This window comes from Meles meles, chromosome X (assembly GCF_922984935.1).
Source record: "Meles meles chromosome X, mMelMel3.1 paternal haplotype, whole genome shotgun sequence".
Lineage (NCBI taxonomy): Eukaryota > Metazoa > Chordata > Mammalia > Carnivora > Mustelidae > Meles > Meles meles.
In genome coordinates this window covers 25,909,940-25,982,028 of record NC_060087.1, presented here as the reverse complement: position 1 = coordinate 25,982,028, position 72,089 = coordinate 25,909,940, and the positions used below count along the sequence as shown (strand labels likewise).

General features: G+C 40.8%; 1 protein-coding gene and 1 pseudogene across 1 annotated transcript; one reads left to right on the top strand and one right to left on the bottom strand.

Moving 5' to 3' along the window:
• Window positions 1-13,979: 13,979 nt before the first annotated feature.
• Window positions 13,980-14,389, bottom strand: LOC123934575 (annotated as a pseudogene).
• A 32,902-nt stretch (window positions 14,390-47,291) lies between these two features.
• On the top strand, window positions 47,292-52,284 carry NR0B1 (nuclear receptor subfamily 0 group B member 1). The gene is made up of 2 exons (XM_045996483.1): window positions 47,292-48,462; window positions 52,040-52,284. The coding sequence occupies exons 1-2, from the start codon at window positions 47,292-47,294 to the stop codon at window positions 52,282-52,284; spliced, it is 1,416 nt and encodes a 471-aa protein (XP_045852439.1).
• The last annotated feature ends 19,805 nt before the right edge of the window (window positions 52,285-72,089 follow it).

Here is a 72,089-nt window from a genome sequence, read left to right as displayed (position 1 = left end):
AGTGTTCTAAATGTTATCATACAGGAAAGATAGTACTAATTTTTAAAGCATTAGGGAAAGAAATGAAAAATAATTTTCAACTAAGTTATTGTTTTTATAGTGCTTTCCAGCCTTTTTAGCTTTTATTTCCTCAAATGAATGGGAAGCTCCCAAAGGTACCTCTCTATAAGTCTTCTACATATACAGCAGGTATAACCAGCGAAAAAATGACGTGGAGGATAATGATTTTTGTTGTGTATCAGTAACTACGAGGACAGGAGGCTGTGAAGTCCACTGCCCAGACAGCTGGCTTCTGGAACTGAAAGCCTGACCTTGATTTCTGAAGCCACTGCCAGCTAGATGCCCGAACCTAAAAGAATTAAATGAGATAATTTTTTTCTTTTTTTTTTATTTGTTTATTTACAGCATAACAGTGTTCATTGTTTTTGCACCACACCCAGTGCTCCATGCAGTACGTGCCCTCCCTGTTACCCACCACCTGGTTCCTCAACCTCCCACCCCCCCCGCCCCTTCAAAACCCTCTGGTTGTTTTTCAGAGTCCATAGTCTCTCATGGTTCATCTCCCCTAAATGAGATAATTTGAGTAAAGTGTCTGTGCCCAGCCTGGCGCGCGGTAACTGTGTGCTAATAATGTTGGATACTGTTATTGTTATAAGCCACGTGAAGCCTGAAGAAAGCAAGCGGGACAAATTTGACCACTAGGCGATTTCACCTATGACAGCAGAGTCAAATCTTGAAGGCTAATTTTGATTTCCAGGTGTGTTAGGATCCTTTGAGAAGCCACAGATTGTGCCATAACAAAACAACAGGCTTTGTATAAAGCAAGCCCAGATAATTCATAATCTAAGCAATTACCACTTTCCACCTGTCTTTTTATTTTCATTTGCAGCTAAGTGCTGTTTTCTTTCCATGCCAGTATCTGAATAAACACTTAAATTAAAATAAATGAAAGAGAAATTCGTGGTGCAGAAACCCTGTCCCTGATTAATGCAGGATTGTGCTCACCCTCTAACATAGGTGGAGACATTTCTGCAAGCCAGGATTGATGGCTGCAAGGAACAGAAGATGCACTTCAACTGTACACATTTCCCAAATGATCCACTTTCCATGACCTTCATATAAAACCCAAAGGTGTTTATTGGCCTTGTGGATGAGCACATCACAAGCTGAGGCAGCTGCCTTTCCTCACAGTACCCGTGAAAGGTTTTAGATTAGGAAGCAGATGAGGTTAAATTGCTTCATTATTTACTCATTGGGGGAAAAATCAATTTCTGGAATATAATCCTATTGACCTGACTGGCACCGACGAGGAGCCTAAGTAATCACAACCCTAAAATAAATATCCATTCATACTCAAAAAGACACCTATACTCACCTTTCTCCTTTATGCATTAAGGATATCAAATAACCATGCAAGCCAGACTCAAGGCTAATGCGCCTCTTTTTTGAATATGTCACTAAAACTGGATGGTGAAAATTCTACTTATTTGGGTTTGACCTTGTAAAATTCACACATTATATGATCAAGGCTGTGTCTTTTCTGTGCTAGTTAATACTGAAATGATTACGTTGCCACCCAATAGTCAAACAGACAAATGCCGCTGGAACAAAAAAAGTACCACAAGATCCAGTCGGCAGTGAATTAGGGTGCAGTCGAGAATGCACAAGAAATGGTAACCCTCACTCCAGAGCCAGGCTTCGTCAGGACCCAATCCCACTTTCTTTCTTCGAGAAATTTGAAGATACTTTGCCTTCCAGGTTTGTCCTTTAGCAAGGATGTCCTAAGCTTCCATCATGTTGAATTTAGCCTTGCAAGGATTTTTAATTAACAGCTATGATCCACAAGCCATGATTTATATGCAAGAAAGATGCCCTATTTTATCTTCTTTCCCCAGGCTATGATATATGGATGCTTCTAATAAGCCAAAGATAAAAGTGGTTTGGACCAAAAAGCACCTATTTTCTCAAAGATGCACATTAAGACTGCAGCTGTCAGCACGGGAATAAAGTAGAGCCCAGGTGACAGAAAATATAAAGGAAGAAGAAAATGATCAAGGTTTAATTTATGTTTTTAGGATTAGATCCTAATTTTTTTTTCTGGACTCACTTAAGTTTTACTCCAAGTACAGCACTCACTATATTTAAAAACTACAGTTTGGAGAGGGGTTATATGATGTATTTCTAAAGTTATATGACTCTATTTTATTTTATTATTTCCTTAGGACTATTTTAGGAGAAGACTCTTAAATTTTTGCATTCAAGTTCATGCTGCTGCTGAGGATACACACTTATTACAGTGGTGCTGCTGTAGGTGAAAATATGTTAGTACCTCTCTTCTGGTATAACTCTCAGTGGCATATTCTTTCGAGTATATCCAGTGTTGGAAAATCCTAATTCGTAGATGGATTAAGAATCTGTAGCCTTATAGCTCTGCTGTGAACTAGCCGGTTAGCCTTGCACTGTTGCTTAATCTCTCTGGGTCATGTTTCACTTATACAGGTAAAGGTGTGACTGGGCTACATTATTGCCAAGAACCTTTTCTACTATAAAGTTATACGACTTTGTGACCTGACGTCTGGAAATGGCTAGAAACCAGAGCTGAAACTGGAGGAAAATTACATTTAGAAAGAGAAATTCTTATGATGTAATTTATTCACAGTGCCTGTGCCAGGCACTCTCCTTAGTGTTGGAGACATGTCAGCGAAAGGAAGAAAGATCTCTGTCTTTGGGGAACTTAAATTCTAGGTGGACAAAAGAGATAACAGACAATGAGTATAAGACATAAATCAACTACATAGCACTATAATATATTACAAGGTAAGTGCAGCAGAAAAGAATCAAAGTAGAGTGAGGCACAGAGGCTGAGTACAATGGTTCGGGGTGGGCAGGTGGCGACACTGAAAAGAGATGACCTCGTTAAGAAGGTGAGGCTCATACAAAGACTTGAAGGAGATGAGGGCGCTAACCCCATGTTGGCTTATGGAAGAACGGCTCGGACAACATGCACAGCAAAAGCAAAGGCCCTGAGATAGGATCATGTATTTTGTGCTTGAAAAAGAACAGAGATGCCGGGGTGGCTGGAGCTGACTGAGTCCAGAGCAAGTGGTAGGAGAGGAGGCGAGAGAGGGAAGACGGCTGATTATGGAGGGCATGCTGGGCCACTGTAGGGACGTTGGCCTTTATTCCTAGTGAGATGGGAGCCATCACAATGCTTTGAACGCATGAGTGCTATCATCATGATATTCCATGATAGTCTCTTATAGAGAATCACCCTGGTGGCTATGTTGAGAATACTTACAAGACAACAAAGTTAGAAGCAATGAGATCATGCCATTTTTGCTTAAGTGTTTTGTAAAATAGGTACAAAGCTGGTACTAAAAGGATGGTAACAATGTTTTGTGGAAAATATGCTGGACAAAGTAAATAATATCAAGTATTATCTAAGCTTATAAATCCTGATTAGTTTGTAACAAAATCGGTTGCAACAGATCTCCAGATCTGCTTACGTCAATGATAAAACTTCTGCAAGTGAGGATAACGATCACTGTTTAAAACTATTAACAGGTACATAGTCAATACTTCAAGCTCATAGCATTTTGAGGGATAGGAGGGCACAGATTTGCGACAGAAAGATAATTGTTCTTTGTAGTCTCATGTCTCTGAGCAACTGTGAATAACTTCTCCAACTCTTTAAACGGTTTCCTATTGTGTCATTTTGTTCTTTTTATTACTATAAACTGCCTTTCTCCAGCTCTGTTCAATAAGCATTAAGCCCACTGCCATTCATTTCTATCCTGGGAGGAAATTTGTATGACTTCTGCATTACTTATTAAAGCGATGGTTCTCGCTTTAACAAACAATGTGCAATTGTTGCCCTATTTGTGGTTACGAAAGCATAACCTTGAACTCACAATTGCTCAGTGACTATCACAAGCATAGCTGAGACAAGCTTGCCTGAAAGATATTCAGCACATTCTCTATTATCAGCACTGTCCAACAGAACTTTCTACAATGATGGCAATATTCTTTATCTATGCTGTCCAACATTGCAGGATCAGGCACAAACGGCCACTGAGAACTTGAAATGTGCCTCATATAACTGCGGAACTAGTTTTTAATTGCCTTTCATTTTTATTAAATTAACTATAAATGTAAATAGCCTCACATGGCTAATGGCTACTATCTTGGATAGCACAGGTTAAAAATCCTTATTCTATATTGTGTCAAACTAAGCACAAGACATTCCTGCCCCCATATTGTTTCAGTATCTCTTAGAAATGCTTCTCTTGAATGTTCTTTGAAATTACGTCACCGTCACTCAATAAGGAAACTTAAAAGAAGCAGCCCTATGAAATCCACTGCTATATTCACTGAAAGGAGATTGTTGAGGGAATTGATAATCCTGTAATATAGGCCCTTATTTCTCTGGCCTCAATACTAGACAACGGTATGGCTGTTTTAAAAACAACTCGTCAGTATGATGTAATTTACTGTGTTGCATCTTTGCCTTTGCTGCAGGGAAGCACAGAACCAAAGAGTGCTCTATCTCTTGCGAGAACATACTACACAGAGCCTCTTGGGCTATGTTCCATGTGCTTATTTTACATTGAACCTCTTTGTCTTACTTTTTTCTACCATTACACACCTTTTGTTGATTTGCTTATTTTCAGTGTTATTGGGTGTTATTATATTCATTTTTGTATTCCATACAAGCATAATAAAACAGAAATCAAACCCTGCCTTTTTGGGGGGAGAACACACTCAATCTCTTTCTTCCAAGTATGACTCCCCAAGTCTGATCATTATTTTTGCCTGTCTCTAACATATAACCAAATTCTACCCATATCATGTCAATTGTTGACCTTGTACTCATCCTCTGACACTTGAAACATCTTAGAGAAGAAAATGAAAATAAAAAGATAATTTTGTATATACTTTAAGTTAGATTACAATTTATTCATTTCAATATCATGCTTGCTATGTTACTAAAATTTTTGATATTATAAGGGTTTCATATAAATTGGCATTTATGAAGTCTTCGAGTTATACTAGAGAATTTAGCATGCCCCTCCCAAAGATTGAGATCATAGCTATTTGTTTTAGAAAAGGAACAATTTCAGAAAATGTATAAGACTGGTTTTAAAAAAATATGCACATCTATGAGTCTATGACTCATGGATCATTAATGACAGTCAACTGTCATTTTCCTGTCCTGGCTTGAGCTTATTTCGAGATTCCTCTATTTTTAAAAACCACATCTCTATGTGGTTTTTGTATTCTGAGCCAAACTTGAAACAACTTGATAAAGTTTATTATGTGGAGTCTATCAGGGCACCTGGGTGGCTCAGTGGGTTAAGCATCTGCCTTCAGCTCAGGTCACGATCTCAGGTCCATGTCGAGTCTGCTTCTCCCTCTCCCTCTTTGATCTTTCTTGCTCTCTCTCAGATAAATAAAATCTTAAAAAAAATGTGTGCTTTCTGTCACCAGTGTTCCTGATGGCTCACAAAAGTTTGACTCAGTTACTTTATTCCTGGTCTTTATGAAACTCCTCTTTCCCACTTGAAAAAGTATCTGTCTAATTTATAAGAAATGCTATATTTATGAGCATTTTATAAGCATTATATATAAATGCTAATTTATAAGAGATTGAGTCAGTGCTCGGCAAAGGGAGAGACAGTGCTTGCTGTTCTAGTAGAATCCTTGCTCTAGTCCCAGTTGGGCAGTTTGGGCAATGTTTTGTCATTAGCTGCCAGAGAATCAAGAGGTAAGTAATCTTGGGTGGAAGGGGAAAGAAATCAGACTTTGAAATACAGAAATCATAATGCCTAATATCATACAGTAGAGTTGGTATATTTGGGCAGGTAAAACAGCCTTGTTGTTGATGGGAAGGTGACCGTCTTTTCACCCCAGCCACAAAAAACTGTACATTATATTTACTGAGGGGACATAAAGGAGGAGACATCCCAATCTTCACAATTGCGTGTGCTAGATGTAAATTAATAACTTGGAAGTCGATTTTTCTAACATCAAAAAACTGGGAACAAATGGTAATCTAAATTCTTCATGCGGGAAGACCAACTTTTTTTTTTAATGAGTTCAGTATCCAGCAATTTATTTTACATTTATTTGCAACAGATCTTTTTGTTATACGAACTCTATAATTTTAACTAAAAAATGTACAAGTTACAGTCCTTTTCCTCACATCACAAGGACAAAATTCAACTGAACAGCTAACTCTTAAATAATTGAAGAGGAAAGTAGGTCAATGCCACATATTAAATGACTAGCTCTGAAGATAGCTATATCAGCTACTGTGATTTTAGAGATGCCTCTCAAAGATGTAAAGTTATTAAGCTATCTTTGGAGCTAGTCTTTTTCTTCATTTAAATGTATGGAATTGACCTCAAAGATTATCCTCATATTGAATTAAATATTAACTTAGTTCTGCTTCATCATTTAATACACGACATTTATATTTCAAGATAGAAAATAACTTTTATTGATTTTAAAACTCTAATTACATAGAGCTCCTTAACAATGTGTCCTTGGAACATGGTAATTATCCTGGCACTCTTATCCACTGTGAACTGTGTTACATTTGGACTCACTTAAAAAACCATCCACGTGTAGTCATGCCCCTCTTTATTCCACCCTTTATGAAAGAGGACTGGCATGAATGAGTTAGTCTCCACATTCTCACCTCCTACTCTCAGAATTTTATTCCCTCTGCTTTGAACAGGTTTTTATTAAGGTCACCAGTAACCAACCTACTCAATATCAAACCCTATGATCAATTTTCAGTCTCTACCTTACTTGACCTCTCAGCAATACTTGACACACTTAAGGATACTTTTCCTTGAAACTCTTCCTACTCTTGGGCTTCCAGATTTTCCCCTCTGGCTTGCTCCTTCCCGATTTCATTTGAAAACCTACTCTCATCTTCCTGAACTCTAAATAATAGCGTCTAAGAGCATGGTCTCTGTCCCTCTTCTTTATCCACACTTTGTCCCTAGATGATCTCATCCAGTCCTGTGACTTTTAAAGACTAAGTGGTGATCACCCCCAAATTTATATATTCTGCCCTGATACCTTTCCTGAATATCAGATTCATATAAGCAACTTCCTGCTTGAAATTTCCACTTGGATTAAGAACTATAACTTTTAATTCCCCTCCCAAGACTACTGCTTCCTCAGTGTTTCCTGCATGTTATTATGCAGTAACTCTATTTGCCCATTTGTTTAGACTTAAAACCTGGGAGTCATCTTTAATTCTTCCCTTTTCCTTCCACCCTTTTTCCAGTCTATTACCAAGCCCTATTGTTTTTTTTTTCTTCAAAATACATCACTTTGAGCTCTTCTTATTTCTGTCACTGCACTGAGATAGGACTTTTACAATGCTTAGCACAAAACTTTGAAAACATCTCTTTCTCTTAGACTCCTTATCTAATCCATCAGCAAATCCTGCCAAGCTGACTTCAGACTATATCATGAATCTCACTGCTTCTCATAAATCACAGTCATCACCCTACCCTAGGTCATCCTCATCTGCAGCCGAGGATACGGCCATAACCTCCTAACTGCCCCGCCCCTGGTCCCCACTTTCACACTTGTACCCCCCCTCCCACAGTACAGAGTGATAGTTCACAAGCATAAACCAGAAGAGTCCCTTCCATGCTGAATTCTCCCATGGTTTTCCAGTATACCACACTTAAAATCCAAAGTCCCCACCATGACTTGCAAAGCTCTTATATGATCTAGGCATGGTCTACTTTTCTGTGGGTTTATCTTAGGACACTCCCTTTCTAGCTCTCTGAGTCACACTGAGTTTCTTGCCACTTGGTGTACACACAGGTCTGATCGTGCCTCAAATATTGCACCAATCTTATACCTATAATGCACATGACAAATGAAATTCACGTGATTCACTTCCTCCTTTCACTTAGGCCTGAAATGTCAAGTCCTCAGAGAGGTCCTCCTGGCTCAACTTACCTCAGAACACAATGATAAGTTTCACCCAAAAGGATGACCTGATGTAATCAGATAAACTTCATGGAGGCCACTGATCTGGTCAAGAGCCACCTGATGGGAAGCTGGATAGCCTCAGAGCTGAAGCTCAAGATATGCATTCAGATATCACAGGGTCAGCCCTTAGCACAACCATCCTATAATCTCTTAGCTGTGGACCTCAGCTTGCTCATTTGTAAATAAGGAACAAGATTAGGAGGGGATAGCATCATTGTGAAAGAGATGGTAAATGGGCTGACCAAATAATTTATCATCCAAACTGGGACACTTTAAGGGAGAAAGGGGAGACTTTTTTATTTTATATGTATTGTCTTTTTGAAATTTTCATAAAGTAAAATGAGATATTTTTCATTGGTGTAAAATGTTAGCAGGAGAAAATCCTATGAATTTTATCATATGCATAAATGTGTGTAAGCAGCACCACAATCAGTATACAGAACACCTCAATAAACTCCCCGTGCTGTGTCTTTATAGCTACATTGTCCCTCACACCTATCCCGGGCAATAACTGATCTTTTCTCCATCACTATAGGTTTTTTTTTTTAGGAACCTTATATAAATGGAACCATAAAGTATATAACCATAAAGTATATAACCTTGATATTGGCTTTCTTTTTTATATGTTTAATTTTTTAATTTTATTTTTTATATTATGTTAGTTACCACACAGTACTTAATTAGTTTTTGATGTAGTGTTCCATGATTCATTAGTTACAAATAACACCCAGTACTCATTGCGATACGTGCCATCCTTATTACCCATTGCTCTCTCTATTCAGCCTATTTCCCTTGAGATCTACCCAAGTTTTTGTTTGTCAAGAGTTAGTTCTTTTATTACTGAGTATTTTGCCACTGAATGACGGACTATACCACAGTGTGTTTATCCATTCACCTACTAAAGGACATTCAGAATCGTTCCAGTATTTGGCAATTATGAATAAAGCTGCTTTAGGCAGTCACATGCAGGTTTTTGTGTGAACATGAGTTTTCACTTCTTTAAGGCAGGAGTTATCAAACTACATACGGCGCTCATATCAAATCTGGTTTATGACCAGTGTTAATAAATAATGTTTCATTGGAATACAGTCACACTCTATCATTTACATAACACCTCGGGCTGTTTTTGCATTATCACAGCAGAACTGAATAGTGGTGATGGAGACCATATGACTTGTAATGGCTAAAATACTGATTATCCGCCTTGTTACAGAAAAAGATTGCAAATTTTTGCCCTGGGGTAAATACCCAGGAATGGTACAACTTGGTCATAGAGTAAGGGTTTAACTTTTTGAGAAATTGTCAAACCATTTTTCAGAGTGGCTGTACCATGCTGTATTCCCACCAGTAGTGTGTGAGAGTTCCAGTTGCTTTACAACCTCATCAACACTTGATAATGTCAGTATTTTTTATTTTAGCTATTCAAATAGTATATAGTGCTATGTCATTGTGGTGATCATTTGCATTTCCCTAATGACTAATGACATTGAAATCTTTTCAAAGTTTTTATTTTATTTATTTATTTATTTTGCTATCCTTGCATCCTCTTGGGTAAAATGTCTGCTCAGGGCTTCTGCCCATTTTGTAACTTGATTGTCCGTTTTCTTGCTGCAGAGTTTGGAGAGTTTTTTGTACATTCTGGATATGTACCCTTTCTCAGACATAAGATTTGAGAATATGTTCTCCAGGTTTATAACTTGACTTTTTTTTTCTCCTAATGGTGTCTTCCACAGAACAAAAGCTTTTTAATTTTGGGCGCCTGGTTGGCTCAGTGGGTTAAGCCTCTGCCTTCAGCTCGGGTCATGGTCCCACGGTCCTGGGATTAAGCCCCACATTGGGCTCTTTGCTCAGAGGGGATCCTGCTTCCCCCTCTCTCTCTGCCTGCCTCTCTGCCTACTTGTGATCTCTCTCTCTCTGTTAAATAAATAAATAAAATCGTTAAAATTTTTTAAAAAACTTTTTAATTTTGATAAACTTCAATTTTTTCAATTTGTTCTTTTGCAAACTGTACTTTTGGTGTCATGTCTAAGAACTCTTCACCTAAACTCATGTCACAAAGATGTTTTCCTATGTTTTCTTCTAAAGGCCTTATAATTTTATGTTTATATTTAAATCTATGATCTATTAAAATTTTTTATTCGAGTATAGTTGACACACAATGTGACATTAGTTTCAGATGTACAACATAATGATTCACCAACTCTACATGTTAAGCTCTGCTCACCACAGTATAGCTCCCATCTTTCACCACACAACTCTACTAAAATATCATTGACTATATTTCCAAAGTTGTGCCTTTTATTTCCCATGACTTATTTGTTCTGTAACTGGAAGCATGTGTCTCTCACTCCCCTTCACACATTTTGCCCAATCCTTCTCCCTCCCCTCTGGCAACCACCAGCTTCTCTGTATTTATAGGTCTGATTCTGGTTTTTTGTTTGTTTGTTCATTTGGTTTTTTTAGCTCCCATAAAAGAATGAGACCTGTGATCTATTTTGAAATTAGCCTTGTAGGAATTGTGAGATAGGTTAAAGTTAACTTTTTTGCATATTGATCATGAACTGTTCCAAAATCATTCATTGAAAAGACTATCTTTACTCCATTGGATTCCTTTTACACTTTTGTCAAAACTAAACAACCATATTTGCCTTTTTCTGGACTCTCTGTTCTATTACTCTATATGTCTATCTACCCTCCAATACCATACTTTCTTATTTGTAGTAAAGCTATATAGCTTTATAGTTATAGCGATATAGTAAGTGTTAATATCTATTAGAATTGTTCCTCCTATTTCTTCTTCTTTTTTAAAGTTTTACTATAAATTTGACTTCATTAACATACAGTGTAATACAGTTTCAGGTGTACAATATAGTGATTCGCACTTTGATACAAAACCCAGTGTTCATCACAAGTGCCCTCCTGAATCCCGCATCACTGATTTCACCCATCCCCCTGGCCACCTCCCCCTCTGGTAACCATCTCTATAGTTAAGAGTCTGTTTCTTGGTTTGCCTCCTTCTCTTTTTTTCCCTTTGCTCTTTCTTTTGTTTCTTAAATTCCACATATGAGTGAAATCATATTTACTCTTCTTTCTCAAAGTTGTTTTAGCTATTCTACTTCATTTTCCCTTCATACAAATTTTAGAGTCAGTTTGCCTATTTTTACAAAAAAAAATCCTGCTAGAATTTTTATTAGTATTGTTGTAAAATGACTGAGCAATTTGGGGATGATTAAGATCCCTAATTTGTTGTGTCTTCCAATCCAGGAACACGGTATGTCTTTTCATGTATTAAGGTCTTTTCTGATTACTTTCTCAGTTTTTTGTAGTTTTCAAGATACAGATTATTGTATAATCAAGATACAAGTTATATATAATCAAGATCTAGATTGTGTTTTTATATATATTTAGTAGTTATAGGGCTATTCAAATTATATAGTTCACGTTGGGTGAGTTTTGATGATTTGTGGTTTTCAAGGAATTGGTGCATTTCATCTAAGTAATTCACAGAGTTGTTCAAAATGTTATCCCTATCCTTTCCACGTCTGTGGGGTTTTTAGTGATAGCCTTTCATTTCAGATACTGGTAATTCCTATCCTCTCTCTCTGTTCCTCATATATTTACAAATGCTGGCTTTCTTCCTTCATTCCTAATGTTCCAGCTTTCACCCCTTGGTATCACTTCCTTTCTTTATCTTTTTTTTTTTGTGTGTGTGTTACCTAACTAGAATTTATTTATTTATTTATTTATTTATTTTTAGTGGTATATAACACAAATGTATTCTGTAACAGTTCTGGAAGTCAGAAGTCCAAAAACAATCTCACTGGGCTAAAATCAACAGGGCTGATCACAGCAGGGCTGTATCACTTCCTTCCTATCCGAACAGTTTGCTTTAGCAGTTATTAAGAGTTTCCTTCATCTAAGAGTGTCTTTATTTCACCTGTATTCTGGAAGGATACTTTCTCTGAATAAAGACTTCTGAATTCGTAGTTTTCTTCCAGCATTTTAAAAAGGTTCTACTCCTTTTTTTCTGGCCACCATGGTTATTAATGAGAAACTTCTTTATTCATTTTTATTTCATGTTATTTATATTTATTGAAGTGTAATTAACATAACAATATTATATTAGTTATATACTTATCCAAGTATACTTATCCAAGAATTGTATGCATTACTCAGTGATCATCATCATAAGTATACTCTTAATTCTCTTTATCTTTTTCACCTATCACCCCACCTGTCTCCTCTCTGGCAATCATATTTGTTCTCTGTATTTAAGAGTGGTTGTGTGTGTGTGTGTGTGTGTGTGTTTCTTTGCACATTTGTTTCTTAAATTTCACATATGAGTGAAATCATATGGTCCTTATCTTTCTCTGTTTGACTTATTTCATTTAATATTAGACCTTCTAAGTTCATACATATTGTTGTAGATGGCAAGATTACATTCTTTCTTATGGCTGAGTAATAGTCTATTACATAAATATGTACATCTTCTTTATCCATTCATCTATGGATGGATATGCACTGCTTCTATTTCTTGGCTATTGTAAATCCTGCCACAATAAACATAGGGATGATGGGGTACCTGGGTGGCTCAGTGGGTTAAAGCCTCTGCCTTCGGCTCGGGTCATGATCCCAGAGTCCTGTGATGGAGCCCCGCATCGGTCTCTCTGCTCAGCAGGGGGCCTGCTTCCCTTCCTCTCTCTCTGCCTGCCTCTCTGCCTACTTGTGATCTCTGTCTTTCAAATAAATAAAATTTAAAAAAATCTTAAAAAAAAAATAAACATAGGGATGCACATATCTTTTTGAATTAGTGTTTTTTGTTCTTTTTAGGTAGATACCCAGTGGTGGAATTACTGGATCATACAATAATTTTATTTTCACTTTTAAGGAACATCCATACTTTTTCCCACAGTGGCTGCACCAATTAGCATTCCCACCAACAGTGCATAAGGGTTTCCTTTTTTTACACATCCTTGCCAAAACTTGTACTTTCTTATCTTCTTGATTCTAGCTATTCTGACATGTGTAAGGTGATATCTTATTGTAGTTCTGATTTGCCCTTCCCTGATAGAGAAATCCATTGTCATTTGAATAATCATTCTACTATAGGCAATGCCTCATTTTTCTCTGGCTGCTTTCAAGATTTTGTTTGTCTTTGGTTTTGAGCTGTTTAATTTTTGATTGTAATGTTTCTACACTTGAATTTTTGAGTTTTATCCTGTTTAGGGTATATTCAGTTTCTTGAATTTGTAGGTCTTTTGTAGGATTGGGGAAGTTTTAAACTATTATTTCTTCAAGTATATTTCAACACCATATACTTCTTTTAGAATTCTAATGACATGAAAGTTAGAAATTTTATTGTAAACTCACAGGTCCATTTGGATCAATTATTTTACTCTTTTTTTCCTATGCATTGCTCTGACTTGATAATTTCTATTAATATATCTTCAAGTTCACTAACTCTTTCCTCTCTCTCCTCTATTCTGCTACTGAGTCTATCAAGTAAGTTTTTAAAATTTCAGCTGTGTTTTTCAGTCCTAAATTTCCATTTGGTTCTTCTTTACATACTCCATATGTACTTTACATACTCTATATCTTTGCAGATACTTCTAACATGCATTTCAAAAGTATGATTGGTCTTCCTAGCAATTTTATTACAGCTATTTAAAGTCTGTCAGAAAATTCCATTATATGTGTCATCTTGCTGGCACCTGTTCAATGTCTTTTTCCATGTGAGTTGAGATTGCTGGAGTACTTCATATGCTGAGTAATTTTGGATTGTTTCTTGGACATTTTGAATATTATATTATGACACTGGGTCTTGTTTAAAATCTATAAAGGGTGTTGATTTTTTAGCTCACTTGAATGGGCTAAGAACTTTTTTCTAGGTTCACAATTTTTTGTGTAAATTGAGTATCATATGATGAGCTGACATTAGCTTCTCCAGATATGAGAATTTAACAGATAAGGTAGAGCTTCAAATTCATTGATGTTCCTCTCACAGCTGGTGTTTTTTCTGACCTTAACTTGAAGTATAAGAACACTAAAGCAGGGGCGCCTGGGTGGCTCAGTGGGTTAAGCCGCTGCCTTCGGCTCAGGTCATGATCTCAGGGTCCTGGGATCGAGCCCTGCTCGGCAGGGAGCCTGCTTCCCTCTCTCTCTCTCTCTCTCTCTGCCTGCCTCTCTATTTACTTGTGATCTCTCTCTGTCAAATAAATAAATAAAATAGTTTAAAAAAAAAGAACACTAAAGCAATGCCTCTCTATGTGTCCAGTACACAATTCATTCTGTCTGTGAGAATATAAGAGTTGAAATATTTTCTGATACCAGTGAAATGGAATTTGGCATTAGTTTCTAGACCTGCCATGATTTCGATCTTGCAAAAGAAACCAGTTCTGCTGTTGTGTCCTTCAATGTATGCAGCCACCCCTCCTTGGGCTAGGATATTTTTGTGATAGCATATACTTGACCTCATTTGATTCAGGCTGCAAGTTTCAACCTACCTTCTGTGGGCTGTAGTACCAAAGTCAGGGCAATTGTTGAAGGCTTTGCAAGTAATTTAGAACTGTCCCTCAAGGGCACCACCCAGTGGTTAGTTTGGGACCTGGGTGGAGGTCTATCTGTTAGGTTTAGTCCATTAGGCCTTTGGTACCTACCTAACACCAGATCTATGTATGCCCAGGTGGAGGGTAAACCTAGGAGTTCAAAAACAACTTTCTCAGGTCTTTTTACCGAGTCTTTTTACTGTACTATGTCCCTAGGACTCTTTGGTTCCCTAGGGTTCCAGACAGGAGTCAGTTTTAATAATTATACCAGGACAGCTGGCATAAACTGGGACTATCTCAGTAAACTGAGCCATAAGGTTATTCTATTAGTAAAGAACAAGGGCATGGGAAGCAATAATGCTACACTACGGCTAACAAGGAGAAAAGACTTCCAGATGTAACGCAGCAAAAATTTCTATTGCCTTAATAGTACGGGATCATGAATTACAGCCAAACATTCTGGGACATAACTAAAGTGTTCAGGCCAACATGACATTCAGAAAGGGGAGGATGCTAAGGAAGTAAAAAACATTGCTGAGGGGCACCTGGGTGGCTCAGTGGTTTAAGCCTCTGCCTTCGGCTCAGGTCATGATCTCAGGGTCCTGCATTGGGCTCTCTGCTCAGCGGGGAGCCTGCTTCCCCCTCTCTCTCTGCCTGCCTCTCTGCCTACTTGTGATCTCTCCCTCTGTCAAATAAATAAATAATGTTGAAATGGCTATAATTAATAACAGGAAATAACAAGTGTTGGCAAGCATGTGGAGAAAGGGGAACCCTCATATACTGTTGGTGGGAATGCAAACTGGTTCAGCCACTCTGGAAAACAGTATGGAGGTTTCTCAAAAATTCAAAAATAGAACTACCCTATGACCAGCAGTTGAACTACTAAGTATTTATTTATCCAAAAGATACAAAAATGCTGATTCAAAGGGGCACATGAGCCTGATGTTTATAGCACCACTATCAACAATAGCCAAATTGCAGAACTAGCCCAGATGTCCATCAACTGATGAATGGATAAATAAGAACTGGTATGAGTATGTGTGTGTGTGTGTGTGTGTGTGTGTGTGTGTGTGTGTATAGCTGAGTGATATTCATATATATATGAATATCACTCAGCTATCAAAAAGAATAAAATCTTGTCATTTGCAATGACATGGATGGAGCTAGAGAGTATTACACTAAGTGAAATAAGTCAGTCAGAGAAAGACAAACACCATATGATTTCACTCATGTGGAATTTAAGAAATGAAACAGATGAACATGGGGGAAAAAGAGGGCCAAACCATAAAACAGTCTCTTAACTATAGAGAACAAATTGAGGGTTGATGGAGGGAGGTGGGGGATGGGCTAGATGGGTGATGGGGATTAAGGAGGGCACTTGTGCTGAGCACCAGGTGTTGTATATAAGTGATGGATCATTGAATTCTACTCCTGAAACAAATATTACCCTGTATGTTAACTAAATGGAATTTAAATAAAAACTTCAAAAAGACACAGAGAGGTTGAATGGATTAAAAAACAACCCTAATTTTCTTTCCATGACACATATTCTTCCACCATACCAGGCATGAAGATTCCCTCAGAAGGTGCTACCTGGTAACTGTACCAGCTCAAAAGTCTGGGAAATAACAAGAGCCACGGAGCAAGCAGGAAAAGAAAAGTGTATAGGAGAGGGAGAAGAAATGTTCAGAAAGGAAGTATATGACACAGGAGAATATAAAATCCTGGAAGTAAGATACATTCCATAAGGAGGGACTGTCCACTGGGTTTTTCATCTACTTGAGCACTGGACATCTTTCCCCAAGTATGTTCAGTAGAGTGGTAGAGGTGGTAACTAGGTGGTGATGGCTTGGAAAGTTCTAGGTGGAATTTGAGGTGTTTATGGTACATACAGAGGAAGGCTGAAAAAAAATGCAATTTAGGACACGATACTTGGGTGGGGATGTAAAGACTTCGGAATTAACAATAGGCAAGAATTGACTCATGGAAAGTACATGAGTTTAGAAGAATGTCAACACGGGCTATTGCAATGAAAAATAATGTTTAAAGTAAGAGTGCAGGGAGAGAATCCTGTAAAGGAAAACAATGCAGAGTGGCCAAAGGGGCAAGGCAATGATGGGACTCCATGGTGGACAAGAGGTGTCAAGGGGATATTGAGTGAAATTGTTAAATGGTATAGCGCGAACATCAAACAATTCGTGAAACATTTATCTAGTTTTAGCAACAGGAAGGTCACTGAGAACCCCTGTAATAGCAGTTTCGGTAAAGAAGACTGTCCTAAGTCCACTTGTAATATATTGAAGGAGTGAATTCACTGAGTGTAGACTACTCTTCTAACTCATCGTGCAGTCAAGGGAAGAAGGAAGCATAATACTGCCTTGAGGAAAATTTAAGACCAAATAAGAGATTATTGTTTGATTGTTTGTTGTCTGTTTGTTTTAAAGATGTAAGATACAAACAGCCTTTTAGAGATCTAAGTAATTGGAGGGAGATGAAAATTAACGAGGTAAGCTTGCTTAAAAAAAAAAAAAAGTCCAGACTCCATAGCACAAGGGCTCAGACTGGATGGGGGAAGGAGAGAAACATCTCCCAAACCGAAGCTGGGGGGAAGAGGTCCCGCTGAGAGAGTTGCAGGGTAAGAGGCTACATGTGTTGAGGAAGTTGTAAAAGACCCTACTTTTTGGGTTCGGCGTCTTCTGTGGCAGTAGGAGGAGCAGTTAGGAAGAGGTGCATTCTGTCCTGTCAACTTGCTTCAATTTCTTGACAGCAAGTGTTCCACACCATGTATTTCACATTTCAAAAAAATCTGAACCAAAGCTTCACTCAGCTCTCCCAGAAAAGGGAAACATAACAGATTCTTATTACATAATAGGAAAGAATGATAAAAAAATAAGTCAGGAGAAACAAACCTTACTTTAGCTGTGAACTTGGGAGGATCTGAGCTGTCTTGAGCCTCGAGTCTTCCTGTGGCTCGGGATGGGACACGGGACTGTGACGAACACCTTCAGGCTGGCAGGCTACTGACATCAGAAATGCCTGCCAACAAAGCTCTAACCTTAGAACTAAAGTTCAGAGATTGGTCAAGGCTGGGGAAGCTTGGCAGAAAGAGAGGATTTGGGTGCTGGGAATGCTATCAAGGCAGCAGGAAGCAGTTACCATAGCGGTTGAATTAGAAAGATAATTTTTTCCAGGAAAAAGCAAAAACCCAGTTACAGGGACAAAGCCAGAATTAGAACTGATGACTGAATGCTGAATATTAAAGTAGAACTTATTAAATACTTTATGACTATAACCCAGTCATTCTCGAGCATGACTGCACCTTGGAATCATCCAGGGAGCTTTAAAAACCACTGAAGCCTGGATGTCACGCCTAGAGAGTCTGATCTAATTGGCCTGGGGAGAGGCCTAGACATCAGGATTTTTACAAGCCTCCTCAGATAATTCTAATGGGTAGCAAAACTGAGAACCATGACTCAAACCAGAATCTGTCCCAGAGGTGGAAATGAGACTGGAGAGAATCAGAGAGGTTTTAATGTCCCTGTAATTCTGAACTGACCGGACAAAAACTGATTTCATAATTTCTCTGTACCCCTCCCCCCACAGCTGTGTATTGTCCAGCTTGTGATGAATCTCCAAATGATTCAGTCTCAAAAAAAGTTAAGTTACCTACTTTTAATAGAAAGTTTCTAACTTCCTATTACTTCTCAACCCCCTCTCTATCATATGACCTCAGAAATGATCATTTAACACATTTTCTTGAAACCTTACCCAGAACATTTCTTCTCTCTATTCCCACCGTGACCCACTCTACCTACACCACAGATATTTCAAAACCTGATAAACTATTGCACAAATTATATCTACAGTTCCACATCTGGTTGTCCTGCCTTCCGGTATTTATCCTCCAAGCAATTCAATATGCATCTTCCTGGTACACCTGCCTTCACTCAATTTCTCGGCTGACCTCAAGAGTTTCATCAACTACTGAAAAATCCTCACCTTGGCATTCAAGGCCTTCACAGTAGACTCTTTTGATGTCCCTTCCCATACACTCAGCTTGCCTGAGCTCACTTGAAACTGCACATGGAGACAGTTTGCAACCTGTCGTCACATTTTCATCTTGAGCTTTTGTCTTTCTCCTTCCTTGTCTCCTTCCTTGTCTGTGCTGAGAGATATCCCCAGCACTTGGGAGTTGGACTAGCTGCCTGCGGTAGCAATGTAGAAGTGTGGTCATGTTGTAATCCATATTTTTCAACTCTCAACCAGTAGGGAAAGAGACTTCAAAGATAAATACCCTGGCTTCCTCCTCTGCCAGTGGAATAATTCTGCACTATGTTCCACATGGTTTCGCAGGAAGTTCCCCAAAGGGATTGGGCCCCAGCTGCCCACAGAGGTAACTCACTCTTCAGTGAAAGATTTTTTTGGAGTGGGGTGGTGCTTTTCTCCCTTCACCATCTCACTTCCTCATTTACTCTTCTTGAGAATAATTCCCAAATATAAATGACCTACATTCATCCAAATCCTTTGCTCAGAAGCAACTTTGAGGGGACTCCAAATCAAAACTGCCTCTCACTACAGCTGACCCAAATTAACCTTAAAATTTCTCCACACTAAACTGGAAAACTTGAAGTTCCCAGAGGATTTTCTCATGTCTCTCTAGTATCACCCCATTCCCTTCCTTAGGAAACACTTGCTGCCCACTGAAAGCCTCCATGAAATTACCTCCAGTGTTCCCACAACCAAAGAGATCTCTGAATTGCCTGAGCTCTCACATCCCTTTGAATGTTCCTCTCTTATTGAGCACACCCCTGGGAAACTGTCTAATGTCCTACACACATACACACACACACACACACACACACACACACACACACAAATCATACAGGGAATCCTAAAACAAATGTGCTGTTCAAACTATGGCTATAGACTCAATTCACAACAAAGCTTTTCCCCACTGCCTAAATAAACAGGTTTGAAGGAAAAAAGGGTTTTTTTTTTTAAAGTAAAACAAAAGAAATACAAACTATTACCTAATATTCTACAGCTCACAGACCCAGCTTCTCAAAAGAGACAAAATAACAAAGGATACCATTATTACCAATAGATTTCATTGTGTTGAGGAATACTTGATGTTCCCGAAATTAATACAAGTCATAGGCTGAATAGAGTCATTGTGACTGTAAATGGTTAATACGCTAACTAATAAGGATGAATACCATTATTATGATTCTACATTTTTATAGATATTTATATATTTAATCAACTTTAGATAGACTGGTGGAAAAACAAAACACGACTAAGGCATGATTTTAAGGCATTCAATAAAGGATAGGCCATTATTTCTCTAAATCTATGTGGGAGCTCACTTTTTTTTTTAATTGAAAAAAAAAGAGCATGGTTTTGTGTCTCGAGATTGATTATCCTTTAGCCTTTGGGAAAGCATTAAAATGACATACACACTTCCAGGTACAGTTAAGATCAACATTTCTCTCTTTCTCGTCTCATAATATACTCAATCTTTTATGGAGTGCTCTCAAAGTTCTTTTCCAAATAGGATTCAACCCAGCAAATATTTATTGAGAGTCATATATACAAGGCCTTGTGTTAAGCTGTGAGGGGGCACAAATGTGAATAAAACAAGATCCTTGCCCTCAAGCAGTTTGCAATACCCTGGGCCAGTTTATTTATGACCCAGCTTTGCATAAAACTAGCTCCTTACTGGTCTGAAGGATTTAAAAAACCATAGGAGAGCTGCTGGAGGCCAAATTTGATTAACTCTCCTGTTTTATGTCCCCTAAGAGTCAATGATAAAGACAGAGAAAAGGAGATCCTAGAGACTTTGACTTCCTAGTCCATTTTTAAAAGAGAATTTAAATTTAACCAAAAGAATAGAAATTACTTTGTCATTGTGCTTTTGCACTAAAGAGTACCCTTAAAGACTTAATGTCATTTAAAACTGAACAAGCTCTTAATTATATATGACATTCAAGAGGTGACTAGAATATATACCCTGAAGGAGTAAAAAATCTGTCTGAGACTGAAAAAAACAAAACTGTCTTGGATTAAAATAGAGAAAAGCCGCTCTGTTGTTAGTCATGCTGGGAGGACAGACACAGACAATAGTAGCTGCAAAATTAACAGGAAATACTGGTTCACTCAAGGCTACACAACTACTCTCCCCACTGATGTGGGAAACAAAGACAGAAGAAAAAATATTTAATTTCCTTACTACTTACAGCCCATTGACAAGTCCTTGAAATAGGCAGAGTGACATTCCTTCTAGGGACTCAACTCCCTAGATGTTGACAGTTTGATAAGGGCAACAGGTGATCTTAGCCCAACCCCCCAGGATCCTATAAGTCTACTTTAACATATTAAAAATTCTTTTGGAAACTGCCTCTATCTCTACCCCCTCCCCCAAGATACATGTTGGCAATCATTCCCCAAGCATATGGCCCACTGATATACATCCAGAGGGTTTCATGACTTAGGTATTTTTAGACACTGATAAATGACCCTTTCCAACAATAGCTATCCTTCTCCAGGTCCTGGAAATCTTTCTTCCAAAATTCCTTAGAGATTTACATTATCCCTAACTCCCTGCCAACTTGAAAGTATATAATGGGTCACTCCTTATGACCCCCATGCAGCTCTCTCTGCCCACGGGTCCTGTCCCTGTACTTTAATAAAACGACCTTGTTGCACCAAATATGTCTCAAGAATTCTTTCTTAGCCATTGGCTTTGAGCCTAACATCTTTCCTGCACCACCCACTTCAACCCAGTTTTGAGCATTTACTACCTTCTTACCAATTATGCTCCCAAGTACGTTCTGCTCTTCCTATCTATTATTGGGAATACCCAGTTGCTAAACTGCCCTTGAATCATAACAATTCCCAATGCTGAGTCAATCTCTGCTTCCCCTGATCCTGCCTCAGAACACTAATCAGTTTGGAAATGCCCTCACTTTGCTAAGACCCTCCAGGGAATCCTTTAACAGAAGTCTGAACCTCATAGAACATGCCTCCATCCTTCTTGTTGAGAGCAGGAATCCACAGTCCCTCTGAGGACACCCCTCCCACTCTGTAGATGTAATAAATATGATTTGTCGATTATAGGCCCGTCTCTGGTAATCTTTGGCTCATTAGGCTTTACCAGCACACATGTACATACAGAATAACAAATATTTAAATAATAACACCAAAAACACACCTCAATATGCTCTTCAGAGTTGACCTAGGAGGTAAAACCCTTACTTAAATTATTCAAATAGCGCAGAGAATCATAGGGGAAGGGAGAGAAAACTGAATGGGAAGAAATCAGAGAGGGAGACAAACCATGAGAGACTCTTAACTCTAGGAAACAAACGGAGGGTTACAGAAGGGAGGGGGGTTGGGGGATGGGCTAACTAGGTGATGGGCACTAAGAAGAGTACATGATGTGATGACCTCTGGGTGTTATATGCAACTGATGTACCACTAAACTCTACATCTGAACCTAATGGTGTTACTATATGTTGGCTAATTGAATTTAAATTTAAAAAAGAAAGTGCCAAATCCTTAAATTAAACTAAAAATAATAAAGTCTTAAAAATTTTTGTGTAGTTTATCTCTTAAAAGTGACTTCACAGGTGAAAAGTCTCATTTTTCCTTTTCCTCCCTTTCTCCACCCTACCTTCCCTCCCTATCTTCCTTCCTTCCCTCAATTCTTCCTTCCTTTCCATAGTTTTTTGATGGTAAATACACTGATGATGTATATAATTTTGGAAAAAGAAAATCTTATTTGGAAACACTGGCTTCCATTGTTTAAAACTCATCCTGAATTTCTGATAGAAAGACACTCTTAATGTGTATTTTTAAATATAAGGATACTAGTAATCCTTCAAATGTAATGGTTACCACTGTTTTTGCAAAAGCAAGTGATAAGAAGGTACAGAATTTCTCTCCAGGGTAAAATGTGATACTGTATCCTTGTTTATACAGAGTGTACTGTTGCCATCTACTTTCCTATCTACAAATATTTTCTCACTCATGTTCCAAAATAGAAAATTCTAACCATTAAATATTTATATTCTACATATCATCTTTTCTCAAAAAATAATTTGAGTTAACTACCATTCACCATTTGGATTGTCCAGTCACCCATGAGTTGGATCAAAGGCATATTTCAAAAGGCTCTGTTAACCTGTTTACCTGAGCATGTAGGAGTCTCCTGTTTTCCTTTCAAATTACCTTTCCTTGAATTCCAAAGCCACTTAAAGAATCCTTTGATTTGGAATTACTTTCTTCAGGTTGCCTGGACACTGTTCTGGGTTTGTCTCTCCCTGCTTTTTCTGAGTTTATCCTCATCTGGGAAGCATCCTTAAGTTATCTTGTTCCCCTATGGCCTAAAACCATGAGCCATCTCTCTATATTCTTGAATTTCTTGAGTTTAAGTTAGTTTTAACGTGAACTAGATTGTTGTAAATTAAGATGTTAATTGTAATCCCCAAGGCAATCATGGAGAAAATAATTTAACAATATATTGTAAAGGAACTAAGAAGGGAACCAAAAGAGAAGAAAAATCCAATAAAACACAGGAAAAGTCAGTAATGGATGAACTGAGGAACAAAAATGTATGAATACAGAAAAAGAAGCAGAATGGCTGAGGTAATTCCTTCCTTATCAGCAATTACATTAAATGTAACTGGATTAATCTATTAGGATTAGTGGGTCAATCCATCGAGAAAATATAGCATTTATAAACATAGATACATTCAACAACAGAGCTCCAATATATATGAGGCAAAATCCAACAGAACTGAAGGGAGAAACAGTTCAATAGTAATAGCTGGAGATGTCAATGCTCCACTTTTTTTTTGCACTCTTGTAGGACTTTTATTTTAACTTATTTTTACATTTAAATTCAATTAATTAACATATAGTGTATTATTAGTCTTCAGAGATAGTGTTTATTGATTCATCAGTTGCATTTAACACCTAGTACTCATTCCACCAAGTGCACTCCTTAATGCCCATCTCCCACTTACCCCATCTTCCACCCATCTCCCCTCTCTAAACCCTCAGTTTGTTTCCCAGAGTTAAGAGTCTCTTACTCCATTAGTTTAAAAATAAAGAACAGCGCAGCTAGACAGACTGAAGCCACCTGCACCCCTCTGGCCAACCAAGGAGTCTTTAAGCTTTAGCCAGCACCCTTAGCCCCAGTGACTAAGTAACCTTTCTTTGTATATCTATAGAGCCAGCATTCTTTCCTAGGAAAAAAAAAAAAACAACAGAGTACTCTTACACAACCCCCAGGCACTAAGGAACCAGACCCCCTTGCACAACCTCTGAGCACTGAGATAAAGGTCTGTAGCTGGCATCATCGAGTTTGCACATAATCAAAAATGACAGAGACCACTGTACTTCCTATATTGATTAACTACCCTCAACTCTTAAAAAAAAACAAAAACAAAAACAAAAACAAACAAACAAACAAACAAAAACACTGGGCCAGGCAGAAACCTTGGAAACTCTGGAGTCGTTTTTGGGACAAGAGTTCACCTTCTTCCCTCCTGAATAAAACTCATATTCCTTCCCAGTGAAAAGTTGGCTCTTGAGTATTGGCCTTTGGAGCAATAGGCAGCCAAACTGGGGTTTTGGTAACACATTCTGGTGAGCCAGCCAGAAGCCACAGTTCCTTTGGCATCCAGTTCCCTTGGGAATCCCAAGGTGCAGCCATGACATCGCATTAGGGTTTCCAGGTTCATTTCCAGGGCTAGGAAGTCCCCTGGCTGGAGGAGGTTAGCTGCTGGGGGCCAAGAGGTCTTAGGGAGGGAATCCACACATCTGTCCCTGCAGCTGCCAAGACTATGTTGGTCTCAGGGGGGAAATTTCCCTGCTGATTCCAAAGTGATTCTAGCTGCCAATTTCACTTTTTGCTTTGAGTGGAAAGGAGCATTTGGGGAAGCTGACAAGCTTCAGGACCCGTGAGTTGGTGGGGGTGCGCATGGAGGCAAGTTCCTCATTTGTGGTTTTTGTTTTCTTGTGCGTGCTTTTCCTGTTAGAAAGGTGTGGCTTTGAGATAAACTGAAAGGGACTTAATAAATGGTCAATTTATTTGGAATTTGGAACAGATTTGTTTTGCTGTGTGTAGGGGGGTTATGCTGTATTATGTTAAATTTGTGTATAATGGGAAGTCCCATCTCTATCACACTAAATAGCCTCCAAGACCAAATTTTGAATAAACCAAAGGGACCTGTGACTAAGAAGAAGATGACTTTTTTTCAAAATTTTTAAAAATTTATTTGACAGAAAGGGAGATAGAGAGAAAACATAAGCAGGGGAGGTGGGAGAGGGAGAAACAGGCTTCCATCTCAGCCAGGAGCCCAACATGGGTCTCGATCCCAGGACCCTAGGACCATGACCCGAGCTGAAGACAGATGCTCAACCATCTGAGCCACCCAGACGCCCTGAATAAGATTTTTTTTAAATTTTATTTATTTATTTGATAGATAGAGATCACAAATAGGCAGAGAGGCAGGCAGAGAGGAGGAGGAAGCAGGCTCCCTGCTGAGCAGAGAGCCTGATGCGGGGCTCGATCCCAAGACCCTGGGACCATGACCTGAGCCGAAAGCAGAGGCTTTAACCCACTGAGTCACCCAGGCGCCCCCCTGAATAAGATTTTTATTGTAACACCTCCTTGTCATGCATGCCAGGCTCAGAGGAAAGATGGCTATGGAATGACTTTCTTGGATTCCTTCCTCCCATGCTGTTGCCTCCAAATAAGGAGTTTGGGTTTGACTCTCTTAGCTTGCCTTGGAGATGTTTGGTTTTTCCCAGAAAGATGGGAGAATACTCCTGTTCTCAAAGAAAGTCCATTAGGACAGTAAGTAAATGGTCCAGAGGAAGGAAAAGCAATCAGAAAAACAAAACAAAAAAAACAGAAAACAAAAACCACCTGTTTGGCAGGAGGGAGAGACAGGAGGGAAAAAAAAAAAAGGAACTTGAATCTAATCTGCCCCTGGACTTTCTGGTGACATCATTGAGCCTCTGCCTCCATCTCCTCCTCCTGCTGTTCCTGCACCACCACAGGCACGACTTGCATAACTGGCTCCTAGACCATCCCCAGTGCCTCCAATGCCATTGGCTCCTGCTTCTCCTTCCCACACTGTCAAGGAGCAAAGGGCACCCCAAGCTGTTGGGCCACCTCTTTATGAGGTTCAAGCTGGAACACCTTCCAAATCAACATGAAAGGGACCAGGGACCCGGGATGGACTTAAACCATCCACTTCTGATTTCCCTACAGATGTCCCAGATAAAAACTGATAGTAGGGAACAAATTGATGGAGTTTTAGTGGACACAGGTGCAGCACATTTTGTATTAAAGCTAATTTGTTATTTTAATTAAGATAGACATGTTTTAGAGTTATCAGCATTAAATATAGTACTTTTATTCTATCAAGGTTTACTAAAGGTTAAAGAAGTTCATGTTATTTCTGCTGCAGTTTGTTGGCAAAAGGATGACATAAAATGATGGTGATTTTGTCTCATGTAGTTTTCATGGGTAATTGTAAAGAACAAGTAGGTTGAATAAATAAAAAGGTATATAGGTAAAACTTTTTTTAAGATTCTATTTATTTATTTATTTATTTATTTATTTATTTGACAGACAGAGATTACAAGCAGGCAGAGAGACAGGCAGAGAGAGGAAGGGAAGCAGGCTCCCCACTGAGCAGAGAGCCTGATGCGGGGCTCAATCCCTGGACCCTGGGATCATGATCTGAGCCGAAGGCAGAGGCTTTAACCCACTGAGCCACCCAGGCTCCCCTTTAGGTAAAACTTTTAAATAGCTTTCAAAATCTTTGGTAACCTGAAACTTGGAAGTGCTGCTAAGTTAAATGATAAACTGGATTGAATTCACTGGGTATCTATGTCTTTTCCAAATAAGATAAAATACTAAAGCATTGATTACTGAACATAGGTTTGTGCTTTTGGCTTCTTACTGCAGAGAAACTAAAGTTTTTTTTTACTTGGATTTGTTAGTAAATGTTTTATGCTTTATTAAAAGACTATACTGTGGAAAAGCATGTTTCTAGAAATTATGAAATGTAATCATAAATTTGTCAATCCAAAGGATTCTGGTGTAACATACAGTTCACAAATGGTTACTGCTTTTCATTGGAGACTAAGGCTTCTAAGAGTTAAAATTTGGCTCAATGTAATTACGACTGATGGAAATAAGGAAAACAACTCTATATGTAGGAAAGTAGGAGATATATGGGAAAGGTATTAAAAATGGGAATACATTTTGTTGAGGGACAAAAAAAGCAATTTTGTCTTAAAAAGAGACTGGTTATTTAAACAGAGAGGAGGCATAGGACAAAATCTGAAAGAAAAAGAAAGTTGTAGGTTTAATGAAGGGTAATATTTGGAAAAGAATCTTATGTGTGGTGAGGACTAAGTTTGAAATGAATGGATATCTTAAACATTTTGAGTAAAATCTGCACCCAGCGTGGGGCTCAAACTCACAACTCTGAGATCAAGAGTCACAAGCAAGTGTGTCTTGGTCACTCAGTCAGTTGGGCATCTGCCTTTGGCTCAGGTCATGATCCTGGGATGGAGCACCCCCACCCCTTGTCTGTCCAGTTCCCTGATCAGCGGGAAGTCTACTTCCCCTCTCCCATTGCCTCCCACCACCCTATTCATGCTCTTGTGCTCTCTTTCTCAAATAAATAAATAAATAAATAAATCTTTAAAAAAAGGGGGGGTTGCAAGCTACCAATCAAGTCAGCCAGGCACCCTGAAATGAAAGGATTTTAAAAGTACATTGATATAAGAATAAAATTCTGCTTTTTTTCTGTTAAAAAGACAAAGTTTTCTTGGATTATTGGTCCACTCTTGATAAGAAAAGTGTAAATGAAGTGTTTTTTTCTTTTTCTTCATCCACCCAGAAAACCAAAGCTCCTATGTTTTGTCTTTATCTTGATTACTTAAAATTAAACCTTCTCGGTATTAATGGAACCAAAGTTTGCTAGCAACTCTATAACTTCCTGTCAAATCCCTTACTGCTACCTTGGTCATTTATAAATATTGAATTGGGTAATGACCTCTAGTCCTATTTAGGTATGTGCTTTAAAACCTTCTGAGATTTTTTTAAGATTTATTTATTTGAGAGAGAGAGAAAGAGCAAGAGCAAGTTTGCACACTCATGGGGGAGGGGCTGAGGCAGAAGGAGAGACAGAATCTCCAGCAGACTCTCCACTCCACTGAGCATGGAGCCTGACTTGGGGCGTGACCCCAGAACCCTGAGATCATGATCTGAGCTGAAATGAAGAGTCAGATGCTCAACTGACTGAACCACCAAGGCACCCCAAAACCTTCTCAGATTTTTTAACAAAATTCCCAAGATTTATTTTTTTTAAATATTTTATTTATTTGACAGAGAGAAATCACAACTAGGCAGAGAAGCAGGCAGAGAGAGAGGAGGAAGCAGGCTCCCTGCGGAGCAGAGAGCCCGATGTGGGGCTCGATCCCAGGACCCTGAGATCATGACCTGAGCCGAAGGCAGAGGCTTTAACCCACTGAGCCACCCAGGCGCCCCAATTCCCAAGATTTAAATTCTGAATGAATGCTTTTTGACTAACTAGGCTTATTTATTTGGTATGTTAAGTTACATGGGAAGCACTGTCAAACAAATGATAATAAGCCCTAGGTTGTGTTATATAGGAAAATGCTATAACTGTTCTAGAAAATACATAAAATTCCTAAAGATTTAATGTGTCTTGGTGTAAGGTTATCACTTGATATTTTGATTATTGAAATGGTGCGTGTTACAATAATAACTGGATTTCCTTGTCAACTGCATTATAATGAACTCTCATCAGATCTTCAACCATGTCTATTTTTGAGTTTTTTGTCATCTGTAATTATTGTTCTTATCTTCTTGCAAAATGAGTTTCATCTTCAAGGAGATTCCTGAGAAGGACTTTTGACAAACACAGGTTTCTGATATCTTTAAGACAGTAAAACCAAGTTAAGTAGCAATTTCCAGAACAAATGAGAAAGCTGTATTCGAACAGAACCAGAATGACATGGAACTAAATGAATTGAGAAAGAGGATTATAATTTTTATGACTTTTTTTTAAACATTGCTGGTTCCCTAACATGTGCTCTTCCAAATTATGTAAGTTTTCTCTTAAGATATATAGGACTTACAGAAATATGATAAAATACTCCTTTGGGAACAAAGTGAAACATTTAATTTTTCTATATGAACCCTGCAGGGTTCAGAACTTTCAAGTGGGCATTCTTTCTTTCTTGGTAATTACAGTTGTTTGCATAAGTTCAATAAGAGTCTATTCTCCTTCTAATAGTACATCATTGGAAACGTTGGTTATATTACCCAGGCTTTGACTGGAATGTCATATTTGAGAAAGATATGCATAGACTCAGACATGACCACATAGCCTAAAGGAATTAAGGTCGACTTTATGAAACTAATACAGCTCCTTGGAAATGCTGGCTTGTTACCTCACTTACAGAGTTCACAGCAGCCTTGCAGGTGAGTGAAGAATGTCACCTCCTAGCAGGTGCTGGAAACCTCAAGATGTTTTGGGGAACTCACTCAAATCTACAGGTATTGCAGGCAAGTATTTGGTTTGTCTTCTAGCCTCAGGAGACTATTACAAGTTCAATCTAGGGAGTCCTTATGAAAAGTTTCAGCAGAGCATGTTTTAAAGAACCTGTATGGTCAATCACTACTCTGGCTGAGTTTATGTCAACAAAAAGGCCAACTTTGGGGGCACCTGGGTGGCTCAGTGGGTTAAAGTCTCTGCCTTCATCTCAGGTCCCTGGGATCAAGCCCCATATCGGGCTCTTTGCTCTCAGGGAGCCTGCTTCCTCCTCTCTCTCTCTGCCTGCCTCTCTGCCTACTTGTGATCTCTGTCTGTCAAATAAATTTTTTTTTTCATTTTATTTATTTTTTCAGTGTAACAGTATTCATTCTTTTTGCACAACACCCAGTGCTCCATGCAAAACGTGCCCTCCCCATTACCCACCACCTGTTCCCCCAACCTCCCACCCCTGACCCTTCAAAACCCTCAGGTTGCCCCAACCTCCCACCCCTGACCCTTCAAAACCTTCAGGTTGTTTTTCAGAGTACATAGTCTCTTATGGTTCGCCTCCCCTCCCCAATGTCCATAGCCCGCTCCCCCTCTCCCAAATAAATTTTTTTAAAAAATCTTTAAAAAAAAAGGCCAACTTTGTTACAGTTGGATTTGTTTTTCAAATGAACTAGACTTGATTTGGCTATCCTTGAAAATGAGGGTGAAAAATTATGTTTCAATAACACAACTTTGTGGATGATAAATCCTAGCTCTGAAAAATTGCTGAATGTTTGTTGTTTGCTGAAGCTAGACACCTTCAAGTAAACTTGAGAGAAATTGCCACAATAGTTCATGTATGGACATTCTGCATGCTTGTCTTCTTTACTCTGTGGGGGTAATAATGGGACCCCATGGACATGTGATTATTTGAAGAGCTGAACAATAGGATAGACTCCATGACAACTGTGAGAGTCAACTACCACCTTGACCAATTCTGTGTGGCTGGGATAAAAAAATCATTCCTTAAAAGCCAGAACATACCCACCCCATGGGATTTAACTATGGACCTGTGGAAATAGTAGATGGTCTCACATTCCTGATGGAATATGGAATTGTAAGAAACCACAAACAGCCAAAACAATCTGGAGATACAGGCTTCCAGTCATGGAATAAATAAATCACAGGAATAAGATACAGCATAAGGAATATAACCAATGATATTGTAATAGCAATGTATGGGGACATTTTGGATTTAATGACTGAGTGCCATAAACAGACAAACCTAACCTTACCCAACCAGAGCCTTTTAATAAGAGACATGGCAGAGACATTGAAATGACATGAACATTCCAAAAGTTTTCAATAAAAATCTGAAAGTGAAGGAAAATTCATTTTTCAGAGAAGATATACCTAAGGAAGTAACACGAGGCAAGATGCTGATAGATATTCAGTAATTATCCAGAAAAGAAGCAAAAAATATCAAATGCTGTATTTTTTATTTAAGTTCTAGTTAACTAACATATAGCAAAATATTGTGTAATATTAGTTTCAGATGTATAGTATAGGAATTCAGCACTTGCCTATAATACCCAGTGCTCATCACAAGTGTCCTCCTCAATCCCTATCACCTATTTCACCCATCCCCTAACCACCCCACCCCCCGGCAACCCTCAGTTTGTTCTCTAGAGTTGAGTCTGTTTCTTGGTTTGCTGCTCTCTCTCTTTTCTCCCCCTTTGCTCATTTGTTTTATTTCTTAAATTCTACATATGAGTGATACCATGAGTGAAATGGACACATAGATTTCTTTCACATCTTGGTTATTGTACCTAATATTACAATAAACATAGGGGTGCACAGATCTTTTCATATTAGTGTTTCTGTTTTCTTTGAGTAAATACCCAGTAGTGGAATTACTGGATCATACAGTATTTCTAGTTTTAATTTTTTGAGGAACCTCCATACTGTTTTCCCTAGTGCCTGTACCAATTTACATTCCCACCATCAGTGGAGAGGATTACTTTCTTCTCACACCCTTGCCAACACTTCTATTTCTTGACTTTTTGATACTAGCCATTCTGATAGGTGTGAGGCGATATCTCATTGTGGTTTTGATTTGCATTTCCCTGATGATGGGTGATGTTGAGCCTCTTTTCAGGTGTTTGTTGGCCATCTGAACACTACAAAATTATAGAAATCAAAATAGCATAGTACTGGCACCAAAAAAGACCTATAGATCTGTGGAACAGGATAGAAAGCCCAGAAATAAACCCATGCTTATGTGGTCAAATAATCTACAACAGAGGAGGCAAGAACATATGATGGGGAAAAGACAGTCTCTTCAACAAATGATGTTAGGAAAATTGGACAGCTCCATGAAAAAGAATGAAACTACCACTTTCTTACATCATTCTCAAATTTATATGTACATGTGATAAATGAAGCCATAAAGCTCCTAAAAGGAAAAAATAAAACAAGAGTTTTGAAAAGCACAGCAAACTTTTCAACAAAACAACAACAAACAAACATCAACAAAACTAAAATGCAACCTACTGGATAGGAGGGAATATTTGCAAATGACAAATCTGACAAGGGGTTACTATCCAAAACATATTAAAAACTTGAAGAATTCAACACCAAAAAAGTAAATAATTCAAGTAAAAAATGGGCACCGGACCTGAATAGATGCATTTCCAAAGGGCATATTTTCTCTTGAAAGTGATAATTAAGTCAAGCCCTGGAGTGTACATGGGATTTACCAGGGGAAGGGAGAGCCTTTCAGGTGGAAGAAACAGGTGAACCAAAGCCCTCAGGTGGGAAATATCTTGGCATGGTCAAGGCACTGAAAAGAAACAAATGTGGCTGGACAGAGCATGAGAGATAACAAATGGACAACAAGTTGTTAATACCATCACCATTTATGGAGATGTTGAGCTAATACACATTTTTTTTTTTTTTGAGAGAGAGAGAGAGTGCAAGTGGGGGGTGCAGAAGGAAAGAGAGACAATCTTAAACAGGCTCCATGCTCAGCATGAAACCTGACTCAGGGCATGATATAATAACCCTGAGATCATGACCCAAAGCCAAAATCAAGAGTTGGACACTTAACTGACTGAGCCACCCAGGTGCCCATAATGCACATTTTCTCTATATAATTTCTAAGCGTCAGTGGTTGTATTTAAAAAGAACCCTCACTCCCCCTTTTCCTACAAAGAAAAGTTTATGGTGAATATCCTGGAGCGATCTGGTAGGCCAGAATTATAGAATGGGCCATGTTTTTCACATTTTTATCAATCAGACCAAGGAACACATTCTATAGGCATGTGATTTTGGAGGCGTGAGTGTGATTCTTTTCTGTGCTTTATCTTGATGCCAGTATCATGATGCTTGAGGGTTTCTATTTGTTGGGAGTAGTCCCACACACATATTGAAAGGCAATAAATCCAGTCTGTGTAAAGTGGATTTCTGTCTATTGGAGTACTCTACTATCATAATATTGTTTGACACGATTTAAAATGCTCATTAACTTTAGTGAAAATGTGTACTTAAGAAAACAGCCAAATAGTGTCTTATGTTTAAATATAGCATTTGAACAATCAACTAAACTAAAAGGTGACCTACGGAATGGGAGAAGATATTTGCAAATGACAAATTTGATAAAGGGTTAGTATCCAAAATCTATAAAGAACTTATCAAACTCAACACCCAAGAACCCAATTATCCAATTTAAAAAATGGGCAGAAAACATGAATAGACATCTTTCCAAAGACATCCAGATAGCCAACAGACACATGAAAATATGCTCAACATTACTCATATCAAGAAAATACAAATCAAAACTACAATGAGACATCACTCATACCTGTCAGAATGGCTAAAATCAACAACACAAGAAACAACAGGTGTTGGTGAGGATGTGGAGAAAGGGGGACCCTCTTGCACTATTGGTGGGAATGCAAACTGATGCAGCCACTTTGGAGAACAATTTGGAGGTTCCTCAAAAGGCTAAAAATAGAACTACCATAGTTTGGCTATTGTAGACATTGCTGCTATAAACATCCGGGTACACGTGCCCCTTCGGATCACTGGATGTCCATCAACAGATGAATGGATAAAGAAGATGTGGTATATATACACAATGGAATACTATGCAGCCATCAAAAGAAATGAAATCTTGCCATTTGCGACGACGTGGATGAAACTAGAGCGTATCATGCTTAGTGAAATAAGTCAATCGGAGAAAGACAACTATCATATGATCTCCCTGATATGAGGACATGGAGAAGAAACATGGGAGGTTAGGGGGAGAGGAGAAGAATAAATGAAACAAGATGGGACTGGGAGGGAGACAAACCATAAATGACTCTTAATCTCACAAAACAAACTGGGGGTTGCTGGGGGGAGGTGGGATTGGGAGAGGGGGAGGGGGCTATGGACATTGGGGAGGGTATGTGCTATCGTGAGTGCTGTGAAGTGTGTACACCTGGCGATTCACAGACCTGTACCCCTGGGGATAAAAATACATTATATGTTTATTTAAAAAAAAAATTTGGAAGGGGAGGTGAACCATAAGAGACTATGGACTCTGAAAAACAACCTGAGGGTTTTGAAGGGTCAGGGGTGGGAGGTTGGGGGAACAGGTGGTGGGTAATGGGGAGGGCACGTTTTGCATGGAGCACTGGGTGTTGTGCAAAAACAATGAATACTGTTATGCTGAAAAAATAAATAAAATGGAAAAAAAATAGAACTACCTTATGATCCAGCCAATGTGCTACTAAATATTTACCCAAAGAACACATAAAAAAATAATTCAGAAGGATACATGTGCTCTGATGTTTACAGTAGCATTATCTACAATAGCCAAATTACAGAAATGGCCCAAGTGTCTGCTGTCTGATGAATGGATAAAGAAGGTGTGGTACATATATACAATAGAATATTACCCCACCATAAAAAGAATGAGATCTTGTCATTTGTGACAACATAGATGAAACTAGAGGGAATTACACTAAATGAAATAAGTCAGATGAAGAAAGACAAATACCATATGATTTCACTTATATATGGAGTCTAAACACGCAAAACAAATGAACAATCTAACAGGAACAGACTGATAAATACAGAGAACAAATTGGGGGTGGCCAAGGGGGAGGGGAGAAAGGCAAAATAGGCGAAGGATTAAGAAGTACAAACTTCTTGGGGCGCCTGGGTGGCTCAGTGGGTTAAGGCCTCTGCCTTCAGCTCAGATCATGATCTCAGGGTCCTGGGATCAAGCCCCGCATCGGGCTGTCTGCTCTGCGGGGAGCCTGCTTCCTCCTCTCTCTCTGCCTGTCTCTCTGCCTACTTGTGATCTCTGTCCGTCAAATAAATAAATAAAATCTTTAAAAAAAATTAAAAAACTTCTTGGGGCGCCTGGGTGGCTCAGTGGGTTAAGCCTCTGCCTTCAGCTCAGGTCATGGTCTCAGGGTCCTGGAATCGAGCCCCACATCGGGCTCTCTGCTCAGCAGGGAGCCTGCTTCCCCCTCTCTTTCTGCCTGCTGCTCTGCCTACTTGTGATCTCTCTCTGTCAAATAAATAAATAATGTCTTTATTTTAAAAATATGCTAAATGAAGAATGTTACTGTTCAAAAATCCAAAGAAGCCAAACATGCAGAGCATATCGACAAATAGACTCATTGACAGAGTCTGAGCTTTCCAGAGGTCTGTACATGCATAGTGTCTCAGTGACCTCCATAAATATTTCAATATTTAGGTCTAAAACATTTTAATGATCTTATTTGAGTTAATTGCTCATATTTGGGCAAAACCTTTTTCTAATTTATCCTCAGAATAACTGTTATGGAAAATTGTACGCCCTCAGTGCATGTTTTGAAAGCACATTATGCTATTTGGAGGAGCAACATGACATGTGTGGGTGTACATGGAACCCTTGGAGCAGGAGTGAGAGTTTACATCTTAACTAAACACAACTGTATTGCCACATACTAACTATAGTAATAGACTCTGTGATGAATGTCTCCACGATACTAGTATGTTAAATATAAAAGGTCTATATTTGATAGGAATCTCCCCCCTTTTTGGGTACCAGTTGTTAGGCAGAGTTTAACCTTCTCGGACCAAGTTTTTACTTGGCCAATATTGACAAAGAAAGAAAAACTTTCCGAGCACACTTCACTGGTTTGTTAATTGCCTGGAGAATGGAAAAGAGAACCAGGACTTCAGTGTTCTTTTGCATTAACCAGGAGAATGCTACAGATCCTGATTATAAAATCTGATGCTGCGAGCCATCTGATCTATAAAACAGACTCTGGATCTTAGCATTATGCTTACATTCCTTACATGCATGAAGAGGAGAAGCAATCTGACTCACTTTGAAGTCTGTGGGAGAAGTGGTTAGTTGTCATATCAGAGATCAAAGTGGGAATTACCTGTTTAATAGTGCAAGAGTTGTGGATAGAGTTGAAATATGGATGGTTTGCCTGTAATAGGTGAAACTGTATATAAGAAATATGTTCCCTGATACCTCCTATAATAAGTCTAGTCCTAACAAAGGATGATGGTGTTTCCACATGCCCCTTAAACAGTGTTACCACTTGGCAACACAGCAGACTTCTTGATTTACTTGGCCATCTGGTTTTGAAATTGGGATTTTGGGGTGAGTATTGCAAAGAAAGAAATCTGAGTTATTTAAATTTTAGGCTTACTGTAATATTTTATGAATATTTCAATAGCTTAATATTTAAAATGAACACACAAGTTTGTGTAAAATGCAACTTCACTGTGGGAGGAATGGGAAGAGTTCCTGAAGTATAGATGGCCCTGTGGTAGATAGTATGGAGAGGCTTACATTCCTGTCTCATGGATATCAGTAATGCTCATGTACTACTCATTCCTGCAGGAAAATTATCTATCACAGCACTGATGAAATTAGAAGTAGCCATATGACTTGCTTAAGCCAATGAAATATGGGTAAAATTGATGTGCGTCAAGTCTAAGAAGAAAATTTGTTTATAATCTCATGGATCACCCTATCTTTCTTTGGTCACATAACCAGACATGTTCCGATGGAATCTGCTCTATCAGCTCTGGTCATGGAGCGAAGATAGCATGAGAAAGAGCCACCTACCCATGATATCACAAGCAAGAAACACACCTTTTCTGTTTGTAGGCCATTGAGTTTTGGGGTGCTAATCATTCTACAGTATAACTTAGCCTGAATTGACTGGTAGAGATCCCAAGATCAAGGAGATGCTACTTATAAAAGTGAGTAAGGCATGATTTACATCCTCAAGAACATCATTTTGTATTAGGGGGAAAAATACTTCAGAATAATTACAAAACAATAGATCAAAGGCCAATAAAACATGTGGAAGATACTATGATTACACTGAAGATGGGAGAGGCAAAACCTATATGAGAAGTTCTGGGAAGGGTTCATGCAGAAACAGTCAGTGAACTTGAATTTGGAAGGCTCTGTTAGAGTTCCCTTTTTTAAAAGAGGATGTTCTAGAAACAAATACCATGTTCAAAAGTATGGAGATGTGAAAGGAGATTAAATGTTAAAGGAACAGCAAGAAGCATGATGTGGTTGGGGATGTATAATGTCTGTGTAATATTGGGGGGGAATTGAGCAAAGAATCCAGAAAGCTCGTTCAATTATGAGGGGTCTTGTACATCATGCTAGGGCGGTAGCAGAGATACAGGCAGATCAGGATTCTGATTTTGTCTCTCCCATTAAATATTCTCCCCTGGAAAACGAGTATTTGTTTCTTCATTTGTACAATGGGATTGATAACACCTACTTCACAGATTTGCTGTGAAGAACAAAAGAAGTATCTAATGCTCAGTAAATCTTAGTTCCCTCCCATTTTGGTAAGGAGGTGAGTCTTCATGCAGTGGACTGTGTTTGGAGTATTGTTAAAGCAAAGTGTTGATGGGGTCAGAATCATACTTTAGAAAGATCACTCTGGAAGCATTTAGAAGATGAATGGGGTAGTGGATGATGAGAGGCAGAGAGACCAGTTAGGAGCTCAGTGCTATAGAACAATCAAGAGTACGTGAGGATCCGAACTAAGGTGGTGCTAAGCCCTGATTTGCCCTTTTGTCCTATAAATTCCCTAGATGTCCAGTGTATCTATGAGTGCTGTCCACAGGGCAGGGAACCTACTTGTCATTTCCTGGAGTCTCAGTTTTGCAAAGGTAAACTTGGTGCTGACCACACTCATATACGTACTGAACCTTTGTTATTGAAGGCCCTGTATTCTGGTACTTTCTAAGTTCTAGCTTACGATGCTTCACCCCATGTATCAAGTCCTACCACTTCTTTCCTAACCCCTCATCATTCTTCTCACCTGATAAACTCAGCACCATTCATGTGAAAATGAGACAAAATATTTTAAATAATTAGTTTCCATGTTTTCCTTCATGTGTGCTTTCTGAAGACTATATTATCTCAAAATATTACTCCTCTCATTTACTTATTATTATTATCATTACTGTTATTTTTGCATAATGAATATGATGCTGGGTATTATTTTTAAGAGCAATGATTCTCAAAATTATCTGTTCATTAGAAATCCCTGGTGAGATTTTCATACTCTCTATGCCTAGCCACAGTCCATACAAATGAAATCAGAATCTCTGGGGGCTGGAATGCTGTCAGTAGTTTTTCAAACTCCCACATTTTATACCAAAGAGCAGCCAAACTTGAGAAGCAGAGATTTATGGAGTGATTTTCAGGGCTTAATGTGCAAATCGTCTGGGGATCTTGCTCAAATGCAGATTCTGTTTCAGCAAGTCTGGGGCAAGGCCCGAAATTCTGCATTCCTGACATGCTCCCAGATGACACTGACGCTGCTGGTCTGAGGACTGCACATTGTGTAACCAGGACTTACTGAACCATTAATATCCCTCTTATAAAACCTTTTTAAAGATTTTATTTATTTATTTGAGAAAGAGACTGCGTGTGTGTGTGTGCACAAGCCAGGGAAGGGGCAGAGGGAGGGAGAAGCAGACTCCCGATAGAGCAGGGAGCCCAATGTGGAGCTCAACCCTAGGACACTGGGATCATGATCTGAGCCGAAGGCAGATGTTTAACCACTGAGCCACCCATATGCCCCCATTTGAGGATATTTCATTTTTTTAAGGATTTTATTTGTTAGAGAGAGACTGCGTGCACCTGAGCACAAGCAGGTGGAGCAACCAGCAGAGGGAGAAGCAGGCTCCCCACTGAGCAAGGAGCCTGATGCAGGACTCAATCCCAGGACCCTGGGATCAGGATCTGAGCCAAAGGCAGACACTTAACTAACTGAGCCACTCAAGTATCCCTTTTTGAGGATATTTTAAAGAAAACATTATTATGATTCTCGAGGAATAACTTTCTTCTCCCCCCTTGCTGCCAGGCCTACTTTTGTAATTCTGACTAAGCACGTGTCCACTGTTCAGCTGTCCCTTCTCCCTTCCAAGCAGTGGATGGAGTGTTCATCAAAAGCTGAAGGTACTGAAACACTGCATAACACAACTGACCCTTTTTCAGGGCTCCATGGTCCTCATATATGAAAGGCTAAGTTGTGTTGATACCAAACAATGTATAATTATCATTAATAATGTTAAATTAACATTTAACATATGCCAAACGAAGTAAATCCATTTAAAGTGGCTGCAGAAAGGCTTAATATTTAGAGGTCATTTAGGATGGCCTTTTCTGTCTGAAAAGGAGGTTATAATGAGCTTTAAGCTCACCTGGAAAATTAAAAAATACTAGTAACACAAAAGTCACCCCTCCCACACCACATACAGTTCCAGATACAATAGAAATGTCAAACTCTATTATTACATTATAGTACTTCCAGTTTTGGTATATGTTAGCACAATTGTTATGAAAGCTTAATTTCTTCTCTGTGTGTGTGTCCTTTCTTATATCTGCTATGTCCAGTTCAAATGCTACTGAATGGTTATTGAATGAACGTTTAGGGTCTGGTCCCTAATAGCACTTTTTACTATCCATTAGACACCAGCTGGATGGGGGTCACAGGAGTGGCACTGGACAGTCTCCCTTTACTAGCCTAGAAACCAAATTCCACCATTCTGAACCTGGGGATTCCAGATCACTTTTGGCTATGTCCCGCAGAAAACAATTTCTTTTTTTTTTAATATTTTTTATTTATTTGACAGAGAGAAATCACAACTAGGCAGAGAGGCAGGCAGAGAGAGAGGAGGAAGCAGACTCCCCGCGGAGCAGAGAGCCCGATGTGGGGCTCGATCCCAGGACCTTGGGATCATGACCCGAGCCGAAGGCAGAGGCTTTAACCCACTGAGCCACCCAGGCGCCCCAGAAAACAATTTCTAAGGTACACACACAGGTACACACAGTCCTGACAGTTTCATGCCTAATAAACCGTTAATCAAGAGCCTGTGACTAAACATTCGGTGGAACTCATAACATTTCTCTCTTTTCATAGAATCCTATTGAGATGAACACATAAATGGCACAGATGAGATAGCTCCATTAAAGCTCTGAGAAGAAAACAATCTATGGAACAGAGATCTGGATAGATTTTGGGAAGGCGGAAAGAAGATATAGTAACGAGAGATAAACCAGGGCAGAGGAAAACATGACCCAGAAAACACATGATAAAGCTAAAGAGAAGGTTGTCATTTTCCACCTGGCAAAGAAAAGGACCAGGGTGCTAGACAGGTCAGGTGATTAAGGAACTACTCATATAATTGCTTGCTCAGTCAACAGGAGAATAAAAAGAAATTCCAGACAGGCAGTCAGTTCCGGGAAACATGGAGAATTGACCAATTTCCACTTTATTCATCACTTGCCCTGTTCCAGGCACTGCTCTTGGTGTCTGGAAAGAACAGCGAATGCCTCAGTGTCTACTCTAAAGAACGCATATTCTCACAGGAGAGACAAATAGTAAACAAATGATCCAATAATGTATATGTTTAATGATATGGGCCAAGAAGAAAAGTAAAGCAAGTCACAATGATAAGGAGTTGCAGAGCTGCTATCTTAGACTGAGAAGTCAGGCAGGGAGGGCCTCTCAGACAACTACCTGCAGGCAGAGAATGAATGGAAGCAGGAGACCAGTGAGGAGGTTAATCCCAAGAGTTGAGGTCGGACAAGATGGCGGCTGGAGCCAGGTTGAAGCGATGACAGTGAAGGCCATGTGTTAAACCTGAGGCAGGGTGCAGGACACGATTCAAGGATAACTTACCTCCATTAAGAGATCAGAAAACTTCAAGGAACATGCCTGAGCAATGTAGTTTGTGTAGCCATGTCCAGCCAGGCCTCGAGTCTCAAAAGGAGGCATGTGAGAAGTTTCTGGTTTTGCTTAAACTCCTTTGAATAGACTGAAAAACCTTAAAAGCCTGTGGCTAATGTCCAAGTATTTAGAAATACCCAGAAGATTTTATATACATAGAGAGAGAGATAGATATACATATATGTAAAAATGCTACAACCTCTACTTTTGCCAAAAAGTTGTCCCTATCTGGTGAAATTTTGTTGTTTTACTGAGAAATAGTGGGGTTCCCCCCCCAGTCTGTCTATAATTTTAAAATTTGACTTCTCGGGTGCCTGGGTGGCTCAAAGGGTTAAGGCCTCTGCCTTCAGCTCAGGTCATGATCTCAGGGTCCTGGGATCAAGCCCCACATCGGGCTCTCTGCTTAGCCGGGAGCCTGCTTACCCCTCTCTCTCTGCCTGCCTCTCTGCCTACTTGTGATCTCTGTCTGTCAAATAAATAAATAAAATCTTTCAAAAAAAATAAAAAAATAAAGACAAACAAGCTCAGCCGCAGATGGTTCACAGATGGCTCACCTCGGCCAGTTTCCATATTGGCTGGCATTGACCGCAGGGCTGCGAGTGAAAGATGACAGGCCACGAACTTCTCTCTCAGGTATCTCTGATTCCCTGCCTTGTATGATCGCGTCCATAGCTCTGATCCAAATCCAAGCATGGGTGGGTGGTCAGTTAGTTCCCTGCAGGTTGTGGTTTTTCTCGTGCTAACTGTGCTTTGGAACAGCATGGACACTGGCAGAAACTGGGTGGCAACATTTAAACTCAGGGGCTGGAAACTAATGGATAAATGATGCTGCCGCCTCCTTTGGGTGGGCACTTTTGGGAGGCCCTGGAATAGTCACTTCTGTTGCTCATAGCAGTAATTTCACTAATGCACCTTGACATTGGCCTTCTGTTGTTCCTAGCTTCACTTTTCCTGCACCCTCCCTAGTAAATCATGTCCCCAAGACACACACAGTCTCTGTCTGGTGCTTGCTTCAGAGAACACAAGCTAAGGCAGCTTCTTTTTAGTAACTCAACCACAACTGTCATGGCAAAAACATCAGCTTGGAAATGAAAGTTCTGATTTTCTTCATGACCAGCATTTGACTCTGCTGCAAAGGAATCCACCTACATCTATTCACAGATACTTTGTTCTTCGTAGGTTTGTCATTATAACCTCAGACAAAGCAGTTGGGTTTATGGCACTATAAATGTTAAATACATTTAACTGCAAAATTGAAAGACTTATTATCAATGGCAGGATCTCTTATTTCAAATATATTTAATATGTACATGCACAGAGAATTTCCTCATATAAATTTGATTTAGTTGGGCAATATATCACTTATCGTGATATAAGTGGGCAATAATTGCACAGTCTGAGGTTTCTAACCTAAACAAATTGCAATCTAACTGTAATAACTCACATTTTTGAGGTATTGTTAGTCATTTCCTACCTTCCACAACTTTGTAAAGTAAACACAAATTATATATTTACTCTTGTTTTTGAGATGATGAAACTAGTAATCAGAGTGGTTAAAAGAGGGAGCTGGTATTCGGCAGGAGAGACCTAGGGTCTTCTCCCCAGGACGGTAAGACTGTCAAAACCCACACAGTCACAGCAAAGGAGAGCAGGTTGGGCAACCTGGTGAAGTTAAGAGATCTGTAGTTGTGAAGGAAACTTTTCACTCACTGTTTCATTTAGGAGATTTTTGCTGAGTACTTTTAATATGCTGCACTGTATAAGGCCCTCTAGGTACACTGGTCATGGGGAGGAACTTGCTAAGAGAAGTCAGGAAAGAGGGAAAAAGAAAGAAATTTCCTGGGAGGGAGATAGTACAACAGTTCCAGACCCTGATAGAGACAGAAACCTGTAATAGAATTACCATCACCATCAGGGGATATGGCTATGAGGATGGACCAATGGAGCAATGATTCACAAACTGATCAGTCCTGTCAATTTTAATAGCCTGTCAACCAAAGGGGCAATCATTTTTTTTTAATATTTTATTTATTTGACAGAGAGAAATCACAACTAGGCAGAGAGGCAGGCAGAGAGAGAGAGAGGAGGAAGCAGGCTCCTTGCGGAGCAGAGAGCCCGATGTGGGGCTCGATCCCAGGACCCTGAGATCATGACCTGAGCTGAAGGCAAGGGGCAATCATTTTTAAACCTGCCAGTCAACTCACTGAATTAGATAATTTGATCAACATCCAGTATTCAGATGAATGCAAAATCGATAGATGCAGTAAAATTAATTGATTTGGTGAACATTTTTTTCCTTAAATGGAGTGGTCATTTGATTCGGAAAGTTGCTTTTAGAATGTTCCAGAATTATTTTGAGTGTAAGGGTCATTATTCCACCTCACCACCTAGGTGACCCCTAAGGCAGCAGATTATCTTCTTTGTAGCTCATCTGGAGGAAATAAATGATGATGACTTGATCTTCTTTAGGGGTTTCATGAGTCAGGCCCTAAAGCCTATTATTTCTTCTACTGACAGAGCTTTAAACATTCTGGGTCTTGGAAAAGAATATAAGGAGGCTACCTCCCAGATTTTTTTTTTAAAGATTTTATTTATTTATTTGACAGACAAAGACCACAAGTAGGCAGAGAAGCAGGCAGGTGGGGGGGGGGAGCAGGCTCCCCGCCAAGCAGAGAGCCCGATGCGGGGCTCGATCTCAGGATCCTGAGATCATGACCTGAGCTGAAGGCAGAGGCTTTAACCACTGAGCCACCCAGGCGCCCCTACCTCCCAGATTTTATCAGCTACTCTTCTACAATAGTTTCCCAACATTTTCTTTGAAGAGTAAGAAAAACACTACTGTTACTCCCTGTCACCTGTTAACTGAAGTAACTGAATTCTGAGGCATTTCAGCTCTTTCAAGCCTGGATTGAAAATTCCTATCAGGTTTCAGACCATCATGCATTCCTAGGTCAAGACCAGCTTGCTGTGCAAAGGTCAGCTTTACAATTTTACCTGGCTTTATCCCCACTCCTACATCCTTTAGTAAAAAGTATATTTCTTTGAAGTTGAAGGTTGCATTCAAGCAGGCAGAGCAGCTTCACTCCCACCCTAAGATGGAACAGATAATGGATTCTACGAAGCAGGTGTCCAACTGACCAAGGTCACCGAACGATGACTCAGTGTAAATATCCAAATTGCAGTTGTGTACAAACTCAGCACATGACAGGTGCAGTTGATGAGTGTCCTTTTGTCTAGCTGTCACAGTGGTCTGAGGACACAGAACAAATCAAATGAAGAAGCTCCTGCCTGCCTTAGGAGGTTATGTCTTCACTAATCTGGTAGCAACCAGCAGGCTGGCAGGATTTGGTGCAAATTTCTGCACTGGTGTGTTTCAATGATTTTCTTTCTCAGGAGCTATTTGTTCAGGGGGGGAGAAAAGGAAAGAAGAATGATGAAGTCGGGTTTCTCCTGACATTTCTAAGGATGAATATTTGTGAAGGACAAGCAGGCAATCTCTCCTTAGAAACAGTCAATCCAAAGAAACTATAAAGTCCTTCAGAGTTGCAAACAGAAGATTGAAACTTCAAGAAAAACATGAAGAAGAAAATCAGAAGACTCTGTTCCTGGTAAAGAACGGGAATTATAACCAATATGCTACAAGTTCATGGTTCCCAGCATTGTGTATTGAAGCTTCAGTTTGAGACAATGTCTGAAAGTCAAAGTCAAAGGCATCAAATACACGCAAGGTGTGAATGACTAAAGTAACAAAAGATGGGTTAAACTAGGATTTTTAAAAAAATAAAGTTGATAAGATAAAGAGTTTTAGAAATACCCTTGAATTACAGAGGGCTAGGGTATGTATATTAAAATAGTTTATAGCACTTTTTCTGGTTTCATAGGCAAAAAGCCCAACATAAGCTTAAATGCTCTAAAAGTGGGTGAATATAAACTTAAGTTGCTTTATATTTTCAATATAATGAAGAGGTCAGCAAACATTTCTCTCAAGGGCCATATTGGGAGAAAAAAATAATAATAACCCTTGAACGACTAAGAACACAGTGAACCTGCTAACATAGGTTTATAGAATTTTCCCCATTTCACTACTGTGAAGGCTGAAGTGACTTGTTTTATCTTTAGAGTGGAAGAGCCCAGATTCAAAGCCATCTTTTAACTGTTGATTCAGTCCTCTTGTTACTTTCCCACAGTGCCTGTAACACTCTGAGTATCAAAACAAAGGCCTCCAGAAAGCTCAGTCCTCCAGAGCTTACTAATTTCTCCTCCCTCCAGGGTCAGTGTAGCAATAGTTGTGTGGGAATGCTTGAACTCTGTGCTAAAAGAACAAGCTATAGCCTCTCCTCCTTTTCTGAAGGTACAGTTGACCAAGAAATATGTTTGAGCACCTACAGTATGCCAGACACTGTTCTAGTTGCTGGGACACAGAGTGCCTGAGTCCTCACCTTCTTGGGACTTTTATACTAGTAGGGGGAGACAATCAACGAGCATCAAATAATGAAATCAATCATATCGGGGTCTGATAAAAGGAAGAAAATAATATAGGATGACATAATAAAACATAACTCTCTCTGGCAACTTAAGGTAGGGACTGAGGTAGGCCAGGTTTTTCAGCAAGGCCAAAAGCAGGGGTTCATCAAGCAGGAAGATCCTTGAAGTAGCAATTGCAGTACCCCAAGTAGTAGCTTGAACATGGGAAATGGCGAATGATGACATGAACAATAAGATAACATTTCCAAGATATATTATCTTTGTAAACCAGATGACCCATGCAGTGTTTTGAGTCTGGGCCAAGATATGTGGACACACAGAAGAAAAACACAGCTTCTGGATGGAGACTGAGGATGGGCTTCCCTAGGAGAGAAGGGATAATGGCAATATGGGTCTAATATCACCTAGCCCTGAAGTTATCCCACATGATATTAAAAGGTGGGGGGGGGGAATAAAGATTGATAGATCTCCCACTTGTCATGTACCAGCCAAATGTTTTACAGGAGTAACTCATGTATGAGGATTATCTCACAGACACTATTGTCCACTATTGTCCTTTACAAGTAAGGAAACTGAGGCACCGGTGGCTTAAGGATCTGTCCTGGGAAAAGCTAAATAATGTCCCCCCCCAATGATGTCCATATTCTAATACTCAGAACATGCGGCTATATTATCTCACATGGTAAGCGACCTTGCAGATGCAATTTAATTACAAAGTTTGAGATGGGAGACTATTCTGGATTATGTGGCTTTGCCCAGTGTAATTATAAGGGTATTTAAAGGAGTGGGAATGGAGATGGAAACAGAGGTAAGAGTGATGTGGCCAGGAGCCAAGGAATATAGGCAACTTGTAGATGTCAGAAAAGGCAAGAAAATAGATCTTCCCTGGAGCTTCCAGAAGGAATGTCACCTTGGTTTTAGCCCAGTGAAACTGATTTCAGACCACTGGCCTCCAGAACTGTAACATAATAAATTTGTGTTGCCTAAAGCTGCTAGATTTGGGGTGATTTGTTACAGCACCAATAGGAGACCAATACATTACCCAAGGCCACAGAGTTACAAAGTGTCAGGGCCAGAATTAAAATTGAGGCAGTCTGGTGTCAGTGATGGAGATTTAACCTCCGTGTTCTAGGGTCTCTCACACACAGAATAAAATTTCAGGTTGAACGCAAATTAGTGTCTGCTAGGTATTCCTCTTATGCTCAGGATTTGAGATCCCAGAGAAAAACCAAAAGGAGAACGATAATCCCAGACCAGCTGGTATACATTAATCTTCAGTCCTGGACCCACGAAATCACTAAACAAACCTCCCATTTTAGAGATGAAGAATTTGAGGACTAAAGGGTTGTAGTTTTGAAGTTAAGCCGCTGGTTGGTGAAACAGTTACACAAGGGAGGCAGGTGGTAATGTGGAAAGACCCGGATCTCAGTTTCTCTACAGAACACAAGAAAGGAGGCTGTGTGGAAAGTGAGGATCAAAGGAGCCAGGCTTCCTGAAACCTGTGTTTTTCATTATTCAGGTAGGAGGGGTGGGAGAAGAAATGTTAATTATACAACCACCCAAGCTAGCACCTCTAGAAGAATCTGAAGTTCTCACTGTAGCAACCTCTTAGCCCTTGTGATGATTATATCCACAAATATTAGCCACTTTTACATCCTGGTCACTCATGCTCTTTAATACATAAAGTGGGTGCTCATGAATTTCAATTGAATTAAACAAAACGCTTTTGACAGCATCCTTAAACCAGTGCTTTTGAAAATTTGAAGTGCATGCAAATTCCCTAGGGGCTGCATTAAAATGCAGATTCAGAGTCAGAAGGTCTGGCTGGGAACTGAGATTAGGCATTTCTAGCAAGTTACCATGTAATGCTCCTACCGCTGGTCCGTGGTCTGTACTTTTCAAGTTCCATGAAAATCAGACTTCCCTTACCCATATGCAAAAATATGTCATACAAAGTTTGATCACTTAATGAAAGTATTCAAAGATGGCACAAGTAGATTTACCCTCTTTTATTAGGCACCCCAGCCCTTCCAATTAGGGAGCAAATTAGATGCCAGGTTTCAATGGAAAGAGTTGGAACAGTGACCCCAAACACCTGCTACCTGCACTCTGCTCTGTCTTCCAGAGGCAGGAAAGGGTGCAATGAGAGGAAAGAAGAAAGTGTTCGAGAGCTCCCGTGCCTCCGTCCCTCCTCCATTCTCAGCCTTTAAGGACCATCTGTCCCTTCTGAGCCGCTGAGGTCAAGGGCGAACACACCGGAGCACAGCGCCGCGCCCCCCTCTGCGCCCTTGCCCTGGCGGAGACGGCCGACGCGCGTGCGTGCGCGATTGGTATAAATAGATCCCAGGCGGCCGCCACCGGACAGAGCTGCGTTCCGGGCACGGAGGGCCATGGCGGGCGAGGACCACCAGTGGCAAGGCAGCATCCTCTACAACATGCTCATGAGCGCGAAGCAGACGCACGCGGCCCCGGAGGCGCCCGAGGCGAGGCTCGGGGGCGCGTGCTGGGGCTGCTCCTGCGGCTCGGAGCCCCCTGTGGGCAGAGAGGGGCTGCTGGGTGGGCGGGCAGTGACGCTCGTGTACCGCTGCTGCTTTTGCGGCGAAGACCACCCGCGGCAGGGCAGCATCCTCTACAACATGCTCACGAGCGCAAAGCAGACGGACGCGGCGCCGGAGGCGACCGAGGCGCGGCAGGGGGGCGCGTGCTGGGGCTGCTCCTGCGGCTCGGAGCCCCCTGTGGGCAGAGAGGGGCTGTCTGCTGGGCGGACCGTGGCGCTTATGTACCGCTGCTGCTTTTGCGGCGAAGACCACCCTCGCCAAGGCAGCATCCTTTACAGCTTGCTCACGAGCGCAAAGCAGACGCACGTGGCGCCAGAAGCTCCCGAGGCGCGGCCGGGGGGCGCGTGGTGGAACCGCTCCTACGGCGCCCAGGGCCTGGGGGGCAGAGAGGAGCTGCCGGGCGGGCAGGCAGTGGCGCTCCTGTACCGCTGCTGCTTTTGCGGGGAAGACCACCTGAGCCAGGGCGGCATCTTCCCCCACTTGCCCACGAGCGCAAAGGAGACCCAAGGGGCTCCCGAGACGCAGCCTGCGGCCCCTTGGTGGGACGCCCCGTGTGGCGCGCAGCGGCGGGTGGCCCTCAGGAGTCCACAGGTGGTCTGCGAGGCAGCCGCGGCCGGCCTGCTGAAGACGCTGCGCTTTGTCAAGTACTTACCCTGCTTCCAGGTGCTCCCTCTGGATCAGCAGCTGGTGTTGGTGCGCAACTGCTGGGCGTCGCTGCTCCTGCTAGAGCTGGCCCAGGACCGCCTGAACTTTGAGACGGTGGAGACCTCGGAGCCCAGTCTGCTGCAGAAGATCCTCACCACCAGGCGGCGGGAGACTGGGGGCGACGAGCCGCCGCCTCTGTCCCCGCGGCAGCCACAGTTGGTATCACCGCCCGAAGCCGGGCCTTTGCCTTCGGCGGCTGAAGTCCAAGCCATCAAGTGCTTCCTTGCCAAGTGCTGGAGCCTGGACATCAGTACCAAGGAGTACGCCTACCTCAAGGGAACCGTGCTCTTTAATCCGGGTAAGGCCGCGGCCTCGGGCGCAGGCTTTTCTCTGTTCAGAAAAAAACAGTGACTCAGGCACTGAAGAGTTTTCGGTGGTCAGGGGAGTGTTGGGGCACCAGAGAAGAATCACAAGTAATTCCACAGAGTTGGGAGAACTCCAGAAAGCACTCCTTGTGGGTAGGCTGCTGCCAGACACTCAGCAGAGAGCATGGGGGATTGTTTGACGAGGTTTATTACTTCTTTCTCTACCTCTTTCTGCTACTAAGGAAAAGTTGGTGCCATCCCGGCACGGGGCTGGTCCTTCTCTTCTAGTCCTTTAAATCCAGTAGTACAACTATAAAAAAAAAAAAAAAAAAGTTTGTGTTCACTAGAAATTCTGCAACATGTCTTTCTGAGACTGAGTTCTGAAATTTACTAGAACTTTTTGTTGGAGGAAATCTGTTCAGGTTGATAAGAAACATTTGTTAAGGAGTCCTAGACCATCCCCCAACACACAACGACTGTCATACAGGACACTGGACTTTTCCTTTCAAGGGTCTTCCTCTGAATGATCATTTTTATGGTCCTAAGCAGCTGGACTATGTCATTTTCCAAGTGTCTGTATCAGGGGTAGCAAGGGGGCAGGGAAAAGACACCAGGGACTGCCAGCAGGAGCACTGTCCATTAGAGCTTGCAGAGATGGCAGGGACCTCCTAATCAAGCCCCTCTGCCCTTCACCCTCACTCCACCCCATCTGCAGATTAGGTAGCCTAGTCCCAAATTACTCTCCTCCACCGTAATGGCCAGTGAGTCATGGAGCATGGGTTTCCTTGCCACCACGGGATGTCTGCTGCGACACACTTTCAGGTTGTCTGTTAGGTGCTGGACACTGTGCCACAGAGTCCAACCAGATAATGAGAGAACATCTCCATTGACCATCCAGCACCTTTTCTTGAGTATGTCCCATTACTAGCATTGTCTTTGACCAGAATCCCTCCAAAAGGGTCACAAGCGGGCACAAAGTTTCCAGGCACCTTAAACTGGGATCGTTTTTTGGGTTTTTTTTTTTTAAAGATTTTATTTATTTATTTGACAGAGATCACAAGTAGGCAGAGAGGCAGGCAGAGAGAGAGAGAGAGAGAGAGAGAGAGAGGAGGAAGCAGGCTCTCTGCTGAGCAGAGAGCCCGATGTGGGGCTTGATCCCAGGACTCTGGGATCATGACCTGAGCTGAAGGCAGAGGCTTTAACCCACTGAGCCACCCAGGTGCCCCTGGGATCGTTTTTTAAAATGCTCCCTCCACACCTTTTTTTTTTTTCCCTAATACCAGAAGTCTCCGGTTATGTCCTGACTGCATTTTTTCAAAGTGTATAGAGCAATATTTAATAGGATAGTATTTCATTCAGAACTCACATTTGAAGACCTAGAGCCCTCAGCTCAGTCCAGTGATCATTGTAGGTCACCTTTTGCTTGTATCATTGTTTTCCAAATTTGCCTGTGCATAGGGGGTAGGGGGCACTTTTTTAAAGTCTTACCAGGCTCCTCCCTGGAGGTTCTGTTTGGTAGCCGTGGTCCAAAGTCTGAAAATCTGTGTTTTTCGTAAGTGCCCAAGGTGATTCTTAAGATCATTTGGAATACGGTGTTTTCTTGCTCCTTCAAGTTCCAGTGTTCTTAAACATCTCCCATGGACCCTGTTCTGTTGGAATACAAAAGAAAAGCCGGGGCTCAGCTTCCAGAACTTTACATTCCACTGGTTTGCTTCTTCCCTTCCACTCTGCTTAGCATACTTGGGTCACACACATCCCTTATTCTCTCTCTGCTTCTCTGAATCCTCTCACTGTGAATTTAATCAGCTAAGCTGAGTGTGTTTTAAACACAAATGCACCTGCTAGGTGTGTGGCCTTTCTTTGACGTTTATCCTTTTGTATTCTCTGATCTTTATGTGTAAACATTATTTTTACTATGGTGGAGTCCTTCTCTTCACATTATGTCTTTCCTGAATTTACTTTATGGACCTGCCTTTTGTGGGGGGTGGGGCAGGACAGTGGAAAAAGAGGGTGTGTTATGAAAGCACAGGAAAGGGATGGGGAGTTCACAAGATGGCCTTCTAAGGAGCCATGAATCTAGACCTAGAGGTCAAATTCCTGGTAGAGATTGATGCAAGCCTCCTCTTCTCCTCATCAATGGAATTCGGACAATAAAACAGGGTCTCAAGTCTGGATAATGAGTGTAGGTAGTAGGGGATTGTTAATGTGTGGAGCGGGGTAATCAGAAATGAAATCTGGAGCACAGATATCGTCTACTTTCCTTCTCCTTTTATCAGATCTATTTGCTTATGATAGGAATGACTTGCCTATTACTATTACTATTTTTTTAAAGAATGCAGGCTTGTTCTGCTACTCTGTTGGTCACCGTGGTGCTTTTGAAATACTTCACTGCTAAGTGTATAAACCTGGCGATTCACAGACCTGTACCCCTGGGGATAAAAATACATTATATGTTTATAAAAAAATTAAAAAATAATAAATGAAATACTTCACTGTTAGATTCTGTAAGAAAGGGAAGGAAAGTGATTGCATCATCACTGATGTCCCTTAAACAGCACAGTAAATTGTTAATGACTTCAATACAAGTTAAAGAACTTTACAATAATATTACTGTCATGCAGGATCAAAGGACTTTTAAAAGCAGCCTCCTCTTAACACCATCTTTATAAAATTTACAGGTACATTATCTTTCCTACATTGTATTTCATTCACTTTTACCAGGGTTATCACATAATACTGCAAGAAGGTCAGGCATTCCCTGTTTGAAAAGTTACTTTTGAACCATGTTGAAATTGATGATGTTTGCATGTTTACTTTTTAATGCCTGTATGACAGTGCTTTTAAAGACCTATTTCTTTAGTATTTTTTTAAAAGATGCTTTTGCAATATTCATTAAAATCAGTTTTTTTTTTTTAAATCTCTCCCAACACAGAAATCATGGTCAGTGAGCTAAATGGCCAGTGTTATCTCTTAAATTACTATGGGACTCAAGACTAAAATCAGCCTGTCAGCAAACAATTAGAATGAGACTCATGAGTTACTGTGGCTGTGAAGTTTACCCCCAGCAGCTGGGTAATCATGGTATTAGTGGGAAATTCAAGGGAGGATGGTGAAATACTTGTCATCTGGCAAAACCTGTAGTCATTCTACAATGGCCTGTTTCCCACAGGTAAAATGTCAAGTGCTCACTTCTTGAGATAATCTTAATGTCTTCCTATTTCTACAGTGAACTGGAGCCATAATTCATTAAATTCATTAATGAATTCATTAAATGATATTCTACTGTCACAGTGAATAAATGAGCACGTGCTGGCCCAGGGCCAGCAGTTTTTACACGTGATGATACAAACAGTGACTATAACCGGATGATCCTTCATTCTCAGAAGCAGTGCTTCTGAAAACTTAGAACTGGTTTGGCATTTTATCCTTGTCCCAGAAAGCCCTTTAAAGCAGGAAGCTTAAACTCTTGTTTAATGTGGGACGGGGCAGAAATGGACATATTTAAATGAGCTAAGAATGCCAAGTGAGCTGTTGACAATAAAGGGACTCTTCTGCCTTTTGCTCCTCCAGGCCTGCCAGGCCTTCAGTGCGTGAAGTACATTCAGGGACTCCAGTGGGGAACTCAGCAGATACTCATTGACCACATCAGGATGACGCACAGGAGGCACCACGCCAGAATCACCGAACTGAATAGTGTCCTCTTCCTGCTGAGATTCATCAATGCCAACGTCATCGTGGAACTGTTCTTCAGGCCCATCATTGGTTCGGTTAGCATGGATGATATGATACTGGAGATGCTCTGTGCGAAGTTATGAAGGCGTGGGGGCCACATAGGTGCAGCTGACCATGTAAGAAAAAGGAACCAGGGGCAGAAGTGTTAAAAAAAAAAAAAAAGACAAATAAACTTTCTTATTTTTATATGCATATTTTTGTATTCAATTAAAGAAAAAGTTTAGCTGTAGACAATTCGCAAATCCTTTGCTCCATACTGTTTCATGGTGGAGAAACACATGTGTCAGCAGGTAACACATCTCCGTACATCTCCAAGGAAAGGGCTGACTACTGCTCTAATGAGCTATTATCCTACCTTTAGTGATTCCACTGAACTTGCTAAAGTCACGTTTGTAATATTAAATTATAATGTTACAATATTGACATTAACTTGATTGTAAAAAATTTCAGAGCTTAAGCTGGGCTTCAAAAAATATCAAAAACCCAGCCAACATGAACAGAAATTAAGTTATATTTGTAGGTGGCATCAGGACATTATTATTGCATGCCAGGGTTGGCAAGTGCTGACACGGCTCTATCTTCACTTCCACTCCCATTTCCCATATGGAAGACTGTCCTTGGGACAGCTGGACTTAAGTGGCCATCTGTGATCACAGAAACACCTGAAAGGGGCCTCAGATTTTCAGAAATTCAGTCTGACACTTCATATAATAAAGTTCAACAAGAAACTTGTATAAAAGAGCATTGTACTTGTAGAAGGCTCAGCATGAATATAAACCCCTAGTGGAATCTCACCATTTAGATACATATGTAACTATCACATTGAAGAAGCATCGCATAAAATCATAAAGTGACTTTATTGTTGACTCTTGCTGCCCCAGTACATGTAACCTGCAGAACAAGGTCTTTCTTCTCCCTGGATAGAGCTTTGGGCACCAAATGTTTATTCACTTCTAGGTAATAAATTGCCCATAGTGATTAATACATCTAAGTCCAGGGTAGTAACCCAATGCAGGAAGTCTTCAACTTATGTGCAGACCCCTTCAGCAGCCTGGTGAGTGCCTGGACATCTCAGAATCAGGCTTTCAGAATAATACAGCAAATAAAATACTCTGGATTACAGAAGACATGAATTATGTCAGAATAGTAAAAATGTCCAATTTTAAAAATAATTTAAAATGTATCCTGTATATGCTTCCTTATCAATACATTAAGTAGCAAACTAGTGGCAAGTCTAATATCTACCTTCATTTCAAAACAGTCGTCAATATAATTGAAATTTCAAAATAACCTACAACATCTACAATATGAAAAGAAAATACAACATTTCTGTTGGTGCCTGTATTGGGAGATCCCAAGGTCAACACCCCGTTCAGATTTGCTAGAAGCTCTCATGGGACACAGCATACAGTTGTGTTCAGGACTGAGACTTATTATAGTGATGTGGTAAAAAAATATAGCCTGATCATAAGGGGGAAGGCACAAGCAGCGTCTGGAAGAATGTGCAAGGGGCCGTTTGCTCTCCCCCTCCGGTGAGGGGTCATGCAGAGCACACTCTTCCTCAGCAATAAAAATTCAGCAGCATGTATGTGATATTTCTGCCCAGGGAGGCTCTTTGAGACTCAGAATGTAGGCTTTTTATTGGGGGCTACTCACATAGACACCTTTCACCAAGCACGTACCAAAATTCCAAACACACAGAAAGAAGGCAAGTGCTTGGTATAAACCCCACTGTTTGCACATTCTAGGCCCAGGGAGTCACTCTTACGAGTTAGGGAAGGGCAGGAACACTCCACAAAGGCAGGTTCCCAGATGTCAGCCAAGGGTCAGCCTTGCTCAGAGGCCATGCTAAGGATAGCTGTCTCACTCTTGCTGTGCTAACTCTTCTGCATAAACCACTCCCTTGGCCCATGGCCAAGGTGTCTTTACAGAATTATCAGTAGGACTATGCAACAGGATGAGGCCAACCTACAGTTCACATATGCCTTTTGGGGGTTCTCGACTTAGCCAGTTAAAACACAGACCATGAACCATAAAGCGCTATCTTACGAAGCCAGGTGGCTTCCTTCATAACTTCATGTATGAATCTTTTTTTTTTTTTTTAAATCGGGCCCGAGGGATCAGTTCTGGCCCAGCACAGCCCGACAAGTAAAATGAAGCTGTCCCCAAGCCTTCTAGGGCTGAGGCAGTGTCCTGATGGTCAAGGCACACATCCAAGAAATACAGTCCCTAAGGGTACATGTGTCCCCGGAAACAAAGAGTTTACAAAGTTCGGGCACCCCACGCAGGCCAGGCATTGGTCATGCAGTACATGCTAACAGCTGCCCCAGTGTGGCTTCCCTGTGTGGTTCCTCCTGCCTCAGGGTTCTCAGTGGTGCCTTTCAGAGGAAGTGCCTGATGTGGTCAGTTCAGAAGAGCTTTGTCAGCAATGTTAGTCCGCAGCCTGCTGAGTGTGGAGGGCTCTTGGAGGCACTCTGCGGGGACCAGGCAGGACCCCGCAGCTCAGTGTCCCATTGCCACATGCGGCCTGGGCTTGGCAAGTCTCCGGAATCCGAAGGGCTCAGGGAAACTGGCACTGGCAACGTGGTTTTCCTTCAGGAAGAGGGAAGAGCTTCTGGGAGCAGTTCTGGAAATCCAAGATCATTAATGCCCCACCTCCACCCCTGTGCCTCCCCATGTATCAAGGTTTTGTTGTTGCAACATCAGTATGTCGCACTCACTAATCCTAGCTTTACAATTTCTCGTAATCATTTCTCTATTTTTTTTTTCCCAGACATTTCATTTGGAAGGGCTGTGTGCATTTCACAGAATAACATTTTTCATACTACTTAACCAGAAAGACACATCATATTCAGGAAGTGGCCAGGGCAAAGAAATGGTCAGGGGAATCCTGATTTTTCAACAATTTTTTTAAAAATGAGTTTACATAACCTCTCCTCTCTCCAGACTTCTTGTCCTGATCATTTTTCCAGTGAGCAGCCTAGAAAGGATCCATTCCTTTCTGGAGACAGCTGCCCTGAACAATCCAAGTGCCTTACTAAGGTGTGTACAGCAGAAGAAAGGTGACCGGGTAGAGTCGGGCTGTCAAGCCATCGTTGCAAATCCCAACTAATCTGGAGAGCAGAATACAGTCAATAGCAGTGACACATCCCACCCTCCCAGGGGTTCCAGAGTGTGATCTGTCAGAGATGGGCAGAGGGTCACTCTCCGCCAGCGTGCAGCTTTCAACGGGAATCACAGGTTAGGAAGGCAGTCAGGCTCCTCATCAGAAACATGGAGTCCTCCTGCATCTTCATTTTATACGGCCTCATTCAAGAACAAGCTCTTTCCTTAGACATCCACAAGTTACCCAGCGGGTCTAGCCAGCATCCATCACATTTTCATAACTACAACCCCATAGAGGGGTGTCCTACATTTCCAGCCGTCCCAGAGTCTGACATCTGTTCCTTGAGTCTGTGTCTGCTTTAGCCGAGCGCAGCTCAGGTCTGGCCCAGAAACAGCCCAGGGCAGGCAGTATCAGGTTTCAACTTAGAGTCAGTTTGGGCAAAATAGCGTCTGGGAAGTCAGCAAATCAAAAATGCCCCCAGCTTTTCCTCAGCAGTAGCAAAGCTGAGACCCTGTAGGGCCAGGCACCTGTGTTTCAAGTCCAAGTGACAAGCAAATCTTTCCCCTGCACTTTTTACCTTGTCTGTCTTAGGGTCCAAATTGCCCCAGGCAAAAATGTGCACACCAGGAACCAGAAAATCATCAGCTCCCAAGGGTCAGAAATCTGATTATTCCTCATTAGCAAAATCAAAAAATGCTTTATAAAATTTCCAAAGTGTATCTTAACCTGGACATTGGCTCCTTTTCTCTTGAGATTCCAATAGGCAAAACCATAGCAAAAATTCATCAATTATAGAGACCTGTTTCCAATATTATGAGTTTAAATTTCAATCTGCCCACCTGTGACAACAAGCAAGGGAGTTATGTTCCATTTACACTTTTCTTTTTTGCAGCTTTCCCTGGTTGAGATGACCCCTCTAGCATTTACGAAATTGAAAACATGTAACATTCTACATTATTTTTATATCATATATCCGGATGCAATAGTCACAAAATGCAAAGCTGTGATTTAAAATTCCTTTTTTTTTCATTACCAGTTTATGCAAACCCCTAACAGTAAAGTCTCCATTTCCAGGGTTCACATCCCGGCTTGCCAGGAGAACCCAGCAGGACTGCGGGGCCGGGGGCGGCTTCAGTAGCAGCTAGGCTGGAAAAATGGCTAAGGTGGTTTTTTTCTCTTTCTTTTTCCTTCTGTTTTATTTAAAGCCTTGCTCCAGCCTTTTTACCTCCCACTTACAGGAGAAAGCAGCCACAAACTAATGTTTATATTTGGGCCCTTTTCTCCCTGCCCAGAGGAAGGAGAGAGACAAACAAATCATCACCCGGGCTGTGGAGGCCTTTCCCTCACAGCATGGGCCGTCACCTGCACGGCCCCAGAGAGCTGGGGGGGGGGGGGGTCCATCAAGCCACCTCTCCTAGAAATGGATTATTTTGACACTGCATAGGGAACTTTTGAGTCCGATCACAAACAGCAGCTCAACTGCTGCTTCATAGCATGGGAAGTAACTCTATGGCCTCCCACCTACCAGGATCTAGTCATTCCCTGCCCCTACACTCGTTCGCCAAAATAACACTGGGGCTGTATTTCAGTGAGTTTAGGTTAGTTAGCAAATTCCACCATTGTGCTGGAAGTCCCCAAGACCACCCACATTCAAACATTTCACTAGGTGGACTCACAGCACTTACCCGTAGCTGTGATCAGAGCTAGGATGATTTATGGGGACGCAGTGAATATACAGCCAGAACAGGAAGGGGAAAAACACAGGTAGAGTCTGGGGGAATCCTTGCGCGCTTCCTTATGATTGATCTCTTCCTTGAGAGGTCAGCCAGGGTTCACGCTTCCCCCTTCACCTCCCCCCACCAAACAAAAATTAGCAACATGTGTGCAGTGTTTCTTCTTAGGGGAGCCCATGAGAGGACTCCGCACCGGGGTTTTTTTACCAGGGGCTGGTCACATAAGCACCACCTACCTAGCAGGTACCAGGACTCTGGACTCCCAGCAAGAAAGCAGGTGCTCCCCATAAGCCACATTGTCAGCACAAACAATCTAGACCCCTTGAATCACCCATATCACTTAGTGCAGGGTGGGAATACTCCTGAAATTATAGTTCCTGGGCTTAGCCAGGGGTCAACCTTGCCCGCAGGCCTTTCTATGGATAATGCTCCCAGGCTGGCTATGTTAATTCGTTTCCCCAAGTACACTGCAGAAGTGTGTACACACTTCTGTGTGGGGTTACATGCATTTATAATTAAAGGAGAGGCTAAATTTCAGTAAGAGATTAATGAAAATAGCTATGTAGCTGTTTTTTCCCCTTCAAATTCACTGAACCCCCAATTTTCATCCCCGGCTCCTTGAAGAGAGGGACAGTCCCCGATGACTGATTCAGAACGAGTGAAAGTTGATAGCTCATTTTTTCCCAGCTTCACTGCCTGCAGTGGCGGAGCGGGGGCTTCTAATATCCCCTCCACTTTGTACTTCTAGTCGTACTTCTGTATTTGCTGAGGACCACAGGGTTGGAAGATATCAAGGAGGAAGAGGAAACAGAGTTCTCCCCTGGCTGATGCCAATTTTACAGTTTTCTCTGCACACAGCAGATGTTTCAAGTTGACTCTCCTGTGGGTATTTACAGAGATTATTTGGAAAATTTTCTCTGTATTTCCCACAACCCTAATCTCTTGGATCCCTTTCCTACAGCTACTTCTGTATTCCTTCCAGTTTCGCTTCTCTTTTTTTCAGTCCCCAGATAACTAGCTCTCTCTCCAGCGCCTTCTACTAAGTCTTTCCACACCACTAGGCAACTCTTTGGGACAGGATGTAAGATAAACATATGGCACCATGACTGTGCTCCCTCCCTTCCCACTAAGGAAGGGAAACACTCTTTTTTGCTTTGGTGAGCTTTGAGAGTGTGGTTTCCCAACCCGGCCACCTGTTCCGTCCTCTGCTTTTCTGTGTTCTGTATAGTCTGTCTGTTGCCCAAAGATTTACCGGTGATAGTCAGACCCTGATCCACGATATTCCCCAGCCTGCAGTGGACACCAGTTAGCTCTACCTCCTTAAAGTCCTTTTGTTGATTTGAGTTAGTCCACCCTTGAGGTCACTTCGGAGCACAAATGGCTCCTTCAAACCTTCCTTTTGCCTTCCCAGTTTCATACTTTGATATGGGCAAGGGATTAAGAATCACGTCAATGTGATGCTTTCTGCGTCATGGTTTGAAACCTCACTCAACTTCGTGTTCTCTTTGTGCCTCCACAGAAACCTGTACCGAGTCTGCTTTTAAGACCAGCTACTAAGGTACTTTCCATCACGTTCTTTTCCTCCGAAGTTGAACCTGTGATCAGCCTGTGGGTCCATTGAGGGTCTTTTCTTAGCATAAAGCATGATTTCAATCTTTGTCTCAGTTGCATTAGATTTGACCTTCACCACCTTCTCTTTTGTCTTCCTTCTTAAAATTCTTTTTCTTATAAAATTATAAGGGCAAAGTGCAAGGAACTATTTAAATGTTTCACAAACACTGCGTTTGGTACAGAGGTGGCAAAACTGGAGAAACGCGCCTGTTGGCTGGCAGGCGAGTTCCAAACATTCTTTCGTCAGGTGATGGATGGAAGTCCACATTGAGCACAAGAAAAGCCGTTCTGGGGTTCCGGGGTGTCCTGTACAGAGGTGCTGACACCACCTGTAAAGACTGGTTTGGTTTACAATATTCTGCTTGCAACTGCTAATACATCCGAGAGGTTCACACCTTGAGCACAATTACTAAGTGGCACTTCCTTCCTTTTGAATAATACTGATGGCTAAGAAGAGGTGCCCTGAATAAATGGGAGTTTGTCTCTACTGAGGCAGAAGAGAATTTTTGGATTGATCTTCCTAGGGATTTCCATCTGGATGTAAGAGGTTGGTGGAATGATGACGGGAGGGGGCGGGGGCACATGAGAGGACTGACAATATGTAAAAGAAGGTCTTTGGATAGAAGCCATCAGCTCCTCACTGCCTACTTAGAAATTTCTGTCAGGTGGCTGCAGTGACCCCACTCTTTTGCTGCCCCCTTTTCCCATCATTGTTTGGTGGTGTCTCCATTCTGACTCAGTTTTGTATTGCAGTAGGGTAATGTATGGTGAAACATGACCGCTGACGTGAGGGGGAATGAGAGACTACTCTGAAGAGAAAAAAAAAATCCATATATATTTTCTACAGAAAATAGAATGTAAAAAGAAGTAGAACCGAAGTAGGAAGGTAATAAATAGCAGAGGATGGGAGACAAAATAAGCAGGAAAAAAAAGGGAAATTTGTAATATAAAATGACAGTCAGATTTACCTAAAATACTGTTACATTGTTTGTTTCACTCCTACTATACGGATACAAACAACGGCAGTATATTTCAAATAAAAAAGCCAAAATGTATTGTACCAAGCTCTGTTTGAGTACTTTGCAGGGAGTACGTTTCAATCCTTACAATGGCTCTAGAAGCTAACTACCATCCCAGGTAAGTAAGGCAGGGCTCAGCGACTGGCTCTCCTGCACCGGAGGCCATCACTAGCGAAGGCACGGCTGGAATGGGAAGCTTGCTCAGGAGGATGAGCGCATCTCAGTGCCCATCACTAGAGTGTACAGCTTCCAGTTTGGCTGCGGAAGTGAAATACAAGGAAGTGTATCTGCCTCACTTTGTGTAATCCATCAAACACACCTCATTTTAAAATCCAGGTAACTAAGTCTACTTTCGGTTTTTGACTGTTGGGAAATCTGAGGGTTCCTCTGTTGCTGTTATATAGTTACAATGGATAGATTTTCCAAAATGGAAATTAGAACCCAAGGTTTGACAACAAGAGTTTCATGTTTATGTGAAAAATCTTATGAAGATATAAAATGCCCAATGCGTTTAATTATATGTTTAACATATCACCTTCATTGAAAAGATAAACAAAGACACATGAAATACGGTCCATGCAGAAAATACCAAATATATGGTTTTGGAATACATACATCTCTCCTCTACAGCCACATCTTTTTGGTGCTCTGAGGTCCAGCCTTTACCCTTACTCATTTTGTCCCAATCCTTGTTTAGCTAAGGACTTTGAAGCCATTCCATGCTTCAGTGCAGAAAGGTAATTAATGTAGGGATTTTGACATTTAAAAATACACGTAGAGGATTTAATAACATTGATGTAATTACAGTGCTTTAAGTGGTTATTTTTTTCTTGCCTCCATAAAGTAATTGCAATAGAGTCTGATGCTACTATTATCATTGCTCTTTAAATTATAAACAAGGGAATTGCCAATGTGGAAAATGCATCCTAATTCAAATTAGGCATAACATGTAGAATAGTAAAATACAGGGAACTTTGCTTCCCTCATTTCCTTTCTTTCCAATATAGAATAAAAATGATTACTTTTAATTAGCCCCAAACCCACTCATACATATATCTGGTTAAATACTGTGAGCTGTTTATTTGGCAATCTTATAGCAAACAACTTTTAAACAGTGGATCCAGTCTAATAAATTGGATGACTGGTTGCATCTGTGGGTTCCATGACTAACTTGAGAATGACATTTCTCACTCACCATACAAAAAGAAAAAAAAAAACCAAACCCAAAATGGAACTAAATCTTCTGGTTTATAGACAGGCAGTTTCATTATTTAGTTTTATAATTGCTAACACAGTATTATGGGGTCTATATGCAGACCACAGATACTCAGGTATGAACTGGTTCACTTTTAAGAGGCAAGGCACATTCCCTTCACTGCAGTGCACACCACTCCCTGTGGTTGGACATATATACCCTATTTTCACTCATTTGGGTTATCTGCTAGGCTTCTAGGATCATGTGAGTTTATTACTCTTGACTGAGATAATGAAAGAACCCATCTAAATGTTATATTGGCCATTATATTAAAAAATAAAATCTTGGACACCTAAGCATATGTGTGAATGCCCCAATTATTCATTTCTTGACTTTCAGCCCCAAATCCTCCATTATTTGCCTTGCTTTGTGATATCAGAGGTAAAACTTAGAAACATGCCTCTTTACCAGTGATGCAATGTTTGTTTCAACCATAGAAAAAGTTGAAGAGACACTGTCAGGGAATAGCACAGAAGACACTCTCCTTCTGAGTACTGGTCCCTCTTTCTTATTAGTCAGCACAGCAGCCCTCTGGATCAGTGTCAGCCAGCCACAGCTTCAGTGTGCCACCAGCTGTGATCTGTGTCCTCCCACGAGTTTCTTTGATCCTGCAGGTTGCCTGTTGCTGCCCTCTTTGAAGGTCTGGACCTTTGTCTTGGGGAGGACCCTCTGCTAGGTCATTGTGATTATTTTGTCAACTCACCTCTGCCTAAATAGTGTAGGTGTGTTAGAACTTGCTATCCCTAGACCCCTTAGAGTTTTCTTTTACCCCATTTAGTATTCAACTATTCAACTGCCTTGTATTCATTATTCATTTTTTTGTTTTTTTTTAATTTCTTTTCAGCATAACAGTATTCATTGTTTTTGCACCACACCCAGTGCTCCATGCAATACATGCCCTCCCTATTACCCACCACCTGGTTCCCCCAACCTCCCACCCCCCACACCTTCAAAACCCTCAGGTTGTTTTTCAGAGTCCATGGTCTCTCATGGTTCATCTCCCCTTCCAATTTCCCTCAACTCCTTTCTCCTCTCCATCTCCCCATGTTCATTTTTTTAATAGAGTACATTTTTTAAAATTTTATTTTATTTTTTTAAAGATTTTATTAATTTATTTGACAGAGATCACAAGTACGCAGAGAGGCAGGCAGAGAGAGAGGGAGGAAGCAGGGTCCCTGCTGAGCAGAGAGCCCGATGTGGGGCTCAATCCCAGGACCCTGGGATCATGACCTGAGCTGAAGGCAGAGGCTTTAACCCACTGAGCCACCCAGGTGCCCCTTCATTATTAATTCTTTATGTAAATCTTCTCTGGGCAAATTATGGTGATGTTTCTCTTTCCTCACTAGACCCCGACTGATAGAGTGAGCAACTGGGGTCTACAGAATTTTATTCTAGATAAAATGCACCAAAAATTTCTTACAGACAAGGTTAACAAAGTGTTCCAGGAAATACAATTTGAAGCATGATCTATTGTATGCCAAGTTTTAGTTCTGTGTATGTAAATTAAAGTCTACTTCTTTGAATGTTATTTAATATCAGTACACTTTAATGAATGCTACTGGCAATAGCTGTCTTATAAACAGGAAGCTGAAAATCCGAAAGGGCACACTCACCCCAATGCTTATAGTGGCATTATCAACAATAGCCCAAGTTTGGAGAGAGCCAAATATCCATCGACTGATGAAGGAATGAAGGAGTGGTGTAAAATGGAATATTACTCAGCCATCAAAAAAGAATGAAATCTTGCCATTTGCAATAACATGGATGGAGCCCTAGAGTGTATTATGCTCAGCGAAATGTCAGTCCAAGAAAGACAAATACCATATGATCTCACTCATATGTGGAATTTAAGAAAGAAAACAGATAACATATCGGAAGGGGGAGAAGAAAAAAAGGAGGGGGGGAACCCCAGAAGACTCTTAACAATAGAGAACAAACTGAGGGTTGATGGAGGGAGCAGTGTGGGGGAATGGGCTAGATGGGTGATGGGGATTAAAGAGGGCACTTGTGATGAGCACTGGATGTTGTATATAAATGACGAGTCACTGAAATCTACTACAGAAACTGTTATTGCACTCTATGTTAACTAAATAAAACTTCTAAAAAATGCAGACACCGAAAACCAGGAACATGAATTTTCAGCCTAAGATATCTGATGTTATGCTAAGTAAGAATCTGAAGAAAAATCAATCTCTGGGAATACACATGTAGAGAATACTACACAGGTGGGGCCTTGCCCTCAGTTATCATTTATCCACACGCCAACAAAATGTCAGGAAATAACACTTAGATGCATTGGGTGTCTTTTGTTCTCAGAATTTTTTTTCTCTTTATAGATGAGGATTTGCAGATCAATAATCATTTTGATTTCAGCATGCAATTACATTCTCTGCTTGAGTTCCTCTGAGTTATGCACGGGACTTTGGGCTCTGATGCCAATGTGTATTTGTTTTTCCGCTCCGGTTTCAGTGCATGCTGATGGCAAGTTAAATTTTGAAAATCCTCAGTCTTTAATTCTATCAAGATGTGAATGTCAAAGAAAGGAAAAGATACAAAAGAAACGAGCTTGGCTCTACAGGAGAGTGCTCCTACATACACTTCTCTTTTGGGGAGGGTGTCTAGGCATAAGTTGAATATATGATACAAGGATGCATGTAAGACAGCCTTACCGACTCATCTGCTGACAGTTCATGTGAAGACTTGACTAGAAAACTTCCATCAATAAGACCAAAGACATAAACACATTTGAACAACTAGTAAAACTACTCTCCGTATTAAGAAAGCCACGTATAGGGGCGCCTGGGTGGCTCAGTGGTTTAAAGCCTCTGCCTTCAGCTCAGGTCATGGTCTCAGGGTCCTGGGATCGAGCCCCGCATCGGGCTCTCTGCACGGCAGGGAGCCTGCTTCCACCTCTCTCTGTGCCTACTTGTGATCTCCATCTGCCAAATAAATAAATAAAAATCATTTTAAAAAAAGAAAAAAAAAGCCATGTATACCAGCTATTTCCTCCTCCCAAATGGTAGGGATTGTGTATGCTCAGGCAAGGATTTTCAGTCAGCAAGTAATTAAGGCAAGTCACTTCAGAGCTCAGTTCAATCCTAGTCATACGTATACTACCGAATCTCTATAACGTGCAACCTAGTGCGCCCTGAAGAAGCTTACTATTTGACGCGTGGGCAGAGAGTGGACCCTGAAATATTCCACTATTAATGCTTCACACCTAAACGCTAACCCACAGCTACTGCATTTTGACTATGGTTGGGATAAAAAATGAACCCTTTCCTTCTTCCCTCTGTGGTGCACCTCCAATTTTTTATCAATGGTTTCACTCTTGCTCAAGGCAAAGTAAAGCAAGAAGTGGAATAATTCTGAAATTGTATAAACTAGAGTTAAACTCTTTGTTTGCAAATATTTAGATAATTGTCTCGCACCCCTGTTTGTTGCACTGGGAGATGACTTTCATTAACAGTGAACTGGAGAATCTGCGACACACGCCTTGCGAGCCACTTAGATGGAATAACCGGCGTTCGTGCCGTCGTCAGCTCCTTCTTCTTAGAGGCCATTTAACAGTTACGTCGCATATGTGCCAGACACAGATTAGTATGCCCAAAGCTGGATTATTTTCCCAAATCTGAGGAGGCAACATTTTAGGAGAGAACTTTCACTAGTTAATATCTCTCTCCTTCAACATACACATTTACAGAAGTTAAGTGAAAGCGGTCTCTCTCCTGTAAGTACCCTGTACTGCTCCCACATTATTCCAGAGGTATTCATTTAACAGATTAAAATATAAATTAGAGGGCTTTAAGTACTTTTTTAGGGACTTTAGGAACGGCAAGGCATTAAGTTCTCTTATCTTGGAAATATACGAGGTACCAATTCAGATCAGCAGAAAAAAGTCTGCTTTAACTTTGGAGTACCTGAGCCCCATTTTAAAAAAAAAATAAGTGGAGTCCTGCTCTACTTAGCTAGCCAAGCAACTTTCCAGCAGCAGGTGAATGGTTAAGGAACATGTAGTGTATACCTATAATGGAATCTTATTCAGCCTTAAAAAAAGAAGGAAATCCTGCCATTTGGGACAATGTGAATAAAAGGAAAGTGAATTGCATGGAGCACTGGGTGTTGTGCAAAAAGAATGAATACTGTTACGCTGAAAAAATTAATAAAAAGGGAAAAAAAAAGTACAAACTTCTGGTAAATAAGTAAGTCCTGGAGATATAATGTATACCCTGGTGACTAGAGTTAATACTACGGCATCCTGTATTTAAAAGCTGATAAGAGATTTTAAAACTTCTCATGACAAGAAAACAAATTTGCAACTATGTGTGGTGATGGATGTTAATGACATAGTGTGGTGATTATTTTGCAATTCATACATATACTGAATCATTAAGTTGTATACCTGAAACATAATGTCACATGTTAATTGTACCTCAATAAAAACTTTTAAGTCAATCTTAGAAAAAAAAAAAAAAAAGGAAAGTGAAAACCCTGAAAAGTTTACGTGTAAAATGACTCCCTGCCTCTGGCTCTGCCTCAGCACCTCCTTCAGGAATGCTTCCTTCCTCAGAATCTGGATAGGTCCTTGTGCCATTCCCTCTCCTTCAGAATAGTGGCAGCTGCTGGGCACCTCAGTGGAAATCTCTTCACAAGTCTTTTCAGAGCTCTGAAAGCAGGCCGCAGCTGAACGCAGATGGGGGTTGGCAAGCTTTCCTTGCCGCTGAGACAGGGAGGGCTGCCTCACAGGCTGCAATACTGTGCTGTGGCACACAGAGGCTCCCTGATGTCCTTCATCAAGTTCAAGGTGATATCTGGGCAAGGTGGCGGTGATTTTCCTCCTCTCCAGGGACCCCTGCAGTAACTCCTCTCCGCTTCCCAGCGAACCTCCTGTATCTACTTTATACCATTTTCTTTTCTCCAAGTATGAGGATTTACATCAAGTAAGAGTTAAACTACCTAATGGAGAACAGAAGGAAACTTTCAGCCTGTTTGGATGTCGGTGGGGAGGAGGAATTAAGTAAATGACAATTTAGTACAATTCCTTCTGTGAAAAAAAAAAATTCTATAGTTGCAGCGGAAATGCGTTGGGTTTGGCAGGCCAGCATCCATTTACTTTCCCTCAAAGCACTCGAGAATTACTTTTTCCTCAGTGAATGTAGTCTGAGGCCTGTGAACACAGGTTCTGTCCTACCCCAGCTAAGGGGTGGGCAAGTGACCCAATCCAACTCAGTATAAATCTTGGCCAGAGAAATAAAGATTAACAATGGTTAGAATTTCATTCCTCACTGGGGTAGGAGATTAAGGGAGGGATGTTCTGATTGTCCCAGCTGCTGATTCCTGCTTGGCAGCTTGAAGGACAGACAGCCTTGGTCCTGGCCCATTTAAAAACCTAGCCCCTGACAGTGTTCCATATAAACTCTGTTTAACTTCAGCAAAATGAGATTATTGCTGTTGCTTAAAACCAAAGAACCTTCATTATCTAATGGTATAACTCAGAAAAACAAGCCGTGGAAAGATTACTGGTATCTCAAGGGTATTAGGCCCTTATTACCTGGTCCATCGTTTGCCCAACAAAGTAACAAGAATAGGCGCCAAGTATATCAACATTAAGTATGTAAGGGGATCCGCGTGATTTGGTGCACTTCACAGAAAATTATGTGTAGCCTTTGAAAATATTTTGTGCACTTCAAAGAAAGCTGACAAACAGTGCTTTGGAATGGTTCTAAACCTCAGGCATCAACAAACTAAGAAAACATGAATTCCTTCTCTTCTTTTTTACATAAGATCATTTGCAGTAATAAACACTGGTATGGTCGGGGATGCAGTCACCCATACACTGTCTGAATGGAAAGCCGGAACAATTTGTCCCCATGTAAAATTTATACCATTAGTTGGAGAATCTGTAGTACACGTGAAAAGATAATTTCTTTTAAAACATTTATAGGTGATAAAAAATAAAAGCCAACAATTTCGGACTGATTCCCTTATTAATGTACTTTGTCATGCAGAAATTTCAATGTCAGTGTGCTTTTCTATCAGGGGCTCAAGTGCTTTAGGACTGAAGTTTCTTTGTTGTTTCAAACAAAGGTGAAAACAACAACACAATAAATAAACCATGTTGAGGATATGGCGGCATCACAGCATAAGCCCATACAATGAAAACCAACTGTACTAAATGTTCCCCTTAAGGATTCCTGAGGGAAGGCACCTCTTTGGAGATCATCATGGTGCTGCCTGTGACTACAGTAAGTACGACACTAGTATGTCTGGCTGTATTACAATAGATTGCTCTTTCACAGGCCAGCACCAGATTAAATGGTTTTCTCATACTTCACGCTTATGTTTGGCAAAAAAGGGAAAAAACGGCTTTTATAAAACAAAGAACCAGATCCTCTGAGGCATAATGCTCCCACTGTCAGAGCTACTGGGACACAGACTGTGAGAAAGATACACCTGTCCCATCTCACGCTAACTCCCAGGGCTAACAGAGCCAGAATTCTGTACGCATCGAAGTTTTGGCAAGCCGACTTCTCAAAAGTCACATACGTGGTTGACAGGACTCCGTAGTAGACTAGTCACTGATCCTTAAGGCAGATCTTAACTCAAACAAAGCTTGCTTTATTGTACTTTACTTTGGTTTATGACTCCATCTGGTGGTTTATTTTATTAGCTGGTAATCGGCTGGTAATTTGACTGCCATCCAAAGTTAGTTGATTAAACAATAATAGCTACTAGTGTAGATAATGTGCAAGGTTCTTAACAAACTTTATCAAATTTAACACTGAAAAGCGAGTATTATTATCTCTGTTGCATAGGCTTTGAAGAAGAAATCCGGCTTTTGTTTTCCCAGACCGTATTGTATTAATGGTGCCAACATTTGCCCCCCTTATGTAAAATTTGTTGCCAATCATATTTCCTCAAAATTGGACATATTTAACAACATCAGTATGATACCCATTACATTCTGCTGTCCTGGGATAAGTGTCTCTTTAACATGCCTTTCCAAATCTTTGTGGTTGGAGGACAGTCCTGCCTATGTAACAGGTATAAATCTCCACCTAAAATTCAGTTGTTGAAGAAATATCCATTGTTCATTTCTTTAAATCGAATCAGAACTGACCCTCAGAGTAAACCCAGAGGGCCAGTGAGATATTCAGCGTTCATCATTTTTTAGACTTTCCCTCTCCCAGTGTTGGCCCCCAGTCCAGGGTCTAATGGTGATCTCTGAGCTACTTGTAGTCCTAATGCCCTTCCCTGTTACTCCCTTGCCGAATTTGAAACACAGGAATCTTCAGCAAGGCTGAAAATCATATAGTTCAAGTCTGGCATGATCTGCGATCTTGCCAAATCCCTGGAAAATTGCTGCCAAATAGTGTCCTGATCTAACATGCTAGCAAGACAACTCTGAGAGTTTGAAAAAGTCAAAAATAGAGAGATTCTGCACTTCAGCTCCTCTCCAAATATCAGCAATTTCTCACTCCTTTTTATAGAGACAAGAAATGTCTTGGACCCCAGCAGGATTGATAATGTCTATAGATCAGTGACTGCTGGGTGGTTTTCATTCTTCTCTGTTCTGAATGGAAGTTTTAATGGTATTTATCCTGTTCCTGATTTACCATAGCTTATCCAATGTATATCTTGAACCACAAAAAAAAAAAAAAAAAAATCTGGGTCTTGTGGAAAAGTGGCAGATCACCCAGAGATGCTGGATATTCAGTTGTATTCAATGACTGGATTGCACTCAGGGTTATCTTTGCTCAAGGAGGGGGTTTATTGTGTTCCCTGTGTGGAAGAACGAAATGGATATTTAGTGAGCAGAAGGATAAACACTGGAAGAGGCTGGCTCTCTGTTCTAAATTGAGGTCTTTTTCTTCCTGGACTCACAGCTAGAATATACCACCGAGTACAACGTGATGATACTCACTTTACCGGTAGGTGTGGGCAGATGATGGAGTTCTCGCCAAGGAGATACAAGCGGAAGTGGTATGTGCCACCTCCAAGCTGAGGCCTCCATACCATACTGCTGATGTCCTCTATGCTGTTTCTCCTTCTTGATGCAGATGAGCACAGTTGTCTTGGAAGCCACTTTTGGAAGACGGAGATTACAATCAGTCCAGGGTGCAGATACGTGCAACATGAGGATTCCAAGCAGTTCCAGATTAATCTCTGTGTGTTGTAGCTAAGAATCGTATTCAACAAGCTCAGATGTGTAAGAAACATTCACGTGTTCTCTGATTTAAATAGAATTAAACCTGAATCCTCTTCAAAGCTCCATCCCACTGGGCTGCTTTTATTAAGGCTTCTATGTAGTCTCCTCAGGTGGCAATTCCGCTGCTTTCCAGTCATGTTTTGACTCGCCTGGTGAGTTGGAGAACCCACCTGCCTGAAACCCAGACTCCTTGAGCCTGGCACAAGTTATGCCTCTAAGGCTGGCATGTCCCTGAGGGGGTGCCTCTGAATTACATGTATGCCCTTGCTCTCCACAGGACCCTTGACTTCTGGTCTGTCCCATCTCAATTTTTCTCTATCACCTTCCTTCCCTTCTTCAAAAGCCACCTCTGTCTCTCCTCAATTTTTCTCTATCACCTTCCTTCCCTTCTTCAAAAGCCACCTCTGTCTCTCCTCACATGAGTTGTGAGACAAGCAAAATGTCATCTTATGGCCAGAGAGAGTCAATGACTCGAGCCATCCTATCTCTATGTTCGGTAAAAATCCATTATGTGAATTATAAAACCTGACCAGCTGTTTGAAATGAGGGAAAGGAAAAGTATTCAGGAAACATTATTATTTCAAAAGAATCATCATGGTACATCTCTATCAAACACTCAGGTTTCTTTCCTCAAGGTGTACGTGGGGCTAGGCTTCAGAGGTACACTCTGGCTAATTCTCACTAAATGATCATATAAAACACTGGCCTTTAATTTAAAAATGTTTCTGCTAACCCAGGACTGATGGGTTCTGACTATTGACATGAATTGAATATAGTTCTGTATATTAACTTAATCAAACAATTTATATGGGTTCTTGGATGTTTGTTGATTTGTCCAAAGGTTGACAAGTTTTAAGAAGTATAATAGTGACTGAACTTTGTGTAAGAATTCTGTGAAGCCTAAAGAAAAATGTTAAATGACATATGAAAAGAGAAATCCAATAAACTATGAGCTCAAAATCAACTCTGAAAATAGAGATGGGCAAAGAGCACTAAAGAAAAAAGGCCACTAGGAATTAGAAAAAACAAGAGGCATGAGTCCAACAAATGCCCATAATCAATAGTCCATAATCCCTGTGGATAAGCATACCGTGAGTACATGACAACTGCGAGCGGGGAGATGCAGGATCCCAGGGACAGAAATTACACACCAAGAGGAAACATTCAGGGACGTCTGGGTGGCTCAGTCGGTTAAGCTGCTGCCTTTGGCTCACGTCATGATCGCAGGGTCCTGGGATCAAGTCCCACATCGGGCTCCTTGCTCGGTGGGGAGCCTGCTCCTCTCTCTGCCTCTGTCTACGTCTCTGCCTGCTTGTGTGCTCTCTCTCTGACTAAATAAATAAATAAATAAAGCTTAAAAAAAAAGAGGAAACACTCAGAATCCTGTAAGGAAGGAAAAGTCTTCAATTCACTCCATCTCAGAGACACCTGCTCTGTGATGAAATCTGCTGCCTGGGAAACATGAGAAGCACAGCTCCACAGAGAAGATAAACAATCATATAACTCAGCAATGGCACTTGTCTCATTGGGTCCCTAGCTCAAATCTCTGCCTGGAAATGGTTTCTCATTCTTTGAATGCTCAGTCGGAGAAATAAAGTGTGTTGCTGTTTCATTAATAATTCTTTTTTTTTATTTGACAGAGAGAAATCACAACTAGGCAGAGAGGCAGGCAGAGAGAGAGGAGGGAGCAGTCTCCCTGCGGAGCAGAGAGCCTGATGTGGGGCTCGATCCCAGGACCCTGGGATCATGACCTGAGCCAAAGGCAGAGGCTTTAACCCACTGAGCCACCCAGGCGCCCCTCATTAATAATTCTTAAAACATGCCAGAATTCATGTTGACACAGAACACCAAGGTTTTCTGGTAAAGTCCCAGCAGGTAAGTTAGTCTTCTATACCCCATCCCACTCTCATGCACTGAGAAGATAGAGGAAACACTTGGGGAATGACACAGTACACTGTGTAATTTGGCTAGAGTACAAGGTATTATTTATTAATATTTTTTATTCAATTTTGACTAAATATTTAGTAATTGCACATTGTATAAAAACTATGAAAACACTAGATGTTGGAGTGAGATCTTCATACATGAGAGATGGGCCTACCAGGGTTGGCTTTATGGGAAAAGGAGACCTTGGTGGATGTCAGAAGATTCTGCAGAATATAAGATTATGGGAAAGAAAGGAGGATATACTAGAACCCCAGTGAACATTCTGAGTGTGATTTGGATTTGGCATTCTACACACACCATTCATAAACTTGTAAATTGTTATTACCATGGGAAAGGAGGAGAGTTTTCTGGAGCATGCTGAGGACATCTTCTAATCCTCATGCAATTTAATAATGTATCTGAGATACTACAACCTATTAGTAAGTTTCCCTGCAACTCCTTATTTGTTGCATCTGCTTTTGGACAAAAACAAATATTAGCCAAGGTTTGATATTAAGTTTATGTAGATTTTGATGCAATACTTGCTAAGCATAAATAATACAACATACTGTATCTCATCATCTTGGAAGTAATGCATCAAATGTGTGAATCCTAGAGAGTGAAAAGTGGTGGCAAAAAAAAAGTAATGCTAAAATCAGTAAAAGAGGAAATGAAATGTTTATACTAATTTTGTAGAAACTTATTTACAAAATGCAATAGCCCATAGAGACCATGTTTACTATTTTGATGTACTGGTAGAAACTGAGTGTGCGGCAGATATTCAGAAAGCAAACTTAGTTCAAAGTATTTTTTTAATATCTTAAATATTTTTCTCTAAGTTCTTATTTAAATTCCTTAGTTAACATATAGTGTGATATTAGTTTCAGGAGTAGAATTCAGTGATTCAACAGTTGCATAGAACATCTGGTGCTCATTGCAAGTGCCCTCCTTAATGCCCATCACCCATTTAGCCCATCCCCCCACCTTCCCTCCAGCAACCCTGTTTGTTCCCGGGAGTTTAGAGTTTCT

What these genes read in the sequence shown, in the direction of transcription:
- NR0B1 (XM_045996483.1), top strand. Translation starts at nt 47,292, where the DNA reads ATGGCGGGCGAGGACCACCAGTGGCAAGGCAGCATCCTCTACAACATG. An exon ending in AACCGTGCTCTTTAATCCGG is followed by an intron (nt 48,463 to 52,039) that starts GTAAGGCCGCGG and finishes TTGCTCCTCCAG; the next exon opens with GCCTGCCAGGCCTTCAGTGC.